Source organism: Arachis stenosperma, chromosome 5 (genome assembly GCF_014773155.1).
Source record: "Arachis stenosperma cultivar V10309 chromosome 5, arast.V10309.gnm1.PFL2, whole genome shotgun sequence".
Classification (NCBI taxonomy): domain Eukaryota; kingdom Viridiplantae; phylum Streptophyta; class Magnoliopsida; order Fabales; family Fabaceae; genus Arachis; species Arachis stenosperma.
This window is the reverse complement of record NC_080381.1, coordinates 86,778,358-86,850,446: the sequence shown is the minus strand read 5'-3', so window position 1 is coordinate 86,850,446 and position 72,089 is coordinate 86,778,358. Positions and strand designations below refer to the sequence as shown.

General features: G+C 38.0%; 2 protein-coding genes across 3 annotated transcripts; both read left to right on the top strand.

Annotated features, from left to right (window-relative positions):
- The first annotated feature begins 24,628 nt into the window (after positions 1 to 24,628).
- On the top strand, positions 24,629 to 25,717 carry LOC130980949 (uncharacterized). The gene has a single exon (XM_057904590.1). The coding sequence runs from the start codon at positions 24,629 to 24,631 to the stop codon at positions 25,715 to 25,717; it is 1,089 nt and encodes a 362-aa protein (XP_057760573.1).
- Positions 25,718 to 52,698: 26,981 nt separating this feature from the next.
- LOC130983255 (TNF receptor-associated factor homolog 1b-like) lies at positions 52,699 to 63,987 on the top strand. 2 transcript variants are annotated; one of them, XM_057907462.1, is made up of 13 exons: positions 52,699 to 52,930; positions 53,639 to 53,862; positions 54,310 to 54,421; positions 55,917 to 56,005; positions 56,179 to 56,247; positions 56,330 to 56,462; positions 57,426 to 57,584; positions 58,186 to 58,534; positions 58,979 to 59,091; positions 60,194 to 60,344; positions 60,608 to 61,080; positions 61,166 to 61,367; positions 62,403 to 63,987. In XM_057907462.1, the coding sequence occupies exons 1-13, from the start codon at positions 52,782 to 52,784 to the stop codon at positions 63,786 to 63,788; spliced, it is 3,609 nt and encodes a 1,202-aa protein (XP_057763445.1). In that variant the 5' UTR covers positions 52,699 to 52,781; the 3' UTR covers positions 63,789 to 63,987. The 2 variants fall into 2 exon arrangements, with proteins under 2 accessions (XP_057763445.1, XP_057763446.1); XM_057907463.1 differs by having other exon boundaries at positions 52,814 to 52,930; positions 53,682 to 53,862.
- The last annotated feature ends 8,102 nt before the right edge of the window (positions 63,988 to 72,089 follow it).

Sequence of the window (72,089 nt, the reverse complement as noted above, 5' to 3'; positions counted from 1 at the left end):
CCTTCAATTTCAGCCAGAAAATACCTGAAATCACAGAAAAAACACACAAACTCATAGTAAAGTCCAGAAAAGTGAATTTTTACTAAAAACTAATAAAATATAATAAAACTAACTAAAAGATACTAAAACATACTAAAACAATGCCAAAAAGCATACAAATTATCCGCTCATCACAAACACCAAACTTAAATTGTTGCTTATCCCCAAGCAACTGAAAATCAAAATAGGATAAAAAGAAGAGAATATACTATAGACTCCAAATATCAAAGAAACATAGTTCCAATCAGATGAGCGGACTAGTAGCTTTTTGCCTCCGAACAGTTTTGGCATCTCACTCTATCCTTTGAAGTTCAGAATGATTGGCATCTATGAGAACTCAGAACTCAGATAGTGTATTGATTCTCCTAGTTAAGTATGATGATTCTTGAACATAGCTAGTGTATGAGTCTTGGCTGTGGCCCAAAGCACTCTGTCTTCTAGTATTACCACCGGATACATACATGCCACAGACACATAATTGGGTGAACCTTTTTAGATTGTGACTCAGCTTTGCTAAAGTCCCCATTAGAGGTGTCCAGGGTTCTTAAGCACACTCTTATTGCTTTGGATCACATCTTTATTTCTCTCTTTTTTTCTTTTCTTTTTCTTTTCTTTCTTCTCCCCTTTTTTTTCGAAATTTTTTTTTCACTGCTTTTTCTTGCTTCAAGAATCAATTTTGATGATTTTTCAGATCCTCAACAACAGTTCTCTTTCTCCTCATTCTTTCAAGAGCCAACTATTTTTAACATTCTTAAAACAGCAATTTCAAGAGACATATGCACTGTTCAAGCATTCATTCAGAAAACAAAAAGTATTGTCACCACATCAAACTAATTCAACTAGTTTCAGAGATAAATTTTGAAATCCTGTACTTCTTGTTCTTTTGTGATTAAAGCATTTTTCTTTTAAGAGGGGTGATGGATTCATGAGACATTCATAGCTTTAAGGCATAAACTTTAATTTTATTAATTATGAATTAAGAACAAGACTCAAAACTAAATATAAGATTAAACTAGAAAGAATAAAAATAGAGAACAAAATAAAAAAAACGCAAAAACATAGGCTACTAATGATAGAGGTTTTCACAGAGTTAGGACTCAACAACCTTGATTTTGAGAAGTGGATGCTCCCTCAGCTTGAGAGGAGAGCTTTTGGCGTTTCAATTCTTGGATTTCACGCCCCTGCTTCTCTTGTTCCTTCAGCAATTTGCAGGTCATGCAGTTCTGATTCTGCTGTTCTTCCTTCAGTTGCTCCATAGTCTCTTGCAACTTGTTAATGGATGCTTCTAGGCTGGCCCAGTAGCCAATTTCAGGGAATTCAGGGAGGAACTCATGCGCCCTCCTCTTGATAGAGTTGTCTTGCACTTGTCCTTCCATTGACTTCTTGGTGATTGGGTGTTCAATGGGTATGAACTCATCTACTCCCATCTTTACCCCAGCCTCTTTACAGAGCAAGGAGATCAAGCTTGGGTAGGCCAATTTGGCTTCAGTGGAATTCTTATTTGCAATTGTGTAGATCTCACAAGCAATCACATGATGCACCTCCACTGCTTTTCCAAGCATAATGCAGTGAATCATCATCTGCTCTCTTGATGGTAACCTCAGAACGGTGCTAGTGGGCAATATGGAACGCCCAATGAAGTCTAGCCACCCTCTTGCAATTGGTTTGAGGTCTCCTCTCTTGAGTTGGTTTGGGACACCTTTAGAATTGGTTATCCACTTAGTTCCAGGGAGGCATATGTCCTCTAGAACTTGAGCCAATCCTTTATCTACTCTCACCATCCTCCTATTAAAGGAGTCAGGATCATCTTGCAGTTGAGGCAACTTGAAGATTTCTCTTATTTTGTCCAGATGGAAGTATATAACTTTCCCTCTGACCATGGTTCTATAGGTATGGTAAGTGGTTCCAGTCATTCTCTGCTTATCTGTCAGCCACAGATTTGAGTAGAATTCCTGAACCATGTTCCTTCCAACCTTTGTCTCAGGATTGGTTAGAACTTCCCAACCTCTGTTTCGAATTTGCTCTTGGATCCCCGGATATTCATCTTCTTTTCAGATCAAATTTCACTTCCGGGATCACTGACCTCAGACCCATTATTTTGTGATAATGGTCTTCATGTTCTTTGGTTAAGAACTTCTCTCTTGATTCCAAAGATTCTTTGGATAGTCTCTTTCTTTCCTCTAAATTGGTTTGTTTCCTTAGGAGCCATGATCTTGATGAATCTTGGCTTAGTGATCACGGAAAAGCACACCAAACTTAGAGGTTTGCTTGTCCTCAAGCAAAAGAAAAGAGAGAAGAGAGGGGGAGGAAGAGGAAATTCGAATGGTGTGATGGAATGAGGGAGCCAAACGTGTATTTATAAGGTGGGAGGGGAGTTTTCGAAAAAGAAGAGAGAAATTTGAAAGGATTTGAGAAGATGTGGAAAGAAATTGAGAAAAGGGTGAAATTTTTTGAACATGTTTGTAATTGATTGAAATAAATTTGAAGAGTGGTTTTGATTTTGAAGATTTGAAAGTGAATGATGAATGATTGAAGTGTGATTTTGTAGAAAAGTATGTGAGAAAAGGAAAGTTTGAAAAAAATTGAGTTGAAAACAAATTGTGGTCCCCCCACCAAGCTGGCGTTAAACGCCCAGAATGGCACCCATTCTGGCGTTTAACGCCCAATTGTAGCCCTTTTTGGGCGTTTAACGCCCAGCCAGGTGCCCTGGCTGGCGTTAAACGCCAGAATTCCTTTGACACTGGGCGTTTTTCCAAAACGCCCAGGATGCTGCACACCTGGCGTTAAACGCCCAGAATGATGCCCATTCTGGCGTTTAACGCCCAAAATGGCACCATTCCTGGCGTTAAACGCCCAGAATGGTACCCATTCTGGCGTTTAACGCCCAAAATGCCCCTTACTGGCGTTTTTTCACCAGTAAGCTCATTTTCTCTGCTTTTTGAGCTGAATCCTTCTGTAACTCTGTGAATTCCTTCATTTTTGATACTTGCCTCTGTAAGATATCATATACCCTCCTAATGACTGGGTTGCCTCCCAGCAAGCGCTTCTTTACTGTCTTTAGCTGGACTTCTGCTAAGAATCACTCAAGTCTCAGTTTGAGCATTCCTGCTCAAAATTTCCTTCAAGATAGTGCGTGATTCTCTGTCCATTAACAATGAACTTCTTGTTAGAATCAATATCCTGAAGCTCAACATATCCATATGGTGATACTCCTGTAATCACATACGGACCCCTCCACCGGGATTTGAGTTTTCCTGGAAACAATTTGAGCCTGGAGTTGAAGAGCAGAACTTTTGTCCTGGCTCAAAGACTCTGGTTGACAACTCTTGTCATGCCACTTCTTTGCCTTTCCTTATAAATTTTTGCATTTTCAAGGCATTGAGTCTGAACTCCTCTAACTCATTTAGCTGGAGCAGTCTTTTCTCACCAGCTACTGAGCATCCATGTTTAGGAATCTGGTTGCCCAATAGGCTTTATATTCCAGTTCCACAGGCAAATGACAGGCCTTCCCATACACCAGTTGGTATGGAGGTTCCTATAGGAGTCTTGAATGCTGTTCTGTATGCCCACAGAGCATCATCCAAGCTCTTTGCCCAATCTTTTCTTCGGGCCATCACAGTCCGTTCTAGGATTCTTTTTAGTTCTCTGTTAGAGACTTCTGCTTGCCCATTTGTCTGTGGATGATACGGAGTTGCCACTTTATGGCTAATTCCATGTCTAACCATAGCAGAGTGTAGCAGTCTATTGCAGAAGTGAGTGCCCCCATCACTGATTAGTACTCTGGAACACCAAACTGCTGAAGATGTGTTTCTGGAGGAATTTCAGCATGGTCTTGGTATCATTAGTGGGTGTAGCAATTGCTTCTACCCACTTAGATACATGTCCACTGCCACCAGAATGTAAGTGTTTGAGTATGATGGTGGAATGGCCCCATGAAGTCAATTCCCTATACATCAACAATTCTATCTCTAATATCCCTTGTTGAGGCATGGCAATCCGTGAGGCAGGTTACCAGCTCTTTGGCAACTGTCACAGTTACGCACAAACTCTCGGAATCTTTATAGAGAGTAGGCAGTAGAAGCCACACTGGAGGACTTTAGTGGCTGTTCGCTCACTTCCAAAATGTCCTCCATAATGTGATCCATGGCAATGCCATAAGATCTTTCGTGCTTCTTCTCTGGGTACACATCTGCGGATCACTCGTCAGCACATCTCTTAAAGAGATATGGCATCCCAGAGGTAGTCTTTCATTGAAATTAATTGCTGTACTCCTTGGGTATGAACCTCACAGCTTTATAATTTGCAATATCTGCAAACCATGGAGCTTCCTGAATGGCAAAGAGTTGCTCATCTGGGAAAGTCTCAGAGATCTCAGTAGAAGGGAGGGACGCCCCAGCTACTGGCTCTATTCGGGACAGATGATCAGCCACTTGGTTTTCTGTCCCTTTTCTGTCTCTTATTTCTATATCAAACTCTTGCAGAAGCAACACCCATCTGATAAGCCTGGGTTTTGAATCCTGCTTTATGAGTAAGTATTTAAGAGTAGCATGGTCAGTGTACACAATTACCTTTGATCCCACTAGGTAGGATCTAAACTTGTCAATGGCATAAACCACTGCAAGTAACTCTTTCTCTGTGGTTGTGTAGTTCTTTTGTGCGTCATTTAGAACACGGCTGGCATAATAAATGACGTGCAAAAGCTTGTTATGCCTCTGTCCCAACACTGCACCAATGGCATGATCACTGGCATCACACATTAATTCAAATGGCAATGTCCAATCTGGTGCAGAGATAACTGGTGCTGTGACCAGCTTAGCCTTCAGGGTCTCAAATGCCTGCAGACACTCATTATCAAAGATAAATGGAGTGTCAGCAGCTAGCAGATTACTTAGAGGTTTGGCAATTTTTGAAAAATCCTTTATAAACCTTCTGTAGAATCCTGCATGCCCAAGAAAGCTTCTGATTGCCTTAACATTGGCAGGTGGTGGTAATTTTTCAATTACCTCTACCTTTGCCTTATCCACCTCTATTCCCCTGCTTGAAATTTTGTGCCCAAGGACAATTCCTTCAGTCACCATAAAGTGACATTTTCCCAGTTTAAAACCAGGTTAGTCTCTTGGCATCTTTTCAGGACAAGTGATAGGTGGTTAAGACAGGAGCTGAATGAGTCTCCATATACTGAAAAGTCATCCATGAAGACTTCCAGAAATTTCTCTACCATGTCTGAGAAGATAGAGAGCATGCACCTCTGAAAGGTTGCAGGTGCATTGCACAGACCAAAAGGCATTCTCCTATAGGCAAACACGCCAGAAGGGCAGGTGAATGCTGTTTTCTCTTGGTCCTGGGGATCTACTGCAATTTGGTTGTAGCCTGAATAACCATCCAAAAAGCAGTAATAGTCATGACCAGCTAGTCTTTCTAGCATTTGGTCTATGAATGGTAAAGGAAAATGATCCTTTCTGGTGGCTGTATTGAGCCTTCTGTAGTCAATACACATACGCCACCCTGTGACTGTCCTTGTAGGAACCAGTTCATTTTTTTCATTATGAACCACTGTCATGCCTCCCTTTTTGGGAACAACTTGGACAGGGCTCACCCAGGGGCTATCAGAAATAGGATAAATAATCCCAGCCTCCAGTAATTTAGTGACCTCTTTCTGCACCACCTCCTTCATGGCTGGATTTAGCCTCCTCTGTGGTTGAACCACTGGTTTGGCATTATCCTCCAACAGGATCTTGTGCATGCATCTAGCTGGGCTAATACCCTTAAGATCACTTATGGACCACCCAAGAGCTGTCTTGTGTGTCCTAAGCACTTGAATCAGTGCCTCCTCTTCCTGTGGATTTAAAGCAGAGCTTATAATCACTGGAAAAGTGTCACCCTCTCCTAGAAATGCATATTTCAGAGATGGTGGTAGAGGTTTGAGTTCAGGTTTGGGAGGTTTATCCTCCTCCTGAGGAATTTTCGAAAATTCCTTTACTTCCTCTAGTTCTTCTTGATCAGGCTGAGCATCTTTGAAGATGTCCTCAAGCTCTGATTCTAGGCTTTCAGTCATATTGATCTCTTCTACCAGAGAGTCAATAATGTCAGCGCCCATGCAGTCATCTGGTGTGTCTGGATGCTGCATTGCTTTCACAGCATTCAACTTGAACTCATCCTCATTGACTCTCAGGGTTACTTCCCCTTTTTGTACATCAATGAGAGTTCGTCCAGTTGCTAGGAATGGTCTTCCTAGAATGAGAGTTGCACTTTTGTGCTCCTCCATTTCCAGCACCACAAAGTCAGTGGGAAAGGCAAATGGTCCAACCTTGACAATCATGTCCTCTATTATGCCTGATGGGTGTTTAATGGAGCCATCAGCAAGTTGGAGGCATATCCTGGTTGGTTTGACTTCTCCAGCCAACCCAAGCTTTCTGATAGTGGATGCAGGTATTAGATTGATGCTTGCTCCAAGATCACATAGGGCTGTCTTGGTGCAAGCACCTTCTAATGTGCATGGTATTATAAAGCTTCCAGGATCTTGAAGCTTTTCTGGTAAGCTTTTTAGTATGACTGCACTGCATTCTCAGTGAGAAACACTTTTTCAGTTTCTCTCCAATCCTTCTTATGACTTAAGATCTCTTTCATGAACTTAGCATAAGAAGGTATTTGCTCAAGTGCCTCTGCAAAAGGAATCTTTATTTCAAGAGTCCTTAGATAGTCTGCAAAGCGGGCAAATTGCTTATCCTGTTCCGCTTTGCGGAGTTTCTGAGGATAAGGCATCTTGGCTTGATATTCCTCAACCTTAGATGCTGCAGGTTTATTCCTCACAGAAGTGGTTGAAGAAGCCTTGTTAGAGGGATAATTATCAGCACTCTCAGGTGTCTGATCTTCCTTGGGCGTTTGAACGCCAGGAATGGGTGAAGATTGGGCGTTAAACGCCAACTTCTCCCCCTTTTCTGGCGTTTGAACGCCAGAACTGGGCAAGGAATGGGCGTTTAACGCCAACTTTCCTTCCCTTTCTGGCGTTTGAACGCCAATAATATTCCTCTCTGGGCTCTTGTTGTCCTCAGAGGGATTTTGAACAGTGGTTTGGTTATCCTCTGTCAATTGTTCTTTGTTTGCCTTCTTGCTCCTTTGAGCAGTGGTGTTCAGTGTTTTCCCACTCCTTAGTTGAACTGCTTGACATCCTTCTGTTATCTGTTTAGATATTTGCTGTTTTGCTTGATTCAACTGTAGTTCTATGTTCTTGTTAGCAACTTTAGTATCATGGAGCATTTCTTTAAATTCTGCTAACTGTTCTGTCATCAGGAGCAATTGTTGATTAAGCTCATTCATCTGTTCTTGAGGATTAGGATCAGTGACTAATGCCATGACCTCCTCTTTTGGAACGAACTCACTGCTAGAATATAAGTATTGGTTTCTAGCAACAGTGTCTATAAGCTCTTGAGCTTCTTCAATTGTCTTCCTCATGTGTATAGATCCACCAGCTGAGTGGTCTAAAGACATCTGAGCTTTTTCTGTGAGCCCATAGTAGAAGATGTCTAACTGTACCACTCTGAAAACATTTCAGAGGGGCATTTTCTAAGCATACCTCTATACCTCTCCCAGGCATTATAAAGGGATTCATTATCCTCTTGTTTAAAGCCTTGGATGTCCAGCCTTAGCTGTGTCATCCTCTTTGGAGGGTAGAAATGATTCAGGAATTTGTCTGATAACTGTTTCCATGTCTTTATGCTTGCTGTAGGTTGGTTATTCAACCACCTTTTAGCTTGATCTTTTACAGCAAATGGAAACAGTAATAGTCTGTAGACATCCTGATCTACCTCTTTATCATGTACTGTGTCAGCAATTTGTAAGAACTGTGCCAGAAACTCAGTAGGTTCTTCCTGTGGAAGACCGGAATACTGGCAATTTTGCTGCACTATGATAATGAGTTGAGGGTTTAGCTCAAAGCTGCTTGCTTTGATGGGAGGTATACAGATGCTACTCCCATATGCAGCTGTAATGGGGTTAGCATATGACCCCAGAGTCCTCTTGGACTGATTAATTCCACTTAAGTCCATAATGGACAAAAGGGAAATGAGAATGATTGCAGGGAGATAAATTTTGTTTTTTTTTTTTTTGAATTTAAACGAAAAATTAAAATAAAACAAAAGGAAAAAAAATTCGAAAATCAAAAAGAAAACAAGATCAAAACAAATTGAGAACTGAATCAATTAGCTAATTAAAAAGATTTTGAAAACAGCAATTAAAAAGATATGATTGAAAAGTTTTTATGAAAAAGATTTGATTTTTTAAAAAGAGGAAAGAGAAAAACAACAAAAAGACACCAAACTTAAAATTTTTAGAAAATCAAACACTAAATTTTCGAAAATTTTAAAGGAAAAACACAAAGAGGACACCAAACTTAGAATTTTTATGAATCAAAAAGGGACTAAGAACATGCAATTTCGAAAAAAACTAGAAGGAAAACAAAAGCATGCAATGGACACCAAACTTAAAATATGAAACTAGACTCAACTAGAAGACTCTAAACCAACAAAAATAAAACAGTCCTAATCTAAGCAACAAGATAAGCCGTCAGTTGTCCAAACTCGAACAATCCCCGGCAGCGGCGCCAAAAACTTGGTGCACGAAATTGCAATAACACTTTTGCAATCCCACACAACTAACCAGCAAGTGCACTGGGTCGTCCAAGTAATACCTTGCGTGAGCAAGGGTCGATCCCACGGAGATTGTCGGCTTGAAGCAAGCTATGGTTACCTTGTAAATCTTAGTCAGGATATCAGAAATTATCAGGATTAATTGTAAAAAGCAAAAGAACATGAAAAAGGTACTTGTTCTGCAGTAGTGGAGAATAGGCTGAGGCTTTGGAGATGCTCCATCTTCCGAATCTCTGCTTTCCTACTGTCATCTTCATCAAACACGCAAGGCTCCTTCCATGGCAAGCTGTATGTAGGGTTTCACCGTTGTCAGTGACTACCTCCCATCCTCTCAGTGAAAATACGTCCCTGATGCTCTGTCACAGCATAGGCTAATCATCTGTCGGTTCTCGGTCCGGCCGGAATAGAATCCAGTGATTCTTTTGCGTCTGTCACTAACGCCCCACCTTTCGGAGTTTGAAGCACGTCACAGTCATTCAATCATTGAGTCCTACTCAGAATACCACAGACAAGGTTTAGACCTTCCGGACTCTCTTGAATGCCGCCATCAGTTCTAGCTTATACCACGAAGATTCCGATTAAAGAATCCAAGAGACATCTACTTAATCTAAGATAGAATAGAGGTGGTTGTCAAGCACATGTTCATAGTTGAGAATGATGATGAGTGTCACAGGTCATCACATTCATCCGGGTTAAGAGCAAGTGATATCTTAGAATGGAAACAAGCATGATTGAATAAGAAACAGTAGTAATTGCATTAATCCATCAAGATACAGCAGAGCTCCTCACCCCCAACCATGGGGTTTAGAGACTCATGCTGTGGAAGGTACAAGAAACGTGTAAAAAGTGTTATGAGGTCATAAGGTACCGATTACAATGTCAAAAGATCCTATAAATAGTAAACTAGTATCCTAAGGTTTATAGAAATGAGTAAATGACAGAAAAATCCACTTCCGGGCCCACTTGGTGTGTGCTTGGGCTGAGCAATGAAGTAATTTCGTGTAGAGACGTTTTCTGGAGTTAAACGCCAGCTTCCATGCCAGTTTGGGCGTTTAACTCCAAGTTTCATGCCAGTTCCGGCGTTTAACGCTGGAATTTCTGATGCTGATTTGCTACGCCGGTTTGGGCCATCAAATCTTGGGCAAAGTATGGACTATCATATATTGCTGGAAAGCCCAGGATGTCTACTTTCCAATGCCGTTGAGAGCGCGCCATTTGGGCTTCTGTAGCTCCAGAAAATCCACTTCGAGTGCAGGGAGGTCAGAATCCAACAGCATCTGCAGTCCTTTTCAGTCTCTGGATCAGATTTTTGCTCAGAACCTTCAATTTCAGCCAGAAAATACCTGAAATCACAGAAAAACACACAAACTCATAGTAAAGTCCAGAAAAGTGAATTTTTACTAAAAACTAATAAAAATATAATAAAAACTAACTAAAAGATACTAAAAACATACTAAAAACAATGCCAAAAAGCATACAAATTATCCGCTCATCAGTGGAGCACCAAGAACATTCCATCCTCCTCCATGAAATTAGAGAAGATCAAAGAATCATGAGAGAGGAGCAACGAAGACAAGGAAGAGACATTGAAGAGTTCAAGCACTCCATAAGACCTTCAAGAGGAAGAACAAGCCGCCATCACTAAGGTGGACCCGTTCTTTAATCTCCTTGTTCTTTATTTTTCTGTTTTTCGAAAATTATGCTTTATGTTTATCCATGTTTGTGTCTTATGATCATTAGTGTCTATGGCTTAAAGTTATGAATGTCCTATGAATCCATCACCTTTCTTGAATAAAAAATGTTCTTAATTGAAAAAAGAAAAGAATTGCATGAATTTCAGATTTTATAACAGATTAATTATTTTGATGTGGTGGCAATGCTTTTATTTCTGAATGTATGCTTAAACAGTGCATATGTCTTTTGAATTTGTGGTTCATAAATGTTAAAGTTGTTGGCTCTTGAAAGAATGATGAAAAAGGAGACATGTTACTGAGGATCTGAAAAATCACAAAAATGATTCTTGAAGCAAGAAAAAGCAGTGAATACAAAAAAAAAACAAAAAAAAAAGAAGGAGAAAAACGAAAAAAATAGAAAAGAAAAAGTAAGCAGAAAAAGCCAATAGCCCTTTAAACCAAAAGGCAAGGGTAATAAAAAGGATCCAAGGCTTTGAGCATCAGTGGATAGGAGGGCCTACAGGAATAACATCCTGGCCTAAGCGGCTAAACCAAGCTGTCCCTAACCATGTGCTTGTGGCGTGAAGGTGTCAAGTGAAAACTTGAGACTGAGCGGTTAAAGTCGTGATCCAAGGTAAAAAGAGTGTGCTTAAGAACCCTGGACACCTCTAATTGGGGACTCTAGCAAAGCTGAGTCACAATCTGAAAAGGTTCACCCAATTATGTGTCTGTGGCATGTATGTATCCGGTGGTAATACTGGAAGACAGAGTACTTTGGGCCACGGCCAAGACTCATAAAGTAGCTGTGTTCAAGAATCATCATACTTAACTAGGAGAATCAATAACACTATCTGGTTTCTGAGTTCCTAAAGAAGCCAATCATTCTGAATTTCAAAGGATAAAGTGAGATGCCAAAACTATTCAGAGGCAAAAAGCTAAAAGCCCCGCTCATCTAATTAATACTGATCTTCATAGATGTTTTTGGAATTCATTGTATATTCTCTTCTTTTTTATCTTATTTGATTTTCAGTTGCTTGGGGACAAGCAACAATTTAAGTTTGGTGTTGTGATGAGCGGATAATTTGTACGCTTTTTGGCATTGTTTTTAGTATGTTTTTAGTATATTTAGTTGAGTTTTTAGTATATTTTTATTAGTTTTTAGTTAAAATTCACTTTTCTGGACTTTACTATGAGTTTGTGTGTTTTTTTGTGATTTCAGGTATTTTCTGGCTGAAATTGAGGGACCTGAGTAAAAATCTGATTCAGAGACTGAAAAGGACTGCAGATGCTGTTGGATTCTGACCTCCCTGCACTCGAAGTGGATTTTCTGGAGCTACAGAAGCCCAATTGGCGCGCTCTCAACGGCGTTGGAAAGTAGACATCCTGGGCTTTCCAGCAGTATATAATAGTTCATACTTTGCCCAAGATTTGATGGCCCAAACCGGCGTTCAAAGTCACCTTCAGAATTTCCAGCGTTAAACGCCGGAACTGGCACCAAAGTGGGAGTTAAACGCCCAAACTGGCACAAAAGCTGGCGTTTATCTCCAAGAGAAGTCTCTACACGAAAATGCTTCAATGCTCAGCCCAAGCACACACCAAGTGGGCCCGGAAGTGGATTTTTATGTCATTTACTCATCTTTGTAATTCCTAAGCTACTAGTTCCCTATAAATAGGACCTTTTGCTATTGTATTTGATGTCTTGGAATCTTGGTAGCTATCTTTAGTCTTATGCTATCTTAGATTACTGGGGGCTGGCCTCACGGCCATGCCTAGACCTTGTTCTTATGTATTTTCAACGGTGGAGTTTCTACACACCATAGATTAAGGTGTGGAGCTCTGCTGTACCTCGACTATTAATGCAATTACTATTGTTCTTCTATTCAATTTCGCTTGTTCTTGTTCCAAGATATCACTTGTTCTACAACTTGATGAATGTGATGATCCGTGACACTCATCATCATTCTCACCTATGAACGTGTGACTGACAACCACCTCCGTTCTACCTTCGATTGGGTGAATATCTCTTGGATTCCTGATACACGATGCATGGTTGATCGCCTGACAACCGAGCGCTCGCCTGACAACCGAGCCAGCCATTCCGTGAGATCAGAGTCTTCGTGGTATAGGCTAGAACTGATGGCGGCATTCAAGAGAATCCGGAAGGTCTAACCTTATCTGTGGTATTCTGAGTAGGATTCAATGATTGAATGACTGTGACATTCTTCAAACTCGCGATTGTGGGGCGTTAGTGACAGACGCAAAAGAATCACTGGATTCTATTCCGACATGATCGAGAACCGACAGCTGGATAGCCGTGCCGTGACAGGGTGCGTTGAACATTTCCACTGAGAGGATGGGAGGTAGCCACTGACAACGGTGAAACCCTTGCATAATGCTTGCCATGGAAAGGAGTAAGAAGGATTGGATCAAGACAGTAGGAAAGCAGAGAGACGGAAGGGATAAAGCATCTCCATTCGCTTATCTGAAATTCTCACCAATGGAATACATAAGTATCTCTATCTTTATCTTTATGTTTTATTCATATATCACCCATAACCATTTGAGTCTGCCTGACTGAGATTTACAAGGTGACCATAGCTTGCTTCATACCAACAATCTCCGTGGGATCGACCCTTACTCGCGTAAGGTTTATTACTTGGACGACCCAGTGCACTTGCTGGTTAGTTGTGCGAAGTTGTGTTTATGCCATGGTATTGAGCACCAAGTCTTTGGGGCCATTACTAGGGATTATTTGAGTTGTGAAAAGTAGTGATCACAATTTCGCGCTACCAGCAGCGTCTCGATGAATGAATGCAATTGTTTCTATTTCACTCAAACGTGTGTATGGTCCGATCTAAGATGTTTATTCGCGCTTAATTATGAAGGAGGTGATGATCCGTGACACTCATCACCTCCCTCAATCTATGAACGTGTGCCTGACAAACACCTCCGTTCTACACCAGACTGAATGAGCTTCTCTTAGATTCCTTAATCGGAATCTCTGCGGTATAAGCTAGAATTGATGGCGGCCACTCTTGAGAATCCGGAAGGTCTAAACCTTGTCTGTGGTATTCCGAGTAGGATTCAAGGATTGAATGGCTGTGACGTGCTTCAAACTCGCGATTGCTGGGCGTGATGACAAACGCAAAAGGATCAATGGATCCTATTCCAACATGATCGAGAACCAACAATTGATTAGCCGTGCTGTGACAGAGCATAGGAACGTTTTCACTGAGAGGATGGGAGGTAGCCACTGACAATGGTGACACCCTACATACAGCTTGCCGTAGACGTGCTTTACAAACAATTGAGTTGAATGTTATATTGCAGAAATTCAGAGGACAAAGCATCTCCAAACTCCAACATATTTCTCATTATTGCACAACAAGTAACGATTTTATTTTCTTTTATTTTTTTCAATCTAATAATTCCAACTGATAATTTTAATTAATATCCTGACTAAGATTAATAAAATAAACATAGCTCGTTTCAACAAAAATAATCTTCGTGGGATCGACCCTTACTCACGTAAGGTATTACTTGGACGACCCAGTGCACTTGCTGGTTAGTTGTGCGGATTGCAAAAAGTGTGATTGCAATTTCATGCACCAGCGTCAGCTCGGGCATTTTGCTCATGAGGTATGTGATGGATCCTATATTCCCCGAGTTGTCCGAGCTGTTCTTTTGTTTTATCCAAATATTTTTTCATGGTCGGATCTTTGGCTTGGTAGCTTCCTGTTATTTGTGAGGTGATGACTTGTGAGTCACTGTAAATGTTGAGTTTTCGAGCTCCAACCTCCCTAGCCAGCTTTAGACCAGCTAATAGTGCTTCGTATTCTGCCTGGTTGTTTGAGGCCAGGAATTCGAATTTAAGGGAGAGCTCAAGTTGAGTTCCTTGGTTGCTTTCAATTATCACACCCGCACCGCTTCCTGTTTTATTCGAGGATCCGTCTACGTATATGTTCCATTCTATGGGGATTTTCGGGATGTCTGTAAATTCTACGATGAAGTCGGCCAGGTGTTGTGATTTGATTGCTGTACGCGCCTCGTATTGGAGGTCGAATTCGGACAACTCGATTGCCCATTGTAGGATTCTTCCTGCTAGATCTATTTTCTGCAATATCCCTTTTATGGGTTGGTTGGTTCGAACTTTAATGGTATGTGCTTGGAAATATGGGCGAAGCCGCTGGGATGTGAGGATCAGAGCGTAGGCAAACTTTTCTATTTTCTGGTAGTTCAGCTCGGATCCCTGTAGTGCTTTGCTAACAAAGTAGACGGGTTTTTGCCCATGTTCGTCTTCTCTGACTAGTGCTGAGGCTATTGCCCGGCTCCCTACTGCGAGATATAATATGAGCGGTTCTCCTTCTCGTGGCCGAGATAGGATAGGTGGCCGTCCTAAGAACTCCTTGAAGTGTAGGAAGGCTTGCTCACATTCTGTCATCCATTCGAACTGTTTTCCCTTTCTTAAAGTAGCATATAAGGGAAGAGATCTTATCGCAGCTCCTGCTAAGAATCGGGATAGAGCGGCCAACCTCCCATTGAGTTGTTGTACTTCTTTGATACAGGTTGGGCTCTTCATGTTGAGTATGGCTCGACACTTGTCTGGATTTGCTTCAATCCCCCTTTGTGTGAGCATGAAGCCCAAGAATTTGCCGACTTCTACTGCGAAGGTGCATTTTGCGGGATTGAGCCGCATGTTGTGTTTCCTGATAGTGTAAAACACTTGAGCCAGGTCGGATAACAATGTATCTTCGCTTTGTGTCTTTATCAACAAATCGTCTACGTAAACTTCCATGATTTTTTCGATGTGATCTGAGAAAACATTATTCATTAGCCTTTGATAAGTAGCTCCTGCATTCTTGAGACCAAAAGGCATCACTATGTAACAGTAGTTTGCTTTCGGTGTTAGGAACGAGGTTTTTTCCTGATCTGGTGGATACATGGGGATTTGATTGTACCTTGAATATGCGTCCATGAATGAGAGATACTTATATCCTGATGAAGCATCCACTAGAGCGTCGATGCTTGGGAGTGGGTAGGGGTCTTTTGGGCAGGCTTTGTTGAGATCGGTGTAGTCGGTGCACATTCGCCACTTCCCATTTGACTTTTTCACTAAGACGACGTTTGCTAGCCATAGTGGATATTTGACTTCCCTTATGAACCCGACCTCAAGTAGCGCTTGTACTTGTTCTTCTACAGCCTGAGCTCGTTCTGGTCCAAGTTTTCTTCGTCTTTGTTGTACCGGCCGGGATCCCGGATAGACTGCCAATTTGTGGCTCATTAGTTCGGGATCAATACCTGGCATGTCGGCAGCTTTCCATGCGAAGAGATCAACATTATCTCGTAGGAATCGTATTAGTGATTCCTTTACGTCTCCTTTCAGGATCGTGCCAATATTAGTTGTTTTATCCGAGGTGTCTCCGATCTGGATTCTTTCTATTTCTCCTTCGGGTTATAGTCAGAATTCTTCACGCCTCTGAACTCCACCGAGCTCGATTGTGTGGAACTCTCCTCCTTCACCTCGGAGGTTTAGGCTTTCGTTGTAACAGCGACGTGCCATTTTTTGATCTGCCTTTATCATAGCTATCCTTTCCGCAGTTGGGAATTTCATACATAGATGTGGGGTTGGAACTATTGCGCCGAGTTGATTTAACGTTGTCCGACCTATTAAGGCATTGTAGGCTGAGCTTACGTCGACCACGATGTAATCTATCTTGAGTCAATGCTATTCTTTTATGATACCTATATTCTTTTTGTATTGACATGAACTTACACTGTCTTTCATTACACACACTCCTCCCCTTTGTTGTAAATTTTGCACCACTGGTATGCCATGTGCTTCTATTATTTTCTCACTTGCATGTTGTAGCTACCATGTAATTGAGATCCCCATTATTTGGCATTAACCCACCCATACTTTATTTATTTTCTTCTCTTTATTCCTGGGTTACTTTTCTTCTTTTTTCTCTTCTTTCAGGATGGCCACCGAGGAAGGTAAACGGAAAACCTTTACATGGGCAACAAACAAGTTCCATCTGCACAATCTTTGGAGAAAAGCATCAGTATAGCAACACGTCCACTTGCACATCTCAGCATGCACCGAGGACGGTGAAATCTTTAAGTGTGGGGAGATCGATACCGATCTCCGTGGGTTTGTTATTTTCTTCCCAATACCAATGTCTTATTTTCTTTATTAGTTCATTGTTGCATTTACATGTTTGATTGCATATTTTCTTGATTTTGTGCATATTTTACCATTGCTTGGTTAAAGTAATGAGTTTCTTTTCAAGACCCTTTTTATAATATTTCACTAATTTAAATTGAAAATTTTGTGTTAAACTTGTTTGAAGATTGTATTTGGAACATGGTTTAGAGCTAAAGAACACACAACCCGTGAGATTTGAGCTTAATTACATGGTTACATTATTTAACCATAAAAATTTATTCTTGTGTGTTTACTTCTCTATGATTGTAATCTATATTTTGTTCCATCCTAGATGTCCAATGTTTAGTGTATTTATATGCTTGCATATGCTTGAGGCCATCATTTGTTATTAGCTCACTTATCCCAAATAGCCTACCATTCCACTTATCTTTGTTAGTCACTTTGAGCCTTTTAATCCCCATTTGTTCTGTATTTTACCACATCACTAGTCTTAAGCAGAAAAATAATTAATTATCCCCTTGAATCTTTGGTTAACTTAAGATAGAGATTGTGTGTCAACTAAGTGTGGGGAAACTGTGGGAAACCTGGGTTAATAGGGAATGTGTTATGTTTCTACTTTATTTAAATATTGGAAATTTGGGTGCCTACTCATGTGAGACCAGAAAAATTCAAAAAAATCCATATGCATTGATATGTTATGTTTACTTTTATATTTTCAAAAAAAAAAAGAAAAAGAAAAAAAAAATATATATATATATACATATAATAAATAAATAAATAAATAAATAGGGGACAAATTATTACCCCAATATTAAGTTTAATGAAAGGTCAATGCATATGTGATAAAACCAAAAGAAATATTTGGTACATGAATATGTGATACAAAAGTGGGAATTATGGGTAGCTAGGCATGATTTTAGAGTTACATAGAATATGTGTGTGTTAGGTAAAAGCTTAGGATAGTCAAAGATTCATATTATAGCTCACTTAGCCATACATATATCCTCACCCTTACCTTAGCCCCATTACAACCCTAAAAAGACCTCATGATGTTTGTACTGGTACATTAAATACTTATTGATTGGTTAGGTGAAGAACAAAGTTTAGAAAGCATGACTAGAGAAGACTAGAGTGGATTACCCTATACACTTGAGTGATTAGAGTGCATATACACCATCAGTGAGGGTTCAATGCTTAATTCTATGTTCCCTGCTTTCATGAGCTATCTTCTTACAAGTTTACTTGTCTTTTATTGTATGATTTGAATTAGTGGAATCTGATCTATTTTTATCTTGAAAAACTTGTTTACTTTTGACCAAGTAGATAGAACCATCTTAGCATATAGTTGATTCATATATAGGTTGCATTTTCATGAGTCTTACTTTCCCCCATTCATTTCTTTTGTCTCCTTGAGCTTAGCATGAGGACATGCTAATGTTTAAGTGTGGGGAGATTGATAAACCACTATTTATGGTTTATCTTATGCTAATTTGAGTGGTTTTTATCAAGCATTTGCATACTTATTCATACTATTTGTATGGTTTTACATTTTCCCTTCCTAACTTTATGCTATGATTGAGAACATGCTTCTTTGGCCTTAAATTTGCTATGTTTAAATATCCTCTTATTATCATTTAATGTCGTGATATGTGTGTTAAGTGTTTTCAGAGATTACAGGGCAGGAATGGCTTAGAGGTTGGAAAGGAAGCATGCAAAAGTGGAAGGAATACAAGAAACTGAAGGAACTGCTAAAGCTGTCCAGCCTGACCTCTTAGTACTAAATCGACCATAACTTGAGCTACAGAGGTCCAAATGACGCGGTTTTAGTTGCGTTGCAAAGCTAACATCCAAGGCTTCACAAAGATATATAATTTTTCATAGCTGCTCTGAATATAGACAACGCGCACGCGTGGATCACGCGCACACGTGACTTGGAGAAAACTCAATCTATGCGTATGCATGGACGTCGCGTACGCGTGACTTTGACACGTGCTGGACGTACTGAGCTATTTTTGACCCAGTTTTCACCCCAAAAAACACAGATTAGAGGCTATAAAGTGGGGGAATGCATCCATTCATAGAGACAACATTCATAATTCACACAATTTTAGGTTTTAGATGTAGTTTTCTAGAGAGAGAGGCTCTCTCCTATCTCTTAGGATTTAGGATTTATTATTTCTCTTAGGTTAGGTTTACTTCTTCTTCATTCCAGGTTCAATGTTTTTTTAATTTAGTTTTTCTTCTACTTTTATCTATTCTATGACTTTAGTTCGTTTATTTTCCCAATTTGATTTATGAACTCCATGTTAGATTTGATTCTCTTTATTTAATGCAATTTGAGGTATTTTAGATTTATTATTGCTTTTTTCTATTTATGATATAAATAATTTGGATTTTTCCTCCCTTTGCTTTGGTTGAGTAATTGGTGACACTTAAGTTATCAAACTCAGCTGTTGATTGAAAATTGGGATTTGCTAATTGATTTGGATCCCTCTAAAGCTAGTCTTTCCATAGGAGTTGACTAGGACTTCAGGAATCAAATTGATTAGTCCACTTGATTTTCCTTTATTTAGTAAGGGTTAACTAAGTATGAGCAATAAACAATTTTCGTCACACCTGATAAGGATAACTAGGATGGGATTTCCAGTTCTTATACCTTGCAATGGTTTTCATGATAATTAGTTTACTTTATTGCCAGTTTATTTTCCTGTTCCCTATTTCAAAAATCCAAAAATATACATGTTTCCATAACCAATAATAAATACACCTCCCTGCAATTCCTTGAGAGACGATCCGAGGTTTCAATACTTCGGTTATAAATTTTATTGGGTTTGCTTTAGTGACAACCAAAACTTTTGTACGAAAGGGTACTCTGTTGGTTTAGGAACTATACTTACAACGTGATTATTTCTATGAAATTTTTTACTGGCAAAAGTTCTCTCGTCACTCAACAACGAGACAGAAAAAAAGAAAAAACCGACGTCACAGCAACAAACAAGAAGATGCAACACTAATAGTATGAGTGTAGCATAAATGGATAAAAACCTAAGAATAACCTATGTAACCATTTTTTTCTTTCTGTTAGGGTCTTTGATTGGCCCATACCTGAAAATATACCCTTTTCTATTAGTCCCGAAACATATGGAATTTGCCAATTTCGTAAAGAAAGAAAAAAACTGAATATTTATCTTTTTTATAATAGCCGTGTAATCAATAATAAATGGGAGACAACTGGAGAGGATTCGGAGCATAAGCCTTCCACCAAAAATTATAATAGAGCTAAGGAGAAACTCTGACACATCAAACTAAGTTTCTTAGCAACCGTTCCAATTTGGGGAGGGTGGAGAAAGGCACCTAGCAAATCGAGGTGTCTCTTTGTTGCCGGTGTAGGTCTAATGGAGTCGGTTGGCCATGGACGTCGTCATCTAAGAATTATGACGGCTTTATGGAGACAGGGGTTCTTCTCCAGAATCGGTTTTGCATTTGGAGTTTGCCGGCCAATAACGGCGATGGACAAGAGTCTCCCTTTTCCATGGCAGCAATTTCTCGGACTTGGAAGATCATTCATGGCAGAGGCGAAAGGGAGTGGGTTTAAGAGCGTCTAAATTTGTCGTCGGCTAGAATAATAGTGGAAGCACCGCCAGCAAAGAGTGAAGATGTTTGAAGACATCACATCAGTAATAACAGAGTAATGGAGGAGTTCTATCAAGTTTTTCTGAGTACTTTTATGGTGTAAAGACCATCTTGTGTTGAATGAGGAGATTATTTTTTTTTCTTTTTGTTTGGTCTATGCCAATTTGTTTGTTCAGCCTATGACAAAAAAGAAGAAAATAATAACAATAATAAATAAATTTAATTTACCTGATAACTTTTGATAGTAGACTAACTTTTAATTTAAAGAGTGATGCACTCACTACTTTGTCCTTAGTGCACTAGCTTTCGTTATTAAATATTAAATTAGGATAATTATACAAAGAGAGAGAGAGAGCGCTCTGTCACGGTAAATTTTAAAAAGTTAGATTTAACGACATTTGTCACGGCCTTGGACACACTCCAATGCTACCGTCCCGTCACTCGGACTTACTCAACCTCTTGAGTTAAGACTAAGTCAGCCTAACCCCTCAATATTTAGCAAGATGATGCCAGGGCATTTTGGCCAGTTTCACTGACCTTTTCTTTACTGTTTTTAGGTAATTTCATGCATTTTCTTAGGAAATAAGTTAGTTTTGGGCAGATATTCACTCAGACCTTGATTCAAGCATACATTGTGCATTTTATATTATTTCATGTGGATTTTGCATGATTTTAATGACAAAATTGTATATAGCATTACTCATGACTTGGACTAGAACTTTGATGCACTCTATTGCTTGATTTCAGGACCAAAGGAAGCAAGGAATGGGAGGTAACTTGCAAAGTTAAGGAGAAAAGTGATTGCCAAAAACACTCTCAAAAGCCATCAATGCCCACGTTAAAGAGTCACGTTAACGTAAACTCTAACGTGGAGAAGAAAAGTTGAGCCAACGTTAGTGACACTCAACATTGTCACTAACGTTGGCAATTGCTCACAAATGGCCATGTTAGAAGCCACGTTAACCTAGTTAACGTGGCCTCTAACGTTAAAGGGGGAAAAGAAGCCAACGTTAGTGACACTCAACATTGTCACTAACGTTGGCCTAAGGTGCAAAGAGCCACGTTAACTCCCACGTTAACTTGGTTAACGTGGGAGCTAACGTAAGAGATGGAGAGTTGTCGACAACGTTAGTGACACTCAACATTGTCACTAACGTTGGAGCAACCACACAACCCCCAAGAGCCACGTTAACTTCCACGTTAACTTGGTTAACGTGGAAGCTAACGATGAGGAATGAAGAATGAGCCAACGTTAGTGACACTCAACATTGTCACTAACGTTGGGATGGCTAAGAATGGCCACGTTAGAAGCCACGTTAACCTAGTTAACGTGGACTCTAACGTGAGACCTAGGGACACACTTGAACGTTAGTGACAATGTTGAGTGTCACTAACGTTCTCGAAGGCTAACAAGGCAACGATAAAAGCCACGTTAACCCAGTTAACGTGGGCTTTAACATGAGGCAAAGGGGTGCATGGCAACGTTAGTGACAATGTTAAGTGTCACTAACGTTCTCGAACTTGTATTTTCACTAAATGATAAAAACCCCTAACGTCTTGAGCTAAAGTCTATGCCCACTTCACACTATCTCTCTGCAAGTAAGCCAAGCCCAATTGAAGAAAGGAACTGCTTTAAGCTCAAAGATCCAGAGGCCCAAGACTTGAAGAGCTAACTAGAAGCTGAGAAGAGTAGTATATATAGGAGTAGTTTTGAAAGAGAGAAATCTTTTGGGAAGGAGCTAGGACAGAGAACTACTCTTTGTATTTACTTTCTTTGTACTTCTAGCTTTATCATGTATTCTCCATCTTTGATTTTGATTTCTAGAGCTATGAACAACTAAAACCTTTTTATTGGGTTAAGGAGCTCTGTTGTAATTTGATAGATCAATACTAATTTTCTTATTCTTCTTCTATCTTTCCTTTTGATTTTACTTGAAAACTTTCGATCTTCATCCAATTGGATAGTTATCTTGGAAAAGAAGCTATTCAAACATGGATCTCTTTGGATCCTTGAAAGAGGAATGAAGAGATTAGCTAGAAATGCTTTCTCATGCAGGACCAAATTGAGTGTGGATGGGTATGTGGCTATAACCCTCTAAGCATTTGATTTGGAAAGTGCATGTGGTATAATCAGTGACCACACTTCATCTCTTCTCATGAGCAATTGACCAAGGAATTGGCTATTGATCAAGATTTGAGAGACCCCATTTCTGATCTTACCCATTCTCTTTATTTTCTGCAATTTACTTTTATGAGCAATTCCCCCATTCCCATTTACAATTCTGCTATTTACTTTCAATCATTTACTTTCTCGCCATTTTAATTTCTGCAATTATCAACTCTATTCATGGATTCGCTCAACTAGATCATTCCTTTAATTAAAGTTGCTTGATCAATCAATCCTTGTGGGATTCGACCTCACTCTATTGTGAGTTTTTACTTGACGACAAATTCGGTACACTTGCCGAATGGGAATTTGTTGAGAGACAAGTTTTACCCCGATCAAGTTTATGGCGCCGTTGCCGGGGATTGATTGTGCATCGACAATTATTACATTAGAGGATCACTAGATTGAGCAATTGTATTTTGTTTGATTTAATTTTCTGTTTGGTTAATTTGCTTTCCGTCTTAGTTTAATTTTTCCCCTCCCCTGTTTTTGAGTTTTTCTTTGCTATTTACAATTCAGTTCACTAACCCACTAACTGTTTGATATATTGCATCACTGACACTAACAAGCTATTCTAACAAGATACTTTCTGCATTGCTTTTCTTGCTTGTAATCTGTTGGTTGTATGACAGGGAGAAGAAGCGGAGCTTCAACTTCCTTTGATTCTGAACCTGAGAGAACCTTCTTAAGATTAAGAAGGGAGGCAAAAGAAAAACGTGTAGTGGGTGCTGAAGAAGAGGAGGAACACTGTGAAGAATACTTTGAAACAACCATGGAAGACCATCGTGAGGAAGAGGTGCACAACCATGGTGGAGGAGGTAGAGCAAATCCTGGTGGGGAAGATAGAAGAGTCTTGGGCTCTTACATCAACCCAAACCCAGGGAATTGCGGAAGTAGTATCCAAAAACCAACCATCCATGCCAACAACTTTGAACTAAAGCCACAGCTCATCACCCTTGTTCAGAACAATTGCTCGTTCGGAGGAGGTGTCCAAGAAGACCCCAACCAACACTTAAACACCTTCCTGAGAATATGTGACACAGTGAAGTCCAATGGCGTTCAACCAGACGTCTATAGACTGTTGTTGTTCCCATTCTCTCTCAGAGACAAGGCAACCAAGTGGTTGGAGTCTTTTCCAAAGGAGAGCTTGACAACTTGGGATGATGTTATGAACAAGTTCTTAGCAAGATTTTACCCCCCTCAACGAGTTAATCGGCTGAGAGCTGAGGTCCAAACTTTCAGGCAACAAGATGGTGAGACTCTATATGAAGCATGTGAGAGGTTTAAAGACCTAACAAGGAGATGTCCATCTGATATGTTCAATGAATGGGTGCAGCTGCACATCTTCTATGAAGGACTGTCATATGAATCTAAGAAGGTCGTAGACCATTCATCCGGAGGTTCTTTGAACAAGAAGAAGACCATTGAGGAAGCCATAGATGTCATTGAAACTGTAGTTGAGAATGACTACTTCTATGCTTCCGAAAGAAGGAACACTAGAGGGGTAATGGAGCTGAACAATGTAGATGCTCTGCTTGCTCAAAACAAGCTCATCACCAAGCAGCTAGCTGACCTCACCAAGAAAATGGAGAGAAGTCAAGTGGCAGCAATCACCACTTCAACTCAAGAGGAAGCAAGTGAAGAGGAAGAAGGCACTCAGGAGCAAGCCAACTACATTGGGAATTCACCTAGATACAACCATGATCCATACTCCAAGACCTACAACCTTGGATGGAGGAATCACCCAAACTTTGGGTGGGGGAATCAACAAGACCAAGGCCAAGATCAGAGACGTCACAACCCTAACAACACAGCTCCCCAACAATTCACACAGAGGACATACCAACAAAACCACAGCAATACATCTCACTCTTCTACCTCTACCCCCAACATACCATCATTTGATGACAGAATCTCAAAGATTGAAACCTTACTTGAAAGCATATGCAAAGACATTCAAGACAATAAGGTGTTCAAAGAGGAGGTGAGAGCCAGTATGAAAAAGCTGGAATCCCAAGTGGGATATTTGTCTGAGAAGATGCTCAGACCCACTGATAGCTTTCCAAGTGACACGGAGAAAAATCCGAGAGGTGAAGCGAAGAAAGTAAGATGGGAAGACTGCAATATGGTCACTACAAATGACAAGGGGACTGAAGACAAGCCAAGCAAGCTGTCAGAACAACCTAAAAATACCTTAGTAGAGAAGGAGAAGAAAGACCAATAAGAACTAGAAATCTCACAACAGGAGCTGCTGAGACTATATGCACCATTTCCTCAACTGCTAAAGGGTGCTGTGGGAAAGAGAATGTACTCAAGGTTCTTAGACTCGTTTGCATCTTTGAATGTGAACATACCATTCATCAAGGTCATTCAGCAAATGCCAGCATTCATCAAGTATATGAAGGAACTACTTCCCAGGAAGAGCTCACTCAAGGGGGGCCAGACTATAGTGATGAACAAGGATTGCAGCACCCTCATTCAAACACAATTTCCTGCGAAAAGAAAAGACCCAGGGAGTTTTCATGTCCCTTGTGCTATAGGGGAAACAAATTTTGATAGAGCACTTTACGATTTGGGAGCAAGCATCAACTTAATACCCCTATCCCTGGTAAAAAAGCTGCAGATCAATGAGATACTACCTACAGATGTAGTCATAAGGCTGGCTAACAAGACTCAAAAGCAAGCAGTAGGAATGGTGGAAAACGTGTTGCTCAAAGTTGGAAAATACTTTCTCCCAACAGACTTTGTCATCCTGGACATGGAAGAGAGTCACCTGCACCCAATCATATTGGGGAGACCATTTCTAGCTACTGCTAGAGCACTCATAGATGTGGAGAAAGGAGAGCTAATATTAAGGATCCATGATGAACAACTGAGCTTCAGTGTTTTCGAACTCTCACTGGAAAAAGATGAAGAGGATAAAGAATCGAGCAAAGGGCATCATGAGATACTAAAGGAAGAAGCAAGCACTGAAGCACAACCAGCTCATCCTGAGATTCACTGGGTTGATGGACAAGGCCAGCAGCAAGTGCCACAGGTCAAGGAAAAATTGGAGGAACCTAAGCCACCAGAAGTTTGTGAGGACATTAACAAAAGCTCATCAAAGAAGGTGGCCACCAGGAGTAAGAAAACAGCACTAGGGGCAAAGAAGAAGGTACCAAGGAGGTGGCGGAACAAGAAGATTCCTACGGAAGATTTCTCTCCAGGGGATAAAGTAATCTCAGCCTACTTCACAGATATCCCCCCTAATCTCCCCACTGTACCATCTCAACTACCTAAGGTCTTCACCATCAACAGAGTTCTCTCCTTGGAGCATGTAGAGATCATTGATACAACCAATGGATACAAGTCCACTGCCAGAGGAGAAGACTTCAAGCATTACCAACCACCATAATAAGGGGGTAACGTCAAGCTAGTGACGCTAAAGAAGCGCTTCATGGGAGGCAACCCATGTTTACATGCTTTCAGAAATAGTGAATAAATCAATATTCATGAATTCCAACCAAAAATTGACAAACACGTGTGAAATTTTTATATGCAGAATATAGTAAAGAACAAGTTTGGTGTTCAAAGCTTTATTCTTAAAGCTTTGAACACAACTTTTCATCACAGTGCTCCAAACTAAGTTTGGTGTCACCCTATGGTGCCACCAATTTGCATATGAAGATACACAGTTAGTCAGTTAGTAGAATTCAGGAATAAACAAATTCTTTTATTATTCAAGCTGTAGATGTTAAAGCATTTTTGTTTCCTTTATAAAAGTAGTTCTTACTCTTCTTATTTCATCTTTATAGGGAAAAGAAAGGAGCATTGAGGAGATTGATAGGATAAGTGAAAAGAAATGGTTCAGCACTTTATGAAGAGATACACACACACGTGACTCAAGGAAGAATGCATTGGAAAATGTTGCCATGCAACATGGAAGAAAGAGGAAACTTGATGACCGAACCAATAACCACAATCAAGTGATGATCCTTGTCCTCTCTTTGTATACAACCCCATCCATCCATCAAGGAAACATTCGTGCAATCCACACCCTTCATGCACTCATGATTTCTCCTATATAAGTGAACCTTAGTGCACGCTCACTCCTTACATTCAAACCCCCACTCTCTACACTTCTGTTGGCACACTAAACCCTTCATCACGCATTGTTTTAACCAACCCACTCTTTATCTATCCGAAGCCTCAACCCACCTCAAAACAACAACTCAAGTCATGGCATCATCAAGCTCAAAGAGGCAAAAGAGAAAGGAACCCATGGAGAGTGTTCCCTTTGACGAGAAGAGATTCAAAACTACCTTTCATGAATGAGAATTCGAGCGGATAAGGGCCAGAAAGATATTGCCAGAGTTAATCTTCCAAATCAATGCCAATGAATCACCACAGATTTTGAGGAAAATCGAACAGAGAGGGTGGCAATTGCTCACCAGTCCAGAGGGTAAGATCAATGGCAACCTCATCAAAGAGTTTTATGGAAATGTAGTTAGAGAGGAGAAGACCAAAGCCCCAACTTACAAAAGCTATGTGAGAGGAAGGGAGGTCGACTTCAGCCCAAGTGCCATAATAAGAGCTCTTCAATTGAAATTCCATCATTTTGACGAGGAGAGTTATCAGTCAAGGATAAGTAGAAGCCCTGATAAGGATGAGCTCTCAGAGATAGCGTCAGATATCTGTGTGATAGCAGCTGATTGGGAGAGGTACTCAAATGAGAGACCAAAATTCATAAAAAGGGGAGACCTTCATCCTGAGGCCAAGGGGTGGTTCGAGCTTGTAAGAAGGTCCATCCTACCGGCTGCTAATAATTCAGAAGTTAACATCAACCGAGCCACTATGGTGCAATGCTTAGTACTAGGTGGGGAAATCAATGTGCATGAGCTTATTGCCGAAGGAATTCAAGAGTCGGCTGAGAAAGTTGATTCGGGTGCCAGGCTTTGGTACCCCAGCACAATTCTCCGCTTGTGCAACAAGGCTAAGGTAGTATTTGAGGACAGCAGTCCAGACTGGGTGAACCCAGGGAAGCCGGTCACGCGTGAGCGCATGGTCCACACCTCACTTGCTCAACAACTAAGCAGGCCACATATAGGAAGGCACAGAGCCCAGGAAGAAATTCATCAAGAGGAGTATCATCAGGAAGATTACCAACAAGAAGAGCAACACAACCCAGCCAACTTCAATATGAGTCATATCTTACATGTCATTGAGGATTTGGAGATGAAACATATGGAGGGACAAGAGCAAATACTTGCCATGCAGTCCAAATGGATGAAGCAACAAGAAGAGTGGCAGAAACAACACATGGAGCAGCAACAGGAGCAATATTCACAACTCACTCAAGCCCTACACCAAGTAACAAAGAGGCAAGAGCATCAAGACAAACGCCTTCAAGAGCTCAACCAGCGGCAATGAGCTCAGATGAAATCATTTAATGAGTTTAGCGTGCTGAATAAAGGAAGACAGTTGCATAGAGAGGAATTCAGTGTAAACACTCAAGCCAGATTGAGCTATATGTCTGATAATATGCACCACCTACATTATGTCATTCCCACATATGAGGAGGTCCAAAAAGAGTTTGTTGAACGAGAAGAAGGGAAGGTGAAACAGCAGAAGGAAACTCTGAAGAAAAAAATGGAAGATGCTGGCTTCTGGAAGAAACTACTTGGAAAAAGCAAAGGGAGTGGGAGCACAAGCACTCAAGAAAAGCACCAAGAGGACAAGCATGGAGGGGAGCATGAGCAACCACATGAGTAAAAGGTGGTGGAGCTCCTTTCTTGTTTTTTTTAGTTTATATTATCAATAAGGAGGATCTTGTATGAAATAGGACATGCCTCCATATTAGCTAGACAACTTTCAATTATGCATTCTGAATTTTATGATTAAGAAGTCAATGCTTGCTAGCCTTTATGTTACTGCATTCGTATCTTTACTTATTGTATGTTTGTCCTTAGAATCAAATGAAGAGAGAATGTTTATGTTTTGAAAGACCAGAGTAGAGTTCATAATGTGGAAGTGCATTCATGAATCTTTGGGGGTAGTCATAAGTTAGCTAAGTTGGTTCAACCACAAGGTTAGGATGACAACTATCTATCCTGAATGCTTTACTTTTGATATACCTATGAGACTAAGATAACAACAAGATCCTAGTAAGAGAAAAGGGAAAGAACAATGGAAGTGGAAAACAAAAGAAAAAGAGTAAGCAATAAGGCTAGGCACCAATGGTTTACCTTAAGACATGTGTCTGTGGTGCTCCTGTGTGAGGGATCTACTTGGATGAATAAGCTCTTTAGGGTGCTTCATCACCTGGTAACTTGGGTTAACTAACCCGGGATTATCAGCTGAAAATCCACTATCAAGAGTAACCCTCACCACAGAGCATTTAGTAACCCAAAGAGGTGCTGGACACCAAGGTCTGAAGGAAAGAAAATAAATAAACTATATGCATGTGGTGTGTATGTATGGGGGAGAGACTTGAGTAAGTAAGTCCTTAGGGGTGCTTCAACACCTAGCACCTTGAACCAACTGGTTCGGGAGTGTTGGCTGAAAGCTTATCCTAAAGAGTTGCCCCCTTACAAAACACTTAGCCTAAATAACACAAACAGCCCTTGAAATAACAATAAAAGGATCAATAAATAAAGGTCTCATGGGATATAACAAAGTGAATATTTTAGGAGATGATAAAGGTCTGAAAGCCAGTAGTGGAATGAACCTAAGTTGCTATGCATGAAACCACCATAAAATCAGTAATATGACTTCCACAAGAATGACTCATTTCTCTGGAGATTCCATTCATCATTCTCTTGTTCCAGTACTTGCTTAGGGACAAGCAAGCTTTAAGTTTGGTGTTGTGATGCCAGGGTATTTTGGCCAGTTCCACTGACCTTTTCTTTACTGTTTTTAGGTAATTTCATGCATTTTCTTAGGAAATAAGTTAGTTTTGGGCAGATATTCACTCAGACCTTGATTCAAGCATACATTGTGCATTTTACATTATTTCATGTGGATTTTGCATGATTTTAATGACAAAATTGTATATAGCATTACTCATGACTTGGACTAGAACTTTGATGCACTCTATTGCTTGATTTCAGGACCAAAGGAAGCAAGGAATGGGAGGTAACTTGCAAAGTTAAGGAGAAAAGTGATTGCCAAAAACACTCTCAAAAGCCATCAATGCCCATGTTAAAGAGTCACGTTAACGTAAACTCTAACGTGGAGAAGAAAAGTTGAGCCAACGTTAGTGACACTCAACATTGTCACTAACGTTGGCAATTGCTCACAAATGGCCACGTTAGAAGCCACGTTAACCACGTTAACCTAGTTAACGTGGCCTCTAACGTTAAAGGGGGAAAAGAAGCCAACGTTAGTGACACTCAACATTGTCACTAACGTTGGCCTAAGGTGCAAAGAGCCACGTTAACTCCCACGTTAACTTGGTTAACGTGGGAGCTAACGTAAGAGATGGAGAGTTGTCGACAACGTTAGTGACACTCAACATTGTCACTAACGTTGGAGCAACCACACAACCCCCAAGAGCCACGTTAACTTCCACGTTAACCAAGTTAACGTGGAAGCTAACGATGAGGAATGAAGAATGAGCCAACGTTAGTGACACTCAACATTGTCACTAACGTTAGGATGGCTAAGAATGGTCACGTTAGAAGCCACGTTAACCTAGTTAACGTGGACTCTAACGTGAGACCTAGGGACACACTTGAACGTTAGTGACAATGTTGAGTGTCACTAACGTTCTCGAAGGCTAACAAGGCAACGATAAAAGCCACGTTAACCCAGTTAACGTGGGCTTTAACATGAGGCAAAGGGGTGCATGGCAACGTTAGTGACAATGTTAAGTGTCACTAACGTTCTCGAACTTGTATTTTCACTAAATGATAAAAACCCCTAACGTCTTGAGCTAAAGTCTATGCCCACTTCACACTATCTCTCTGCAAGTAAGCCAAGCCCAATTGAAGAAAGGAACTGCTTTAAGCTCAAAGATCCAGAGGCCCAAGACTTGAAGAGCTAACTAGAAGCTGAGAAGAGTAGTATATATATGAGTAGTTTTGAAAGAGAGAAATCTTTTAGGAAGGAGCTAGGACAGAGAACTACTCTTTGTATTTACTTTCTTTGTACTTCTAGCTTTATCATGTATTCTCCATCTTTGATTTTGATTTCTAGAGCTATGAACAACTAAAAACCTTTTATTGGGTTAAGGAGCTCTGTTGTAATTTGATAGATCAATACTAATTTTCTTATTCTTCTTCTATCTTTCCTTTTGATTTTACTTGAAAGCTTTCGATCTTCATCCAATTGGATAGTTATCTTGGAAAAGAAGCTATTCAAACATGGATCTCTTCGGATCCTTGAAAGAGGAATGAAGAGATTAGCTAGAAATGCTTTCTCATGCTGGACCAAATTGAGTGTGGATGGGTATGTGGTTATAACCCTCTAAGCATTTGATTTGGGAAGTGCATGTGGTATAATCAGTGACCACACTTCATCTCTTCTCATGAGCAATTGACCAAGGAATTGGCTATTGATCAAGATTTGAGAGATTGAATTGCAAGAAATTGTGATTCAATCACTTAAGATTGCCAAGGAGATCAATGAGTGCATTGATTGAGGAAGAGATGAAAATGAAATTGATCCGGAGAATGCAACATCTTCTAAGCCCAATAAACTCCCCATTTCTGATCTTACCCATTCTCTTTATTTTCTGCAATTTACTTTTATGAGCAATTCCCCCATTCCCATTTACAATTCTGCTATGTACTTTCAGTCATTTACTTTCTTGCCATTTTAATTTTTGCAATTATCAACTCTATTCATGGATTCGCTCAACTAGATCATTCCTCTAATTAAAGTTGCTTGATCAATCAATCCCTGTGGGATTCGACCTCACTCTGTTGTGAGTTTTTACTTGACGACAAATTCGGTACACTTGCCGAATGGGAATTTGTTGAGAGACAAGTTTTACCCCGATCACAAGAAAGCTAAGATCACAAGAGAATACAAGAGAAAGGAAGTTTTGGTGGAAAGAACACTTTATTATTCAAGTGTTTGTTACAAATGACTCACATATAGGTTATTCTCTCGCAAGATCTTAAATACAGTTCGTAAGTGTTCTACATGTTCCTCCAAAGTATTGCTATAGACAACAATGTCATCCAGGTAGATCACTACAAATTGATTAAGATAAGGATGAAAGATCTCGTTCATCAAGGAACAAAAAGTCGTAGGAGCATTGGTAAGCCAAAAGGCATCACCAACCACTCATACGATCCATACATCATGACACATGTAGTCTTAGACTCATCACCATCGACAATCCTCACTTGGTGATATCCTGACCTCAAATCCAGCTTTGAGAACCACTTTGCTCTACCAAGTTGATTAAACAAATTGGCTATCAAAGGAATAGGGTATTTGTTCTTGATGGTTACCTTGTTAAGTGTAACACCCTAATTAGCCTAAGCCTTACCTCGCGTCGTAAAGCAAAGGTTAATCAAAGGTTACGACAGTTCTAAGGTTATATATATATATATATATATATATATATATATATATATATATATATATATATTATAGAAAGAATTGATGATATCTAGAAGCCTGATGAAAAATATAGCTCATAATATGGATTTCAAAAGCGCAAGATGTACTAACGAAGCTACTAATTTAAAGCATAAGGGACAGGTATAGAATAACAAAGCACCATAGCATAATAGTATAATATCATAAGGTGCTAGCCACGACTCGCAGGGATTAAGCCGGCTAGCCAGATACAGACCATATATGAAACCAGACAGTAAAAACAGCTTATACAAGTTTTGTTCTCTCAAACACAAGCCTCTAGGCGAAACAAAATACAAAAGTGAGAGACATATTCAAAATACATCAGAATTCAAAAGAAGTATCTGGATCCTCCGTTTCTGTCACCAACCAGACAACTCACCGAAGTGGGTTGCGACATGCATCTGAAAAACACAATAGAAATATGGTATGAGAACTGGAGGTTCTCAGTATGGTAACAGTTCCCAGTGATGTAGGATATAAGACCCCGGGACGCCAAAGGCAATCCTAGATTCCATATCCATCACAAGAATTCAAACTTAAAGCATTCTAAACTAACACAGCATAATATGTAATTCCTTAATACAACTTAAGCCGTAGTACCATAACAGGGTAATCTATCTTAGGGAATTTATACTCTAATCAAACACCGCTGTCCCACAGCCTTCACCAATTGATCCGCCATGCGATCCATCGCCACTGCCTTCCGAACCTCCTCAGCTCCAGCAAAGCACAAGTATATACAACACAAGTAAAACACAAGTAGAGGCATATACAACAATTAATACAAGTAGCAATTAGACATGTTTAACAGACAGGGAGAAACAATAGCAAGTCGGCAAAGCATACAAACAGGTAGAAAATGCATATGATGAATGCCTGCGCTACTGGCTGTGATATCACATTGTCGGTTCAACTGCCAACCTAACACATCTCCATGGAGATGTTGCCCTTCGGATTCATGGTGTGGAAACTCCCGAGATATAGTGCTCGAATCACTATCTAGGGTTTTGTACCAGTATGCTCTGATGACCCGAAGGGATGCGAGCGGGATCTATTGCCACCGACCTCACATCTAAGCGTAAGCGAGACGAACTACCGCCCTTACGCCGCCGTCGCTAACTCGACAGACGGGATCCAACCTCGGCCTCTGCCGAGCGCATAGCGTCTCAAAATCTCAGTGAAAAGTGATATAGTAGTTTTTAAAAACATTTTTAGCACAAGATGAATCCATCACTTCATTCAGAGTCCTCGACTCTTTTCAACCACTGTTCATTCACCTTTCAGTTCCTTGATTTTACATCTCATTCGTCAACCCTTCATCACACATCATCAAGCCTTCCCCAATACAGTAGAAACCTAGTACTCCGTTTGCTAACTTTTTTCAATTAATATTGTCTAAAATCCTTAAATCTTTTCCCATGTTTGAGTACCCCAAAAATATGCCCAAAAGTCTTAAAAGGTGTTATAGAAGCTTACAACCATGTCGGGAAGGTGAAATAGTTGAAAACAAAGCAAATTTTGAGAAACAGGGCGTGTGCGTCTGATGAACGGATAATTTATACGCTTTTTGGCATTGTTTTTAGGTAGTTTTTAGTATGATCTAGTTACTTTTAGGGATGTTTTCATTGGTTTTTATGCTAAATTCACATTTCTGGACTTTACTACGAGTTTGTGTGTTTTTTTGTGATTTCAGGTATTTTCTGGCTGAAATTGAGGGACCTGAGCAAAACTCTGATAGGAGGCTGACAAAGGACTGCTGATGCTATTGGAATCTGACCTCCCTGCACTCAAAATGGATTTTTGGAGCTACAGAACTCCAAATGGCGCGCTCTCAACGGTGTTGGAAAGTAGACATCCAGAGCTTTCCAGCAATATATAATAGTCCATACTTTATTCGAGATTTGACGATGTAAACTGGCGCTCAATGCCAGTTCCATGCTACATTCTGGAGTCAAACGCCAGAAACACGTCACGAACCAGAGTTGAACGCCCAAAACACGTTACAACTTGGCGTTCAACTCCAGGAGAAGCCTCATCTCGTGGATAGATCAAGCTCAGCCCAAGCACACACCAAGTAGGCCCCAGAAGTAAATTTATGCATCAATTATTCACCTCTGTAAACCCTAGTAGCTAGTTTAGTATAAATAGAACTTTTTACTAGTTTATTAGATATCTTGGATTGTATTATTCAATCTTTGGATGTTTAGTTCTTAGATCTGGGGGCTGGCCATTCGGCCATGCCTGGACCTTTCACTTATGTATTTTCAACGGTGGAGTTTCTACACACCATAGATTAAGGGTGTGGAGCTCTGCTGTACCTCAAGTTTTAATGTAATTACTACTATTTTCTATCCAATTTGATTTATTCCTGTTCTAAGATATTCGTTGCACTTTAACTTGATGAATGTGATGATCCGTGATACTCATCATCATTCTCACCTATGAACGTGCGTGATTGACAACCACTTCCGTTCTACCTTAGACCGGGCGCATATCTCTTGGATTCCTTGATCAGAATCTTCGTGGTATAAGCTAGAATTGATGGCGGCATTCATGGGAATCCAGAAAGTTTAACCTTGTCTGTGGTACTCCGAGTAGGATTCCGAGATTGAATGACTGTGACGAGCTTCAAACTCCTGAAGGCTGGGCGTTAGTGACAGACGCAAAAGAATCACTGGATTCTATTCCAACCTGATTGAGAACCGACAGATGATTAGCCGTGCTGTGACAGAGCATTTGGACCATTTTCACTGAGAGGATGGGATGTAGCCATTGACAACGGTGATGCCCTACATACAGCTTGCCATAGAAAGGAGTGATAAAAAACTGGAAGGAAGAAGTAGGAAAGCAGAGATTCAGAAGGAACACAGCACCTCCATACACCTATCTGAAATTCCCACCATTGGATTATATGAGTAACTTTATCTTTATTTTCTGTTTATTTTATTATCTTTATTTAAACCAATAATCTCTTAATCCAGTTAAATCCGCCTGACTGGGATTTACAAGATGACCATAGCTTGCTTCATACCAGCAATCTCTGTGGGATCGACCCTTACTCATGTAAGGTATTACTTGGACGACCCAGTACACTTGCTGGTTAGTTGTGCGGAGTTGTGACAAAGTGTGATTCACGTTTGAGAGCACCAAGCCTTTGGAGCCATTGTTGATGATCACAATTTCGTCCACCAGCGTCCGCACCGGGGGTGCGTGCGCACGCCCAGGAAATTTTTAAAAGTGTGCGTATGCGTATGCACAGGTGTCAAAACATAAAAGGGTCTGTTCACATGCATCAAGACCACTTCTATGAAGTTGTGGCCTTGAAGAAGGTGATCCCCGAGGTCCCTTTTTCACTCAAAAAGAGTGAATATCCGGAGATCCGACATGAGATCCGAAGAAGAGGTTGGGAAGTTCTTACCAACCCCATTCAACAAGTCGGAATCTTAATGGTTCAAGAGTTCTATGCCAATGCATGGATCACCAAGAACCATGATCAAAGTGTGAACCCGGATCCAAAGAATTGGCTTACTATGGTTCGGGAGAAATACTTGGATTTTAGTCCGGAAAATGTAAGGTTAGCATTCAACTTGCCTATGATGCAAGGAGATGAACATCCTTACACTAGAAGGGTCAACTTTGATCAAAGGTTGGACCAAGTCCTCACTGACATTTGTGAAGAGGGCGCCCAATGGAAGAGAGATTCAAGAGGGAAGCCGGTTCAATTAAGAAAGCATGACCTCAAACCCGTGGCTAGAGGATGGTTGGAGTTTATCCAACGCTCAATCACTCCCACTAGCAACCGGTCCGAAGTTACTCTAGACCGGGCCATCATGATCCATAGCATCATGATAGGAGAAGAAGTGGAAGTTCATGAGGTTATAGCCCAAGAACTTTATAAGGTGGCGAACAAGTCCTCTACCTTGGCAAGGTTAGCCTTCCCTCATCTCATTTGTCACCTCTAATATTCAGTTGGAGTTGACATAGAGGGAGACATCCCCATTGATGAGGACAAGCCCATCACTAAGAAAAGGATGGAGCAAACAAGAGACCCCTCTCATCATGAGATCCCTGAGATGCCTCAAGGGATGCACTTTCCTCCACAAGACTATTGGGAGCAAATTAACACCTCCCTAGGAGAATTGAGTTCCAACATGGGACAACTAAGGGTGGAGCACCAAGAACATTCCATCCTCCTCCATGAAATTAGAGAAGATCAAAGAATCATGAGAGAGGAGCAACAAAGACAAGGAAGAGACATTGAGGAGCTCAAGCACTCCATAAGACCTTCAAGAGGAAGAACAAGCCGCCATCACTAAGGTGGACCCGTTCTTTAATCTCCTTGTTCTTTATTTTCTTGTTTTTCGAAAATTATGCTTTATGTTTATCTATGTTTGTGTCTTGTGATCATTAGTGTCTATGCCTTAAAGTTATGAATGTCCTATGAATCCATCACCTTTCTTGAATAAACAATATTCTTAATTGAAAAGGAGAAGAATTGCATGAATTTTGAATTTTATAACAGTTTAATTATTTTGATGTGGTGGCAACACTTTTGTTTTCTGAATGTATGCTTAAACAGTGCATATGTCTTTTGAATTTGTGGTTCATGAATGTTGGCTCTTGAAAGAATGATGAAAAAGGAGACATGTTACTGAGGATCTGAAAAATCATAAAAATGATTCTTGAAGCAAGAAAAAGTAGTGAATACAAAAAAAAAACGAGAAAAAAGAGGGGAAAAAGAGAAAAAGAAAAAGAAAGAAAAAAAAGAAAGAAATAAAGTTGTGATCCAAGGCAAAAAGAGTGTGCTTAAGAACCATGGACACCTCTAATTGGGGACTTTAGCAAAGCTGAGTTACAATCTGAAAAGGTTCACCCAATTATGTGTCTGTGGCATGTATGTATCCGATGGTAATACTGGAAGACAGAGTGCTTTGGGCCACGGCCAAGACTCATAAAGTAGCTGTGTTCAAGAATCATCATACTTAACTAGGAGAATCAATGACACTATCTGGATTCTGAGTTCCTAAAGAAGCCAATCATTCTGAATTTCAAAGAATAGAGTGAGATGCCAAAACTATTCAGAGGCAAAAAGCTAAAAGCCCCGCTCATCTAATTAATACTAATCTTCATAGATGTTTTTGGAGTTCATTGCATATTCTCTTCTTTTTATCTTATTTGATTTTCAGTTGCTTGGGGACACGCAACAATTTAAGTTTGGTGTTGTGATGAGCGGATAATTTGTACGTTTTTTGGCATTATTTTTAGTATGATTTTAGTAGTTTGAGTTGAGTTTTTAGTATATTTTTATTAGTTTTTAGTTAAAATTCACTTTTCTGGACTTTACTATGAGTTTGTGTGTTTTTCTGTGATTTCAGGTATTTTCTGGCTGAAATTGAGGGACCTGAGCAAAAATCTGATCCAGAGACTGAAAAGGATTGCAGATGCTGTTGGATTCTGACCTCCCTGCACTCGAAGTGGATTTTCTGGAGCTACAGAAGCCCAATTTGCGCGCCCTCAACGGCTTTGGAAAGTAGACATCCTGGGCTTTCCAGCAATATATAATAGTCTATACTTTGCCCAAGATTTGATGGCCCAAACCGGCGTTCAAAGTCACCTTCAGATTTCCCAGCGTTAAACGCCGGAACTGGCACCTAAATGGGAGTTAAACGCCCAAACTGGCATAAAAGCTGGCGTTTAACTCCAAGAAGAGTCTCTACACGAAAAATGCTTCAGTGCTCAGCCTAAGCACACACCAAGTGGGCCCGGAAGTGGATTTTTATGTCATTTACTCATCTTTGTACACCCTAGGCTACTAGTTCTCTATAAGTAGGACCTTTTACTATTGTATTTTCATCTTCTGATCTTTGGAATCTTTTGTTCTTTAGATCTTTTGATCACTTTGGGAGGCTGGCCTCATGGCCATGCCTAGACCTTGTTCTTATGTATTTTCAACGGTGGAGTTTCTACACACCATAGATTAAGGTGTGGGGCTCTGCTGTACCTCGAGTATTAATGCAATTACTATTGTTCTTCTATTCAATTCCGTGAGATCAGAGTCTTCGTGGTATAGGCAAGAACTGATGGCGGCATTCAAGAGAATCCGGAAGGTCTAACCTTGTCTGTGGTATTTTGAGTAGGATTCAATGATTGAATGACTGTGACGTGCTTCAAACTCCTGAAGGCGGGGCGTTAGTGACAGACGCAAAAGAATCACTGGATTCTATTCCGGCCTGATCGAGAACCGACAGATGGATAGCCGTGCCGTGACAGGGTGCGTTGAACATTTCCACTGAGAGGATGGGAGGTAGCCACTGACAACGGTGAAACCCTTGCATAAGCTTGCCATGGAAAGGAGTAAGAAGGATTGGATGAAGACAGTAGGAAAGCAGAGAGACGGAAGGGACAGCATCTTCATACGCTTATCTGAAGCTCTCACCAATGATATACATAAGTATCTCTATCTTTATCTTTATGTTTTATTCATCATCTATACCCATTTGAGTCTGCCTGACTAAGATCTACAAGGTGACCATAGCTTGCTTCATACCAACAATCTCCGTGGGATCGACCCTTACTCGCGTAAGGTTTATTACTTGGACGACCCAGTGCACTTGCTAGTTAGTTGTGCGAAGTTGTAGTGATCACGATTTCGCGCACCACCTGCCATATTCTCATTACAAATGGCAAACAAGTCAGTAAGACAAGCTTATGGATTGGTAGAGGACGTGTTAGTGAAGGTTGAAGGCCTTTACATCCCTACTGATTTCATAATCTTAGACACTAGAATGGAGGAGGATGAATGCATCATCCTTGGAAGACCTTTCCTTGCCACAGTAGGAACTGTGATTGATGTTGACAGAGGAGTGCTAGTCCTTTAAATGAATGGGGACTACCATGTGTTTAAGACCCAAGGGTGTCCTTCTGTAAACATGGAAAAGAGGCACAGTCAGCTTCTCTCAATACAGAGTCAAACAAAGCCCCCACAATCAAACTCTAAGTTTGGTGTTGGGAGGCCACAACCAAACTCTAAGTTTGGTGTTGAGAAGCCCCCACATTCAAACTCTAAGTTTGGTGTTGGGAGGCCCTCATCATGCTCTAAACATTTGTGAGGCTCCATGAGAGCCATTGTCAAGCTAGTGACATTAAAGAAGCGCTTGTTGGGAGGCAACCCAATTTTTATTTATCTAACTTTATTTTAATTTTATTGTTCTTTTATGTTTTATTAGGTTCATGATCATGTGGAGTCACGAAAAAAATATTAAAATTAAAAACAGAATCAAAAATAGCAGAAGAAAAATCACACTCTGGAGGAAGGACTTACTGGCGTTTAAACGCCAGTAAGGAGCATCTGGCTGGCATTCAACGCCAGAACAGAGCATGGAGCTGGCGCTGAACGCCAGAAACAAGCAACATCCTGGCGTTTGGACGCCAGGAATATGCCCTAAGGAAAGCTGGCGCTGAACGCTAGTAACAAGCATAGAACTGGCGTTCAACGCCAGAAACATGCTACACATGGGCGTTGAACGCCCAGAACGTGCATCACTTCGGCATTTAAACGCCAGAATGGTATGCTAAGGCATTTTACATGCCTAATTGGTGCAGGGATGTAAATCTTTGACACCTCAGGATCTGTGGACCCCACAGGATCCCTACCTAACATATTCCCACCTTACCTCCTAATTAATCCTATAACACACTTTCCCAAAAACCCTTCACCAATCACCTCAATCTCTCTTCCTAATTACCCCCTTCACCACTCACATCCATCCACTCTTCCCCATAAACCCCACCTACCTTCAAAATTCAAAAATCTTTCCCACCCAAACCTACCCTAAATGGCCAAACCTACCCTCTCTCCATTCTCTATATAAACCCCTCAATTCTACTTCATTTTCACACAACATAACCCCCTCTTCTATACCTTGGCCGAATACACCTCCCCCTCACTCTCCTCCATATTTTCTTTTCTTCTTCTTCTTTTCTTTCTTCTCTTGCTCGAGGGCGAGCAATATTTTAAGTTTGGTGTGGTAAAAGCATAAGCTTTTTGTTTTTCCATTACCATTAATGGCACTCAAGGCCGGAGAAACCTCTAGAAAAGGGAAAGGGAAGACAAAAGCTTCCACCTCCGAGTCATGGGAGATGGAAAGATTCATCTCCAAAGCCCATCAAGACCACTTCTATGATGTTGTGGCCAAGAAGAAGGTGATCCCTAAGGTCCCTTTCAAGCTCAAGAAAAATGAGTATCCGGAGATCCGACATGAGATCCAAAGAAGAGGTTGGGAAGTTCTAACCAACCCCATTCAACAAGTCGGAATCTTAATGGTTCAAGAGTTCTATGCCAATGCATGGATCATTAGAAACCATGATCAAAGTGTGAACCCGAATCCAAAGATTTATCTTACAATGGTTCAGGGGAAATACTTAGATTTTAGTCCGGAAAATGTGAGGTTGGCATTCAACTTGCCCATGATGCAAGGAGATGCACGCCCCTACACTAGAAGGGTCAACTTTAATCAAAGGTTGGACCAAGTCCTTATGGACATATGTGTGGAAGGAGCTCAATGGAAAAGAGACTCCAAAGGCAAGCCGGTTCAACTAAGAAGACTGGACCTCAAGCCTGTGGCTAGAGGATGGTTGGAGTTCATTCAACGCTCCATCATCCCCACTAGCAACCGATCTGAAGTTACTGTGGATCAGGCCATCATGATTCATAGCATCATGATTGGAGAGAAAGTAGAAGTTCATGAAGTCATCTCCCATGAATTCTACAAAATAGCCGATAAGTCCTCTACTTTGGCAAGGCTAGCTTTTCCTCATCTTATTTGCCATCTATGTTACTCAGCTGGAGTTATCATAGAAGGAGACATCCTCATTGAGGAGGACAAGCCCATCACTAAGAAAAGGATGGAGCAAGCAAGAGAGCCCACTCATGGAACCTGTTCATACCCAGGGTCGAGGTGTCTGACCCGGGATGTTCGACAGGCAAAGCGACCGACCTCTTCAGGTCAGGACAACCCGACCTCTTCCCAAAGAGCTCGGTCAAGTCCCCAGGAAAGCCCAAAGAAGGGCCCAAATAGAGGAACACGCCCCAAATCCTAAGGTGGCCAAAGCCTACAGAGAGAAGGGCGGTTCCCTTGAAGATAAGATGACCTCACTTAAAGATAAGATAAGATAACTAACTTATCTTATCCACAGAAGGCCACATCTCACCGTTATAAATACGCTTGAGCACCCAGGTATAACTCATACTCTGATTCTACTCAATACCTACTTAATACTCTTGCTAACTTAAGCATCGGAGTCCCTTGCAGGTACCCCCCACCCTCCGGGGACGAAGGATCAGCACCACCACCAAGTCCAACAAGTCGGACACACCAGCTCTGACCGCTGTACACCTGCCAGACACGTCGGCTCCGACCAACATAGAAGATCTCGTCCGAGATCGACCTACAGTTTCAGGTAACCCTCGGAACAGAACCCAAGAGACGCATGAGGAAGCTTATCACCAAGAAATTCTGGAGATGCCTCAAGGGATGCACTTTCCTCCCAACAACTATTGGGAACAACTCAACACTTTCGTAGAAGATTTGAGTTACAATGTGGATCAGTTAAGGGTGGAACATCAAGAGCACTCCATCATTCTCCATGAAATTAGAGAAGATCAAAGAGCAATGAGGGAGGAGCAACAAAGGCAAGGAAGAGACATAGAAGAACTCAAGGACATCATTGGTTCTTCAAGAAGAAAGCGCCACCATCACTAAGGTGGATTCATTCCTTGTTCTTATTTTTTCTGTTTTTCGGTTTTTATGCTTATTATGTCATCTATATTTGTGTCTCTACTTCATGATCATTAGTGTTTAGTAACTATGTCTTAAAGTTATAAATAAATTCCATGAATCCTTCACCTCTCTTAAAAGAAAAATGTTTCTAATTCAAAAGAACAAGAAGTACATGAATTTCGAAATTATCCTTAAATTTAGTTTAATTATATTGATGTGGTGACAATACTTTTTGTTTTCTAAATGAATGCTTGAACAGTGCATGTTTTTTATCTTGTTGTTTATGAATGTTAAAATTGTTGGCTCTTGAAAGAATGATGAACAAAGAAAAATGTTATTGACAATCTGAAAAATCATGAAATTGATTCTTGAAGCAAGAAAAAGCAGTGAAAAAGCAAAAGCTTGCGGAAAAAAAAAATTTGGAGAAAAAAATAGAAAGAAAAAGAAAAAGCAAGCAGAAAAAGCCAATAACCCTTAAAACCAAAAGGCAAGGGTAAAAAGGATCCAAGGCTTTGAGCATCAATGGATAGGAGGGCCCAAGGAAATAAAATCCAGGCCTAAGCGGCTAAATCAAGTTGTCCCTGACCATGTGCTTATGGCATGCAGGTCCAAGTGAAAAGCTTGAGACTGAGTGGTTAAAGTCCTGATCCAAAGCAAAAAGAGTGTGCTTAAGAGCTCTGGACACCTCTAACTGGGGACTCTAGTAAAGCTGAGTCACAATCTGAAAAGGTTCACCCAGTCATGTGTCTGTGGCATTTATGTATCCAGTGGTAATACTGGAAAACAAAGTGCTTAGGGCCACGGCAAAGACTCATAAAAGTAGCTGTGTTCAAGAATCAATATACTTAACTAGGAGAATCAATAACACTATCCAAAATTCTAAGTTCCCATAGATGCCAATCATTCTAAACTTCAAAGGGTGAAGTGAGATGCCAAAACTGTTCAGAAGCAAAAAGCTAGAAGTCCCGCTCATCTAGTTAGAACTAATATTCATTGATATTCTGGGATTTATAGTATATTCTCTTTTTATCCTAATTGATTTTCAGTTGCTTGGGGACAAGCAACAATTTAAGTTTGGTGTTGTGATGAGCGGATAATTTATACGCTTTTTGGTATTGTTTTTAGGAAGTTTTTAGTATGATCTAGTTACTTTTAGGGATGTTTTCATTGGTTTTTATGCTAAATTCATATTTCTGGACTTTACTATGAGTTTATGTGGTTTTCTGTGATTTCAGGTATTTTCTGGCTGAAATTGAGGGACCTAAGCAAAACACTGATAGGAGGCTGACAAAGGACTGCTGATGCTGTTGGAATCTGACCTCCCTGCACTCAAAATGGATTTCCTGGAGCTACAGAAATCTAAATGGCACGCTCTTAACGGCGTTGAAAATTAGACATCCAGAGCTTTCCAGCAATATATAATAGTCCATACTTTATTCGAGATTTGATGACGTAAACTGGCGCTCAATGCTAGTTCCATGTTGCATTTTGGAGTCAAACGCCAGAAACACGTCACGAACCAGAGTTGAACGCCCAAAACACGTTACAACTTGGCGTTCAACTCCAAGAGAAGCCTCAGCTCGTGGATAGATCAAGCTTAGCCCAAGCACACACCAAGTGGGCCCCGGAAGTGAATTTATGCATCAATTACTCACCTCTGTAAACCCTAGTAGCTAGTTTAGTATAAATAGAACTTTTTACTAGTTTATTAGATATCTTAGATTGTATTATTCAATCTTTGGACGTTTAGTTCTTAGATCTGGGGGCTGGCCATTCGGCCATGCCTGGACCTTTCACTTATGTATTTTCAACGGTGGAGTTTCTACACACCATAGATTAAGGGTGTGGAGCTCTGCTGTACCTCAAGTTTTAATGCAATTACTACTATTTTCTATCCAATTCGATTTATTCCTATTCTAAGATATTCGTTGCACTTCAACTTGATGAATGTGATGATCCACGACACTCATCATCATTCTCACCTATGAACGCGCGTGATTGACAACCACTTCCGTTCTACCTTAGACCGGGCGCATATCTCTTGGATTCCTTGATCTGAATATTCGTGGTATAAGCTAGAATTGATGGCGGCATTCATGGGAATCCGGAAAGTTTAACCTTGTCTATGGTACTCCGAGTAGGATTCCGGGATTGAATGACTGTGACGAGCTTCAAACTCCTGAAGGCTGGGCGTTAGTGACAGATGCAAAAGAATCACTGGATTCTATTCCAACCTGATTGAGAACCGACAGATGATTAGTCGTGCTGTGACAGAGCATTTGGACCATTTTCACTGACAGGATGGAATGTAGCCATTGACAACGGTGATGCCCTACATACAGCTTGCCATAGAAAGGAGTGATGAAAAAATGGAAGGAAGAAGTAGGAAAGCAGAGATTCAGAAGGAACACAGCACCTCCATACACTTATCTGAAATTCCCACCATTGGATTACATGAGTAACTTTATCTTTATTTTCTATTTATTTTATTATCTTTATTTAAACCAATAATCTCTTAATCCAGTTAAATCCGCCTGACTGGGATTTACAAGATGACCATAGCTTGCTTCATACCAACAATCTCTGTGGAATCGACCCTTACTCACGTAAGGTATTACTTGGATGACCCAGTACACTTGCTGGTTAGTTGTGCGGAGTTGTGACAAAGTGTGATTCACGTTTGAGAGCACCAAGCCTTTGGAGCCATTGTTAATGATCACAATTTCGTCCACCAGCGTCCGCACAGGGGGTGCGTGCGCACGCCCAGGAAATTTTTAAAAGTGTGCGTATGCGTATGCACAGGTGTCAAAACATAAAAGGGTCTGTTCACATGCACAACCTGTGCCAGTGCTCCCAACAACTGGCCTCCCCAACGTGTGCGTGCGCGCAAGCCTGTGCGTACGCACAGGTTGCAATTTTCCTATTGTTGTGCGCGCACACAGGCTGTGCCAGCACTGCAAGCAGACTACCTGCCTCTGCGTGTGCAGACACACAAGTCTATGCGTGCGCACAGGTCACCATTTACGCAGAGTGTGCATGCGCACAAGGCTGTGCGTGCGCACATACCAAAAAACTCAGAATTCTGTAACTTTCAAAATTTCCAATTTTCAACACCAATTTTTGAATGATCATAACTTCCTTTACAAAATTCCAAATTTCATAAACTTTATACCGATTTAAAGGGTTTTCAAAGATCTTTAATTATAAACAAATTTCAACAAATTTTGAAAATCGAGGCAAAAGTTATGATCAAACAAAATTCACCAAAATTTAACTTTTACCCAAAATCACATTTTCCACAATTGCTTTGTAAAACACAACCAAAATCAAACCAAACCATTCCCAAACACCACCTTTAATCAAAATCAACCCTCTATGTCATACCACCCCAAAATTACCACATTTTCCTTCACTTTTTCTCATCCACAACATTAATATCAATATATCTCATATATCAAACTTCATTAACAATTTTTCTAACTATATTACCAATCATTCAACACCAAAATCACATTTATCACCATAATCCACCATTCAACTTCATAAATTATTCATCCTCATCATATTACTATCAATCATCATTATCAACTCAAAATTCATCATTCCATCAAACATCATCATACAATAACACCCAACAACTCATCAACCATTCAAGTCCAATCCTATCCTATGGGTCACTAGCCTAAGTGTCCATGAATATTATATACTACATAGAGGAAACCGAAACTATACCTTGGCCGATTCCCAATATGAACTAAATGAGCTTTCAATTAAAATCCAACCACCAAGGTAGCTCCAACAAGCACCAAACTCAAAATAATCAAGCTATATACATATAAATCACCACAAAATCAACCTAGGGCTCAACATAAATCAAAAGTTCACAAGAGATCAAAGCCTCTTACCTTTCCCAACAGATTTAGATGGCAAAATTCAAAGCTAAGCAATGATTAGAGTGAACTTAAACATCAAGAATCACAAAAACTCACTTAATAAAAAATCCTAAGTACCCAAAATTTTGGAGAGAAGAACTGGGAGGATTTAGAGCTTACCACTAGAGTTTCTTGGATGAGTTTTGTAAGCTCTTCGCAAGGAACGTGTAGCCGCTGACGGCACGTAAATTGGAGCTCTATAGCTCAAGATATGAGCTTGGGAAGATTGAGGTGATTAGGGTTTTCTTCTTCCTCTCCTCCTTTTCTCAATTTCTGAAGTGTGTGTGTGTTTATGAGGTTAGAGTTCATTAAATGAACCTATATATATGTTGGACTTGGGCCTAACTTGGGCCCGGCTCAACCCGCTAGCATTTTTAGCCTGTTTGTCCCAACTTCGGGCCAAACCTTTAAAATTAACGCTCGGTTTTTCATTTCTATTATTTTTCTAAGGTTTTTGACTATTTCCACTTTTTCTCATGTATCACCAGGCAGACTTGAACTGGTTCAACCGGTTCACTGTCGGTTCGCTGTTTTTCATAGTTTTTCGCAGAAAACACATTTTCTGACTCGGAAAGACCCACTGAGTCCAAAAATGATGTTTAAAACCTCAAATTCTCACTCTAACTTTTTGGAATCAAATTTGGGCTTTATAACTACTTAATTAACCGGTTCGATTAATTGCGGTTCTTACATTAAGTGCTCGATAGTCAATGCATAGTTTCAACGAACCATCATGCTTCTTTTGGAACAAGACTAGTGTGCCATAAGGTGCCTTTGATGGATGGATGAACCCAGCATCTAGCAAATCCTTGAGTTGCTTCTTCAACTCTTCAAGTTCTGGTGGTGCCATCCTCTAAGGTGCTAAGGCAAGCAGCTTTGCTCCTGACTCCAATTCAATCTTGTGGTCCACCTTTCTCCTAGGTGGTTGTTGTTTTGGCAACTCAGGAGATATCACATCTTTATTTTCTTCAAGAACTTTCTTAATTTCAGGAAGAACGTCTTCTCTTTCAGATGTTGACTCCTCTTGTAATAGAGCCAAATATGTAATCTTTCCTTTCTTAAACCTTTTCTTGAGTTGCATAGCAGAGAGCATCGGTGATTCTCCAGCTTTAGAGACTGTAGGGATGATGCATGGAGACCCTTTCTCTATGACGCATACTATATCGTAGTATGGCATATGTATTATATTTGCCTTCCTTTGTAAATCAAGCCTGATGACTATTTTGAAATCGTCCATGGGTGCTATTGAGAAATTCACAAGACCCTTCCAAGAACCAAGAGTCATCTCAACCCCTTTTGAGATTCACCCTTGGTATTCACGGGTTTGAACCAGCCATTCTTTTTGGTGATCTTCAACCCAAGCCTCCTTGCTTCATTAGGCGTGATGAAGTTGTGTGTAGTACCAGTGTCGATCATAGCCATGATGGGTTTTTCATTGATAAAGACTTTGACATGCATCAAGCCTTTCTTTTTTGTGGTGCTTGTCTCTTTGCCCTTCACATCATTCATGAGTTGGATAGATCCAACACACTCATTTACTTGAGTTTGGACCTCTCATTCCTTAGCGATAGATGCTAGAGTCCCTAGCTCGGGACAGTCCTTCATTTGGTGTGGTCCCTTGCACACGAAGCTTCCTCTTTTGAGCATAAAAACCTTCTTCTTTTCCTCGTACTCTTTCTTTGAAGAGTATTTCCCTTCCTTCTTGGTTGAGAAACTCTTCTCCTTGTCTCTCTCACCTTTAGTAGAACTAGGTTTGGAGGAAGACATGGGGTTAGAGTCTCTCCTATGATACTCAGTGAGTGATTCGGCCACCACGATGGCCTCATCAATATCCTTAACATTCCTTCTTTGTAGTTCTTGCTTTGCCCAAGGTTGGAGTCCATCAATGAAGAAGAACAATGCATCCTCTGATACTAAGTTGGAGATTTGAACCGTGAGAGTAGTGAACCCTTTTACATAGTTGCTAATTGTACTCTTGTGCTTCAACGCCTTCAATTTCTTTCTTACTTTATAGACCACATTCTCAGGAAAGAATTGTCTTTTCAACTCTCTTTTGAAATCTTTCCATGTGGCTATGTTGCAAGTACCCTTTTTCATATCTACGTACTTTCTCCTCCACCACAAAATAGCATTATCAGAAAGGTAGAGAGCTGTAGTGTGTACCTTTATTGCTTCTTCGACCACCCCTTGGCCTTCAAAGTACCTCTCCATTTGTCATAGGAAGTTCTCTACCTCTCGAGCGTCCCTCACGCCCTTGAAATCCTTTCGCTTTAGGAGATCAATCTTTGTCGTCTCCCTTATAATGGTTAGTCGAGATTTTGCCTCCTTGAACTAAACTCGAACTTCCTCAAATATTTTCAAGAAATTCTCAAGTTTCTCTTCGGTTTGGAGCATGCTTCTTTAAAAGCATCTAGTTCTCCTAACACGTGAGCCTCGAGGGTCTCCTTGTCATGTTCTATCCTTTGGAAGCGCTCATCCATAGAGGATAGAATATTTTCTAACATAGAAACTCTCTCTTCTAAGAAGTTAGAGTTCTTACCTCTAGGCTCACTTGAAGAACGGGCCTTCTTGCCTCCCCATTGAGAAGGAATAGCGCCCTCTCTCCTTTGAGACTCAACATGCTCCATGGTTACACTAGAAGTCATATCCACAAACCACTTGTGCTCCCTCTCGAACCTTTCTCTGATACCAAATTGTCACGACCTTGGACACACTCCAATGCTACCGTGCCGGCACTCGGACTTACTCAACCTCTTGAGCTAAGACCAAGTCAGCCTAACCCTCAGTATTTAGCAAGAAAGCTAAGAACACAAGAGAAAGAAAGCTTTGGTGGAAAGAACACTTTATTACTCAAATGTTTATTACAAGTGACTCACACACGATTCACACACTGACTCTCACTCCCCATTTATAGCCATCCACCTCCTCAATTGATTGTTAGGATTAAATCTAATCAACGGTCTAGATTAATTATCTAGAACCTTCATTACAAATATCTATCATATCACAACTTTATAAATATTTCTAGATTATTCCATACTACTATTCATACTTCTATATACATCCACACTCTTCTAGAATATTCTATGATCTTCCAGAGTCTTCTAGAACCTTCAAGGGTATTTCGGGACCTTCTAAGACATTCTAGAACGTTTCAAAACCATCTAGAATATTCTCAAATATTCCATAAAACTATACAAACATCGTTAAATCTAACGTTCTCTTGTGTTCTTATCTTTCTTGCTAAATACTGAGGGTTAGACTGACATGGTCTTAGCTCAAGAGGTTGAGTAAATCCGAGTGCCGGCACGGTAGCGTTGATGATGATGATTATAATTGATGTTGTAGGGATGGTGATTTATCTCATCCACAGTGAGGACGATGGTGTGGTTCTGCTCGCAGCTTGAAAATAATTAATCTTGTGATAGATATGATTATGTAGAATTGCGAATTTTATTATGAACTTGATTATGTTTGATTATAATTATGATGAATTTGATAATGATAGTGAGTTTGGTTGATACTGATTATTGATTGGCAAGGGTGTGGGTTATGTCCCACTTGCATGGCAAGGTCGTGAGTTTTGTCCCGCTTGCGTAGTTGTGCTTGAGATGTGAGTTTTGATTGTAAAGTGACATGACACTCTCCTACTGAGACAAGTGGCATGGCACTTTTCCTCTGAGACTAGCTTGTGATAAGCTTGAAATGTTTCTTTTAGGGATGTGGTGGGTTGTTTTGCCTATATTCTCTCTGATTGCAAGGTGACAGGGCACTCTCCCTCTAAGATACGTGACAAGGTACTCTCCATCCGAGATAAAATCATACCTCTAGTAGAAAAGGTGACAGAACACTCTCCCTCTGAGATTGGCTTGTGATAAGCCCATATACTTTTTCTTTTGGAAATGCACAACAGAGAGACAATGTCCGAGTTAGTTACCGGATGTGTCAGGTCTGGTACTTTAACCGACACTTGAACTCACGACTAGTAGAATAGGCATGCATCATATTGCATTTGTTTGAAATTGCTTGGGTATGCATAATTATTTGGTTTGACTAATTGATATCCTGTTAACGGTCACTTGTACTACATGTCATAATTGTTCTCTATGTGTGATTGTTTGATTGTCTGTCTGATTATTTGTGAGTGCAACTTGTTGGTTCGAATTATAGTGGAGTGTGGTGGCTTGTAAGAGATTGACGATTATGATTGTTTAAATGTCGAATTAATTTTGGCCGGAGACCGTGATTAATTGATTTAGTTATATCTCTTGATGTGTTGTGGTGTATTTTGGGCCGGAGGCCATGGTTGGGTAAGTTATATCCTTTGGTGATGTTGGTAAAATTGATATGTTGAGATTGGAAGTCTTGTAAATGATGTATGTATGTGTGATTGGGATGATTAATTGTTAGTTTTGGAAAAAAGATTGATGCTTGGTGAATTAATGATTAAAGAACTAGATGGAGTTAGGAATAAGATAAATGTTTAGAGAATAAGATTAATAAGATAAGCAATGATCACTGTTGTAAAACAAATTCTCATATATATAAATATATATATATATATATATATATATATATATATATATATATATATATATATATAATAAGATAAGCAATGATCACCGTTGTAAAACAAATTCTCATATATATATATATATAAAGTCTCATTTCCTCTTTTTTTTTTCAGACTGGAAGGATTTTGAACTAGATAAGTTCAAATAAAATAAGGATTTTGGAAGTTGTATTTGATTTTTTTTATTTTTCCTAATTTTAATTATTATTATATATATTATCTATTTAATATATTTATTTCATTTAATTTTATTAAATATATTCATAATTTAATATATAAAATATTATATATATTCATAAAAAGCAATATTTTCTATTTTAATAATTCTAATATTATATTTTATTAATATATTAGAATATATATATTTTATATGTACAAAAATATACAATAAAGATTTTGACAATAAATAAAGATTGTACAAATTTTAAAGAACAAAATGTTTGTTATGCTTAATATCTTTAGTTTGGTCTGTATTCATATTAACTCCGCTCTTTATTCAAGTAGTTTTCTGTTGGCAAAATTACCCGAAGCCTATGCTTTTTTGAATCCAATTGTAGATATTATATATCCTTTTATAATAATTCTGAAATTCTACTGAGATATGTGGTTTGATTCTCACCCCCTACAGTCCTATCTTTTTTAGGAAACGAATGACTATGAAAATTTTATTGAGGCTTTGGTTGTACTTTATCTGTTTTAATATCTTAGATATTTTTCCTCGCCTTTGTTGTCGATATTTACATTTTTGGAAAGAGGAATAAGAGTTGTGAATGTAATTACATATATACGTAATATTTATATGTTTCTTGTATAAGTTATTCTTGTGAATGTAAAGTGTGTGATAATTTGAATGTATGTATGTCCATATAAAAGAAAAATGTTTCCGGTTTTTCAAAGAAAAGTCGATAAAGTTTTTAGGTAAAGGCTCCTACTTATTATTATATATATAGAAGTCGTTGTAATATCATCGTTATTAGCATGGCGCAGCCAAAAGCATGATATTCTGGTGAGGAGGGTGTTACATTAAGTGAGGTGAATGGTTTGCTTTACTTGTTAAATGAAGAAATTGAAGAATCCATCCTAAGGTAACTCTAAGTGTTAGCTTCTTTAGTTTCATCCCTTTGATTTAAGTTGTCAAGGATAATTCTTTGAAAGTCTAGTTGAAAAAGCTCTTTCGGCGACATAGGTTGCAAAAAATAGATTTCTTAGAGATCTAGTAAGAAAATTCTATATTTCTTCTTGTTTTTGCTGTGTTTTTTATTCCTATTTATTTATCTTATCAGAGAGGCGCCTAAACAAGAGTGCGTTATGGAGGTGAGGGATCTGAAGTTGGAGGCGATCCAATTCTCCATCCCTCAACTTCTCTCTGATTATAATAGGGGTTACTCAACCATACACGAATCACCTATAGAATCACATTTTGGAATCGACAATTTCTCTCGTCCTTGACAACAAGGAAGGATGAGCTTCGATTTATCAAAATTTGATAGTTTCTGACGCATTGAGTTGAATCTTCTCCGTCGATCAATATTTTAATTTCTTTAGAGTGTCGAAAGAAGACCAAATCGGTATTGCTGCCATCCATATGACTGGCATGGTCATTCCTTGATTTCAGATGTCTCAACATTCAACACCATTTGTTCGTTTCGCTCATGGCCTCAACTCAAGTGTTCCATAGAGATTAAATTTGGGAACCTTACTTTTTGAATCTTCACACGAATTGATCTTTAAGCTGCAATAACAACATCTAGTGATTGATTATTATGTTGACTTTGTCACTCTTGTTAATTGGTCTTACATCGATCTATCAGATACTTTAGAGAGCAACTATAACCAATATAATGAGTAATATAAAGGATTCTTTAATTTTCATTTTGGTTATTTTGATCATTTTGATCTTAAAATTTTAAATAAGGTTTTGATAATTACAAAATAAACTTTTTTTTTCATTTTGGTTTTTCTAATATATTTTCTATGGTGCCAGAAAATTTTAAAACTCATAATTATAGTCTTCACCATTAATTACTTCCTTAAAGAATAAATTCACAAATTGAGTGTTAACTTATCATAAAAATTATATATTTATTTAAAGAATTTGATTTTAATATACGATTTAAAATATTTTATTCAATCGTTTAAATATATTTTTTTTGAATAATTATTTATTTGATTTATGTAAAAAAATAATTATTTTTATTAATGTAATGCTACGAAATAGAATGTATGTGTAAATATTAAAATTGCTTTACAATTAAATTCTTATTTAAATAAAAAATAGTGTATTTTCCATAGACAAAAATAAAATTGAAACCTAAGAAAAATTACAAAAAGCCAAAATCATGCGAGAAACTGAAAGTGGCGGCTGTGTAGTAGTTTTGTTGTATTTTTTTTTTTTTTAAATGCAATGAAAAATCAAAAATGGAAAAACTCCTAAATAGGGACGAAAAAGGAAACCCGTGTTCTTCTAATGCAAAAGCCTATAAGGAAAGTATGGAAACAATTGTGATTGAAAGAAAAAATAAAATATTTATTTTTCTTTTTATTATCTTAAAAAATATAATTTTTAATTAATTTATTTAATTTTGGGGTTTGTTTTGGGTTATGCTTTTGCTCTCTTTCTTCTCTCTCTCTCTGTTGCTGCTGAACCTATTTCTCTTCTCTCTCTCTCTTCGCCTCTCTCTCTCTCTCTCTCTAAAATCTCAGGGCTCTGATTGCGCCCTTTTGACAAACCTCCGCTCTTCGATTCCCAGGTTTGTCTTCCACTCTTCACATCGATCCACTCATTCTCCTTCTGTTTCATTCTTCAATTTCCCTATTCTGATCATATTATCCCCTTTTTTTTCATTCTTTTTGTTTTTTATTTATTCGTGTGAATTATTGCGTGAGATATTCGCCTTCTTTGCAAATGTTTGTTTTGGCTGTGAATTTTCGGTTTTTGATTTTTATGCTATTTCGCCTCAGAGAGGTAGTTCCGCCATCGCGTATTGTTCAGTTGCTTGATTTTTATTTTAATTCGGATTGTTTCAACTATTAGTTTGATTGAGTATTTTTTGTTTTTGAAATTTTTTATTTTAGGGTTTTATTTGATGTTTGGGTTTTTGGCTGAGTTTGCCTTTGTGTTTGTGTTTGGTTTCAATAATTTTGAGCTGAAATTGGGAAGGTTAGTGTTGCATTAGTTTAATTGATATGAGTTCTGGAGAAAGGAGTGTTATTGTTTTTCAGTTCTTAACTTGGAGAATTCAAAATTGGATGCTTAATTTGTTCTTTGTTGTCTTAAATTTTCCTTGGGCAAAGCACCTTTGCCTTTTTTTTTTGTTGGTTATCATTTGATTTTAAATGATTTTTGTCATGCCGTTAGGAATGGATATACTTACTACCAACTGTGCATCATTGTGTCTGATAAAATAATGTGGGGTTTTAGGGGTTAATTTGGGTTTGTTTATTTGATTATTATACAGTGGTTGTTGTAAGCGGAGATTTAGTGGACTATTTCCTGATCAGGGAATGGCTGGGGTTGTCAGTGAGGAGTCTGGAGTGGGAAAATCTGCGGAGGGAATCTCAAGTGGGCAACGGTGTCAATCTGGGGATGCATTGGCAGAGTGGCGATCATCTGAGCAGGTTGAGAATGGAATCACGTCTACCTCGCCTCCTTATTGGGACACTGATGACGAAGATGATGGTGGTAAATTTCTTTCCTCGGTTTTTCCCCGCACACACACATGGCTGAGTGAGCTTTAGGGATGGTAATTGTGTTATAAAGAATAATTAAATTAGATATCATGTTATGTGACAAAATCTCATTCCTTTTTCTTTTGGTTAATTGGTTGACTTTAGTGATTTGGTTAATTATTCAGTTTGTATGAAAATGTTTGGTAACAATTTGGGTCTTGCACTAATAATGAGACATCATGTTATGTGTTGTCACTTAGATACACTGTTAGCAGTTCTGCTTGTCTCTTAGTAAGTTTTGTAGTGAGATTATTATACCATCAAATTTCTCTGACCTTTAAATCGGCTGTTAAACTTTCCAAGTGCATGGATGTGATTATACTTTGATTATCGTTGTTAAAGTTTCCAAGTGAATGGGTGTTATTATACTTTGATTATTGTTTTGGTTTTCATTTTACAGGACCAAAACCTTCTGAACTGTATGGAAAATATACATGGAAGATAGAGAAGTTTTCTCAGATTACCAAAAGGGAACTTCGCAGTAATGCATTTGAGGTTGGCGGCTACAAATGGTATGTTCCTTTAGATAGACTTGTAGGACTTGATCACTTTTTTTTTTTGCTTTTTTGTGCTTTAGACTTTACTGTTTGTATTGTTTTGATCAAAACCTTCAAACCTATTTGTATGTTAGATCTTGTTGGTAACAATTATAATCTTGAGCAAAGGATGAAATCCATATTGTAAAATTCAAAGGATGGGATTGGGCATGACAAATGAGTGCCACCCTGTTTTGGGCAAATACTTTTAGAGTTGCTCCACAAGTTACAAACAAGTTCTGTGGCTGGGTATCTCTTTTGGTAAAGCCTCGGTATAGGAATTTAAGAATGACTAAAGCCAAATTTTAATTCAAAGGATGGGTGAGATCCTTGAAGGAAAACCGAAAAATGTTGCTGCAAAATACCAGAAAATATGAAGATTTATTGGACGAAACTTGGTTAGATGTTGCTTCCATTTATTAAAACCTTTTACCTAGTACCTCAACACCATTGCGACATCACCAGAAAGTAATGGATAAGAGAGTGCAGTGCCAGACAGCTGCTTCTGCAGAGGTCCAATAGCAGTTCTGGTACCAGAAATAGCCCAAAAATGCATCAATATTCAATGATGGCAACAGTCAAACTCTAAGGCATATAAGATGGGTCCTCTACATGCACCTTCTCTTGTTGGACAGACAGTGGCAGGTCTTCAAATGTGCAGAAGCTTGGTGAGGTGTTTGATGCCACGTGGGAGACCACGTGAAGATGCGTCTGTAGCAAACAAAATGTGCAGGAGGTGATGGTTTTGTTGGTGAGGTCGATCGCCTGAATTAGGACTGGAATGGTGGCCGATGGCAAAGAAGTGTTGGAGACTGGTGGAATGACACGTGACACAGGTTCAAGGCTGCTGGAGTGATGCATGGTAACAGCTGGCTAGAAAGAATGTTGGAAAAGTTGGCGGAAAGGACACCAGGGTTAATAGTGCATTTTTAAAACAGTAGCTGTGTGAGGAAAGTTTTAAAATGAAGACTAGAAGCAAGATTGAAGAAACAGGTATAAAGCAAAGATGGAATAGATTCTTAAAAATATAAGTTTCAAATGATTGGAACCTGGCCATAGAAAGATGCCATGGGTCACAATTGTTGGTACCGCTTTGATACCATGTTAAGATTATGAATTTTAGGTAAGAGTGTAGGTAAAAAGAGAATAAAGAGTGAATTAATGGAAGTTTGCAGGTGGTGTGAAGTGTGATGTGTAAAATTACAAAGCATCAATCCCCATTTATAACAACACAAACTCTAATCCTAATTAACCAAGGGAATAATCATGAAAGTTTGCGATATTCTAGATATATCACAGGATACTCTTTATTTCTAACAGATGCGAATAGAATTCAAGTCTTTGATGTACTTTTGGTACATACTAACACTAATAAATTTGTTTTGTTTGCAAAGATGGTCCATATGACTTGCTAATTGCTTAATATGTAGTGTCGAATTTGTTGACTTACTCATCCTTTGGCGTGTGGCAGGTATATTTTAATCTATCCACAAGGTTGTGATGTTTGCAATCATCTTTCGCTGTTTCTGTGTGTGGCTAATCATGATAAACTTCTTCCAGGTTCAATTCACAAAACATATAATACATATAATTTTGTCAAAACAGAAAAAATAAATCTCAATTTGTTTTTATTTTTAATTTTTTTGAAGATTGTATCATTTTGTAGTTTCGCTTTCTGTGTAACTGGTTCCAGATTGTTTGGCTTATATTCCCTTTTCTTTGGGGTGATACAGGATGGAGCCATTTCGCGCAATTTACAATTGCCGTGGTCAACAAAGACCCAAAGAAATCAAAATATTCTGGTTTGCTGGCTAATAGTTGCTTTATTACTACTGGAGTTTACAATTTTTCTATCAGCATTATTGAGACACTTATACCTTCCAGATACGTTGCATCGATTTTGGAAGAAGGAGCATGACTGGGGATGGAAAAAATTTATGGAGCTTTCCAAGGTGTATGATGGATTTGTTGACGCTTCTGACAATTTGATAATAAAAGCTCAAGTTCAAGTCATTAGGTATTCTATACATAGTTTATGTTATTGGAATCTTTCAGGTTCAAGTTCCAGTTCACCTCCATCTTTTGTGCAGCTTTGTTACTGTGCTACTGATTAGTGTTTGTCCACAGTTTTCAACTGTTTTCTAAAAATATATAGAAAGAAGAAATTTTTATATAGGTTATAGTTGTAATGGTTAGAGTGATTGCTCATATCCCTTTTAGTAAATTGAGAACCAGCAAGAAACAACACTGGTTTTGTGATGCAAATCTCTTTAGCGAAGTAGGGCCTACAGTAGTTCTTGTCATTATGTAGTATTTGTGGCAAGGCTATATAAAGCCTTGGATTTATATCTGGCAACCTGTATTTCCATTATGATGATTGATGCACAGAAATTTTAGACTTCTACTCTCCATAGGCCTTTTCAATGTTATTTTTCTTTGTCACTTTTTGGGCCTAAAATTTGTGTTAAATGTTATCTTGTTGTGTTTAAGATCTTTTCTGTTAAAATATTGAGTTGCTATAGCTGTGTGGATTACCTTTGTTAGCTTTAATAAAAATATGATTGCAAAACAATTGAAAGATGGGAACGAAGAAATCAGATCTAACTTAGAGAAATAAATAAATCATGGATGTTGCATAATTATTATGAAAGATGACAATGAGCACACATGTAGTAGCAGTTTGAAACCAATTATAAACATTTGTGTTATTGGTTTGTTGATGCAGGAAAGCGGTATATATTGTTGGATGAAAGGCCTTTTTAATATATTTACTCCTAAAGTCCAAATGACAAATTATTCCCTCCTAAATCTCATACAAAAAATGATAGGATTTCAAATTATATATAAAAAAAGAAATTGCATGACATCTGGGCCTCTGGACAATGAGAAATGTAAACCTTGTTTATTTGGTTTTTATTTTGAGCTGGAGCTTTTGGTTCAGATGTGTGATCTTATTTAACTTTTTGTTTCTGATGCATAGGGAGAAATCAGACAGACCTTTTCGTTGCCTTGATTGTCAGTATAGGAGAGAACTTGTTAGGGTATATTTGACAAATGTAGAACAAATTTGCCGGCGCTTTGTGGAAGAGAGAAGAAGCAAGCTTGGGAAGTTGATAGAGGATAAAGCTAGGTGGTCGAGGTACTTTATGCTTTCCTAGAAAAGTGTCATTCTTGTATGTGTATAATCTGTTCTGTAACTTGTCACACTATGTATGCCATTGTCCTTATGTTTTGTTCTTTCTCCATATTGTCACCTTGACCTAATAAAAGTCAGGGTTATTAAATTATTTATTTTTCAGTTTCTGATCAATAATAATATTTCAAAACTTGAACTGAAGAACCATGATCTGAGTTGGTTTAATTCCCCTTCAATCTCTAAATTCAAAATATCATTGGCATGCTGGGAGGGAAAGCATTCAATCCTTGAAAGTGAAAAATGTTTAATGTATTGGGAATGGATAGGAAGGTAGAGATGAGAGATGAATACTGTGGAATCAAACCTATTCAGTGACCACTTTTTATGTAGGTAGCCACCTTCATGGAATCTGAAATATATACCATCTCATCATTGTATGATCTATGTAATTGTCTTTGTGCCTCCCCCTAGTAATTTTTTATTTTGGGAATCTAAACTATTTCCCTATTTAATATTGTGCATTCATTCATTGACACTTCGCTAGACCTTTAAGTTGCAGTGTTTCATTTGATTAGCTGATCATACGGTAATTTGTTACATTCAGCTTCTTTGCTTTCTGGCGGGAAATTGACCAAAATTCTAGGCGCCGCATGTCGAGAGAGAAGACAGATGTAATTTTGAAAGTAGTTGTAAAACACTTCTTTATAGAGAAAGAAGTCACGTCTACGTTGGTTATGGACTCTTTGTACAGTGGGCTGAGGGCTCTTGAAGGCCAGACCAAGTGCAAGAAGGCTAGGGTAAAATCGCTGGATGGTGAAGAAATGCCAGCACCAATTATCCGTGTTGAGAAGGATATGTTTGTATTGGTGGATGATGTTTTACTGCTACTAGAAAGGGCTGCTATAGAACCACTCCCTCCTAAAGAGGAGAAGGGTCCTCAGAATCGTACAAAGGTAAGATGTTGGAATCATGTTCACGAAAATAACTATGGAATTATCTGTTGATAGCATTAACGTAGTCAATCCATGATTGAAGGGCAGAGCAGCTGGCCCAAAAGTGCTAGTTATAGCATATCAAGGAGCTGCCTCTATATTGACAATAGTGGTTATAATGCAATGAATTTATACTACTCAAATGCTAAAAACTAAGTTGAATTTATGTTGGGATCCCCCTTATTTTTCTTCCAAATTTCTGTAGTTCACTTACGGGTATTGATATATCTCCTTTAATAATTAATGTAATGTTTAAGAAGTAAGTTTAGCATCATTAGAGCTGGCAACATATTTAACAGCTCTAGAGGTTATGAGCACGAAGAAGGATATGGATGTGATATAGTTGGGCTTTATGGTTTTAGAATCCATTTCATTTCTTAGAGAATTTCTTGCCTAATTTTGTAGGATGGAAACTCGGGAGAGGACTTCAATAAAGATTCTATAGAGCGTGATGAAAGGCGTCTCACAGAATTGGGTCGTAGAACTTTGGAGATATTTGTCCTTGCCCATATATTCAGGTATTGTGTGCTTTTAAATACCCATGGCCTTCTCTCTCTGTCTCTCTCTCTCTCAGCTATTTCTTGTGTTGGTAGTTTATAAAGGGTAGCTTGGTGCACAAATATTAGAGAAGGGTCACACCCAAAGGGTGTAATGTAGGCATTCCAACTTGATAAATGCATTAGTGGTTGGTTTCTGATAGGGAACAGCAAGGCAAAGAGTTGAAAGTGTATGCAAGAGAAAAAAGGAAAGGGTAAAATAGGTTGCGTTTGGTTTTGAGAATAGGACAAGACAAGACACTGAGAACTTGACACAAAAGACAGAGATACAGAAACTAGTGTTTTTTTTATTTTGTTTGATGATAAACTGAATATAAGATAAAACAAACAACAAAAAGTTCGATTTACCTTCATTTTTTCCTTCACACAAAATTTAGAATAAAAAATAGAATTATAAAAGATGTAATTATGAAAATTTGATAGTAATCATAAAAGAAAAAATAAAAAAATAAGTTGTGTCGCCGTCCAGTGTCTCTGTGTCCTTTCCGTCAGGAAAGACGCAAAATACACTAATTCAGTGTCCCAGGACACTATATCTATGTCTCATCTGCCAAACACGATTTTATGTCTCTGTATCCATGCCTTAATGTCCCCTCCTTGTAAACAAACACAGCCATAGGGAATGGCTCCTCAATCCATGTGGGCTAGAGCGTAACTAACTTTGGTGAGCTGAAGGCCATAGGGGACCCTTTTGTGTGGAGAGATTTCTGTTAGAGGAGATATAGGTGTCATGAGTGAGGTCAGGAAAGGGTTAGGCTTGGATTATTCTAGTTTTGGAGTGGGAGAACTACTGAGTGCTCTGAATTTGGCTCTTGAGCATTTTGACTTATTCTGAGAATTTCCATTTATCAATATCATACCCTTCTTTCTCTACTTTTCCTATCTCTGTATTATTATATTCTATCAGTGTCACAGCTTGACTCTGTGACCTTGAAGTCACATGGAGACAACTCAACTATTGCTCCAAAGCTCTCTTTCTTGTGTTGGTACTTGGTAGTTTATATGTATGTATTTATCATCCGTTGATTAAGATGTGCTGACTCCTACCTATCGAATGTTGCAGCAATAAAATTGAGGTTGCATACCAGGAGGCTGTTGCACTTAAGAGACAGGAAGAGCTCATCCGGGAAGAAGAGGCTGCATGGCAAGCTGAAAGTGATCAGAAAGTAAAACGTGGGGTCGGTGAGAAGGAAAAGAAGTCAAAGAGAAAACAGGTGCGGGTCTCAAGGAGACATTGTCAAGGGATCTTCATTTCAATGAGTCTTGACCTTCTATTTTCCTTCTCCATGCAGCTAACTTTGGGTTTGAAATAGTTCATAATATTAAAAGCATCCCCAGATTTCTTGCAAAACTGGCAGATAACTTACCCAAAATAATTAACCCAACCTTGAAGGATGTTAAGTGCGTTTGGTTTATATGAGGAAATAGTTGACTTTGCTTTTATGGCTGACAACTAGACCACTTTTTTTCATTACAGGCAAAACAAAAACGGAACAATCGGAAAGGAAAGGATAAAGGGAAGGAGGAGAGGACTGCTTTGGCTCTTAATGGCAAGAACCAAGATGACAATGATGTTGATGAGAAAAAGGATTCTATTATGGATGAGCCTCAAAGTCTGTCTGAAAAGGCTGATGCCATGGAAGATGTTTCTGATGCGTCTGACTCCGTGGATGCCGTTGTTGAGGTACTTCAACCTGATTCAGAAGACAGAGATGCTAGTCCTGTTAATTGGGATACTGATGCATCTGAAGCTCATCCTCCAACTGAGGCTAGTAGCAACGGCATAGGTGTTTCATCGATGCAAAATGGACTGTCTGAGAAAAGGAGCAGTTCAGTGATAGATGATAGTTCTTCAACATGCTCAACTGATTCATTGCCATCAGTGGTCATGAATGACCATTACAAGGGGAGCCCTTTCTCAAATTATAAAGCCCAGAAGTCACCTAGCAGGTAAATGTATACATTAAACTTTTAGTCTGGATTGATATCAAGTATGGTTGGTGTCTTAACCTAATTTGGCACCTTTTATCTGTAGAGCTAAGAACCATGGTAAAGCATCTTGTGATATTGGTAGCTGGACAAATGAAACAGATGGTCAACCATCTGGTTCTGCCACAGTTGCTGTGGGTATTCACAATGAGTCTGGAAGCAGTAAGGTTCGGGAATCTGAGTCCAAGGGCACTGTCATCTCCTTGCGGGACCGGTTAAAGTGGGCTGAGCAGCATGTTGTAAGAAAGGTGGTCCAATTTCCATCCCCGAATCCTTGTAAAATTATTAAGTGTTTCTTGCTCTCTGGTTGGTTACATATTAGAATAATTTTTACCTGATTCTTCTGCTGAGATAGATAAAAAATAGTTTGCGCTTTGATTATATTTTGGAGAAGTCCATGAGTATTCAAGATAACTGAAAACCTAGGGACTGTTTGGTTTTATTTTAATTTTCAGTGGTTTTTTTTTTGTGAAAAAAAACGAAAATGATAAAATATTCAATACTGTTTTCTGTTTTCATTCTTTCCTTCACAAAATTTGAATTAGAAAATATTGAAAATGAAAGAAGAAATGAAAACACAAACCAAAGTACCCAAACAAGCCCTTGGTGATGTTTCTATATACCTACTTTGTTTATTGTTTGCATCTTCTTTCCATCAGCTGCCACGTGAGTGAAAACTTTATATTTCCTGTCTTCCCTTGGGAATAATAGATGTGAAAATAAGAACGGAATGCTGTTATACATTCTTCTGAAGAAGGAAAAAGTCAAATTCTGACACCTTGTGTTACGGTACTAATCCATGCAGATATCTTTATCCTATATGAAGATATTTTTATCCTCATTATTTTTTCCCTTGGAGTTGTTTCTTGGTGCTCTTTGCTTCCTGTTCATTTGTTTGCTATTTTTATTTCTAGGATTCTTAAAGCTTAACAAGTTTAAGCTTGAGGGAACGTTGTAATATTAAGTTTATTATTAGTCTTAGGTAAATGCTGGTGATTTGTTTTACGATTTACAAATTTACCTATGAATCAAAATGATCTGGATTTTGAAGGTGGTGGGATATCATGTTTGTACATGGGACTAAAATTTTGGTTAATTTTTAATGTTTCCCTTTAAAGATCATCTTTTCCCTTTTCTTTTCCCCCTAATTTTTTTTTAGGAATAAGCCATAATACCATAGCATACCAAAAATTTTGTATTTGCTCATTTGATATTCAATACTTCGTATCTCCATTATAACATTTTTTTTCTTGATGTATGGTATTTGCTTTTCTAATTGGTAGGAGGAGGATGTTGCTTCACTGCAACAGAAACAGAATATCAAAGACCAAGTTGAGACAGAGAGACCTGTTGACAATGAAAGTCTACGGAAAGAGAATATACCAGCAGTGCCATCCTCACCATTAAGTCCCCTTAGAAACATATCCTCAACTGTTCAGATGAAGTCAGAAGAACACAAGACCAGCGCTACGGTAGATCCTGTTCATATCAGGAAAACATCTTCCCCTTTCTCATCTGCATCACAAGCAACAACTGTGTCCAAAACCGAGACCCTAAAATCTTCAACTGCAAGTGTGAGATTAACTGAAAGATCTGTAGCACAACTTTCCGTGATGTCAAGACCTTCTAGTTCTCCTTTGGTTCCTGGTCCCAGGCCTGCAGCTCCTGTTGTCTCGATGGCTCAAACAGCTCTTCCACTTTCACGTTCAGTGAGTGCATCTAGTCGGTTAGGTCCTGATCCATCACCTGCTACTCACAGTTATGTTCCTCAATCCTACAGAAATGCTATAATAGGGAACCCAGTGACTTCAACAGCTGCCAATCTGACCCATTCCAGTTCCTCTAGTTCCACAGTGAAACAATCTTCTGGGTTTTCTCAACCGTCCTCCATGGTATCATCACCAATATTTTTACCCCAGGGCTCTGATAGAATGGGCACTAGTGCTGGCCAGACAGGTTTGCCCTTTGGCATGGTTAAACGCGATGTATTACATAATGGTCCCCAGTGGATGGAAAATTCTCAAAGCGAAACAAGCAGAAGCATGCACTATGACCAACCTTCCGGGCTTAATGACATTCAAAACCATGACTTGTACAGGCCAGTGCACAGTAGATCTATGGGTGATATCTTGACTGAGTTCCCTGCTTGCACATCTGGCCGTCAGAACCAAGGGTTGTTAGTGGATGAGTTCCCGCATCTTGATATCATAAATGACCTGCTTGATGATGAAACTGGTGTTGGAAAGTCGGCAAAGGCGAGTTCAACATTCCAGTCTCTTAATAGTGGGCCACACTTGCTTAATCGACAGTTCAGTTATCCTGGGGACTTGGGTGCAGATGATGAGTTTGGATCCTCAACCAGTTCTTGCAGGTTCGAGCGTTCGCTGAGTTTCCATCATCATGATCACGGATTTCAAGGAGGTTATAGGTCGTCTAATGGGCATTTCGATTCAATGAGAGATTATGTTCCACAAATGAGTACTTCTTACGTCAATGGGCAGGTTGACGGGGTGATGCCTAACCAGTGGCAGGTGGGCGGATCTGATCTGCTATATCTAGGTATGAGGAACTCGGATAATGATGGTTACTCGTACTATCCAGATTACTCAAATGTGGCATCTGGTATCAATGGTTATTCCATATTCCGGCCGTCAAATGGTCCTACTTAGAGAGGGAAAAGAGGATGGAGAGTGTCCAGAAATGAGTGGTCACCATCCAAATGGAATAATGTATTTGGGGGGATTTGTTGGTTCTCTTTTTAGATTGGAGTGAGGTTGTGATCACTTCATAAGCAAAAACATCTTGTAAAGAGTGTTTCGGTTATTTGTTTCCAGCTTTTGTTTATGAAATTCATACGTGTCTTGGTTATCTGGGATTTTATCATTTATGGATGAATCATTATGAGGTTTTTTACCTTCGGAGTTCGGAGTACATTGGTCATAGTAAAAGTAAACAGCGGGAACCATGCATCTCCACGTCCACGTTTTAGATGCATGCTTTCATAGTAATTAACTCGGGTTTTGCTAACTGGTGCCACAATAGAATTCCGTAAAATCAGATTACTAGTTAAAAGACTAATAATGGTAATTGTGATATATATATATATATATATATATATATATATATATATATATATATATATATATATATAGGATTGGGTATATATTTTGGTCAAGTAGATTGGACAGCCCCAATCCTAGGCATTACACACTCACACAATCCACTCACACACACTATATGGGGGTACACACAAATGGTTCAATATTCTTCCAAGAGGATTTGAATCCGGTGCAGCTCTATGGGAGGCAAACAAGATTGCCATCTGACCCAGGTCTTGGCTGCTGAGATATATTTTCTAAACACAAAAAAAGTCATACTCAATAATTTGTATTGTTTGGCAGGGTAATGACTTATTGAAGAGTTGTATTTTATTAAAAGGTTGTGACTTATTGAAGAACTTTATTTTCTCAAAGGAATGTTTCTTTTTATGAATATACTAAATACATGAACTCAGTATCTATAAATATGACATCAGACTAGCAAAACAGAATATAACAATTTATCTTCAAATTTCAAATCTTGAAGGAAGAAACTATGCTAAAGAAGATTATGGTACAACAAGAATAAGGAATAAGAAATAAGTGATCAGGAGTTGCTAGGACTTAGGAGTATAGGTTTTTTTCTTTTTTTTTTTTTGTGTTTTTTGGGTTTTAAAACATTAGAATCATTTAGATGACTTTACCAAAAGGTTGAATGGGTGAAATTTTTTTGAGTGCTCTAGGAATTGCACGTGATTGGTTTTTTGTAGTTGTAGGCATCTATTTCTATCTTAACACACTCTTTGTATACATAAGAAAGAATAAAAAATATCATTTTGTCAAACATCATTAGTGTTAAATTTGACTGTATGAGTACAAAAAAGGTCAAATATTTTTTATTATATTTTACAGAAAATTTGTCAGTAATTCATTTTATACATCATAATTGGATTGATTGGGGTAGATTAATCAATAATCCATTTTACACATCATAATTGAATTGGTGAGAGTAAATTAAACTTAAAAAGGTGTCTCTAACACACACCTTAAAAAGTTTACGCAAACGCTTTAAAAAATTAGGTTGTTATATTCTCTATTTTTTTTTGGTTACAAATTGTTACATGGTTCTCATCTCGTAAAATTTTAATAAATCTCAAGTTTTCAATCTAGGATGCTCACAATAATCTTGATCAATTCCATATTTTTAGTCTGACTAAACAGTTTAATTAAGTTTTTTTTTTAAAAAATAGTTTAAACAATAAATCACTATAATAAAAGTAACTTATAAATGAGTTATTTTATATTTAGATTTTTAATTTTAAAAGTATTTATTTTAAAAAAAATATGATAATTTTTTTTTTTTATGAAAAAAGTTATTTTTTTAAATTTTTTTATAAGTTTTTAAATAATTTTTTATAAAATTATAATTTAATTTTAAAAATTATATTAAATATTAATATTATTATTTTTTATAAATAAAAAATTTAAAAAAATTACTTTTGAAGGTCCAAACGAACTATGAAAAGGACATTGATATGACATATGTTGCTGATAACACCGTCATCCCACGTTACAAATTGTACATTAGATAGTGCTTAATGCACTATGATCTTCTGTCTAAATTAGCCTCCGAGTCTTCTTGGATTATTCAAATTTCAAAGTCACTGTCTTTGCTTATTTATGACTATCGGCATTCAAAGCGCACTTAAATGACTCAGAACCTTGTCATCAATTCTATTTCCGACCATTTAAGCACCTAGAGTTGACATTTTATTTTCTTGCGTGATCTAAGGTTCAGCTAGCTAAGGTTTTTTAAAAGATGTTTGTAATTTTGAAATCTACAAGTATTTTATTTTGTATTTGTCTATTTGATATAAAAAATATTTATTCATATTTTGTTCTTTTAAAAAGTTAGAGGTATTTATTTTAAAAGATATTATAAAAATTTAAATAAGTTTTTATTTTTCAAAGTTAAAAAATTAATATAATTTTATAATTAATAGATATCTATATTAATTCTTATTTTTATTATATTTATGCATTTTAAATTATTTTAAATGTTAAAAATAGTTTTATTAAATATTATTTTTATAGTTTATACTTATTAAAAGTAATTTATTTTTATTTACCGAATATAACTGTTATAACATTCAAAAAATTATTTTTAACAAGTTAAATTTAATTAAACTAATTTTAAAATTTAAGTTTTTTGTCAGTCCAGACCAAAGTTCTTCAATTTATTGTTTCCAAAAAAAAAACTAATATATTCATTTTAAGAATATCAATCTATTTTATTCTTATATAATAACTATTGCAATAGATTATTAACCAATTAGCTGCATTTTGAGGGTTTTTAAGTAAATAAATCAAAACTCAAATCACCTGGATTCCCTAAATTGAAATTAATATACATATGTTTTCTTTTTATATTATTATATATTATATAAATTGTCATAGTGTTATTTAGATTTATACATCACTAACCGTGGGAGGGTTTCACAATTATTTATTTGTTTCTATGGAAGAGTGTGATCATTTATGTATAAACCTAAATAATATCCTAATACGATTTATATAATATTAAAAAGAGGCATGTTATACATACAAGTTTTTTTTGTCTTACAAGTCTTATAAGTTGGCACAAGCCCAACAAAACACACGCATTATACTTCTACATTCAAGAATAATTAAACGCAAGTTATTCAACCACTTCCTGTTTCCAAAGTGCGCTACTCACCATGCATTATGAACGACTCTTCTTCTTCTTCCTCCATGAAAACGAGTTTCTTGCCAAATTTGAAGATAATGGAACTTTAAAAATACATTCAAACGATTACAGAAATACACCAAACGGTTACAGGAATTCACCCAAATGATTATAGAAATACACCCAAAGGATTACAGAAATACACCCAAAGGATTTAAGAAATACACCCAAAATTCGTTGAAGTACACCTTATGCATAATTCAGAACTCTTTCTCTTTCTCCTCCTCATCTTCTGCTGTTTTTTCTTCTTCAAAAACGATTTCAGAGCTTGATGTCAAAAAAACAATGGAAATCGAGAATAACGAAGAAAGAAAATAGAGAGAAAAGCAAGAAGGAAAAAGAGAAGGCAAGAAACGAAAGAAAAGAAGAAGAACGTGCAGTGCAGTAACGGTTCGAAGCGCGTTAATATAAATGACTTATAAAGACGCTTGTATGTGGAGAATTATTCTATTAAAAATATACATAACTTGTGTAATTAATTTCGATTCAGAGAATTCTAATAATTCAGATTCTTTTAAAAACATTTATCTACGTAAAAAAGCCATATTTATATAGTAGAAACTTAAACGGAATAATATTCTCGATTTATTTTATTAGGTTATATCTGAGAACTCTAAGTCTATAACGATCAATTGAGTGCATTAAACATCACTTGAAAAAAACATTTTCCATATACAGGAGAACTGCAACGGTCAATTGAGTACATATCCATTGCCAGGAACGGATTGGGGGTTTGGTTGGTTTAGGGTACGGTTTAGGAAATAAAAATTTTATGTAATTTAGAGATTGTATATGTAATTATTTTTAATAATACGATCAATTTAAGTTTTAATTGTTTTACATACTATTATTTTTATTTAATTAATTTAATATTATACACTCAGTCTTTATAATTTTTAAATTAGTTTTTATTTATTCATTTTTATATCTATTTTAAATTTTTTTATTTTTAATAATATTAAAATATCAATATATTTAACATTCATATAATTATATAAAAAAATTATTAATAATTTAATAAGATATATGATAACTTGTTAGCTAAAACACATTATAAAGATATTAGTATTTTATAATTTTATAGAGTGCTATTAATATTACAATAAAATTTTACATTTAAGTCATTTAACTAATAAGTCTAACCAAGTTACTCTAACCTAATTCAGCTCCACGCGCCACTATCCCTAACTAATTTTTGACTTAACGCGCGACTATATATAATTGTCTTTTCTATGTGGATTTTTTTTCAAATTTTTTCAGCGTTTTCTGCGTTCTCTTCCTTCTCCGTGTTCTCTTCATTTACGATCAATGCTCTTTGATCTGATTTGAAGATTTGGATCAAAATTTTTTGAAATCAAGCAGTGAAATCAGATTTGAACAGGTATTTTATTTTCAAAGACAATAAATGATGCAAGTTCAGACTGTCAGTTGAACCATAATGAGTTGGATTATTATTTTGAAACAAATCAAGTGGATGAGGTTTGGTTCAATCCTAGTTAATTTTCTTCATTAGTAGTTAATGCTCCTATAGTTGAATAATTTCGTTTTTGTTTGTAAAAAATTGGTGTTCATGGTTGAAGGTTTGAATTTGAATATAATGTAGGAGTTTTGAATTGTTATTCGCTGAATATGTTTCGTTGCTAGTTTCGGTACATTTGAAAAGACATTTTGGTTTAATTTGGAACTGTTTTCGGTATTTTTCAATTTATCTGTGATGTTGATGAGCATTTTGCGCCAAAAGTTAGGATGACTTTTAACACACTTGAAGAAATTAAAAAATTCTACAAAGATTACTCTAAACTTGTAGGTTTTTCTACAAAAATTCAGAACACAAATAAGAAAAAAAATAAAATTAAAAACCAATTGATTACATATAGCAAAGAGGGTAAATGGAAATTGAGCATATCTCCCACTTAGAAGACAAATTTTTTAGCTGGATTAAATGTCCTGCAAGAATTTATATACATATATTGAAGGACGTTGGTATTTGGATTATTTTAAAGGTTGTTTTGTGTCATTCACATCCGTGTTATCCAAATCAAGTAGAGATGCTTACTCAACACAGGCAGTTAAGCATGTTTGTACGCCATACAATTGAGAATAACAACGAAGCTGAAATTATACTACGAAAAATATATCAATCATTTGTGGCAGCAACAAGGGGTCATCGTGAATTAAATTTTATTGAAAAAGATTTGAGAAATTACATTACAAGAAAAGTCTGTAATGTTCCGAACTAGACGATGCCAAAGAATTTGGGAAATACTTATTAAGAATGAAAGAGAAGAATCATAATTTCTTTTTTGAACTTGAACTTGGGGTTGATCACCCAATCAAAATTGCTTTTCGGGCTAACGCAAGAAGCAGGGCTGCCTGTGAGTATTTTGGAGATGTTATTTCATTTGATACCATTTACAATACAAATATGTAATTTGCTGTTCTGGTTTATGTGTTTTGTGAAACAACTTTTGGTGCATATGATCTTTTGTTTCTGTGTTGTTGATTCAGGTATAATTTGGTTTTGATTTTTTTATTAGTGTCAATCACCATGGTCATTCTACACTTTTGGGATGTGCTTTGATGAAAAACGAGGATATTCAATCATTCAAATGGTTGTTTGAATGTTGGCTTCGTTGCATGGGAGAAAAGGCTCCAATGGCATTCTTACCGATCAATGTGCATCGATGCAAAGGGCTATTGAGAGTCGTATGCCCACAACCATTCACAGGTGGTGTATTTGGCATATTATGAAGAAGATTCCTCAGAAATTGTATAGCTACAAGAGACACGAAGAAATTGAACAAGAGATGAGTCATGTTATTTGAAACTTTTTTACAAAAGATGCATTTGATCGAAATTGGAATGATTTTTTTATGAAGTATAGGGTTGGAGACAATAAGTAGCTTTTGGGTAAGGGCGTCTTTATTAGAATTAACTAGTGCTGTTATTTTTAGTGTTTGATATTTATGTGTTTTGCTTGTTTAATAGAAGTGCCAACCTGTTAATTTTTTGGTGCATTTTATTTCTGATTCACGTATTTTATTATTTTTCATAACTTTTCGAAGATCGTCATTTATAAATCCCAATTTATCTTGATCACCACTTCTGGACCAGGATGAGAAGCACACAAAGGAGCGAGAGCATGCATGTATTTTTTAACAAATTTATTATGTGCAACAGCTCATTAAACCAATTCATCAAACAATATGATAATTGCCTAGTAACTAGAGAGCAAAGAGAGAGAAAATCTGATTGTGCAGATTTTCGTAGTGTCATATTGTGTGCAATAAAATCATCAATAGAAGCTCAATTTTAGCATGTGTATACTCACGAGAAGTTCAAGCACAATTTAGAGGAAAGATAAATTGCATCACAAGATCAATACATTCCGCTTTAGGTTTTATAGCATATGAAGTTGTAGAATTGGTTTCAAACTCAACATTCAATAAGTTTGAGGTTACATATGACGCAGTATCACGGGAAGCAAAATGCCAGTGTTTAATATTCGAGTCAAGAGGGATATTGTATCGTCATTCTCAGAGCGGGCTTTGAGCGAGTAGATAAAGTGGGATCAAGATATATATTAGAGTGATGGAGTAAGCACATAAAGAGGAGGCACATAAATATTAAGAGCAGCCATGACGAGCCTTTATTGGAGCCAAGAAGCAAGAGATTTGATGATTTGATATTTCGGTCACACAATATTTGTGAATTTGCATCAGAAGTTGAGGAGTTGACAGCGATTCTACACGGCACTTATGATAACATGATGGCTGAGATGCAGGAATATAAAGCCAAAAATAAAGAAAAATATTTGTTATCACACAAAGCTGCTTTCTTAGATGATATTAATAACCTTCAAAACCCGCCTCGCATGAGAACAAGAGGATGTCCCAAAAATAGATTGGGATCAAATATCAAAAAATAAATTCCAAATGCATCAAAGAAAAAGAAAAAGAAAGTTCTAACAGAGGTAAAATTGATGTGCTTTAATTAGGTAAAATTGTCTTTGTGCATGTTAATGGTTATGCTAATATATGATTTATGTAATTTTTGCAGTTGAATCTTTTAGATGGTGGATCAATGATGCAGTCAAATTCCAGCATTTATCAAGGTCAAATTATGAATTATCAGTTCAGATATTCAAGAAAATAAGATAGTTTTCTCGGTGTTTTTTGGAATTATTTTCGGTATTTTGTTGATCAATTTTGGTGCATTTTGTGTAATATTTGTATTTTTTAATGGAAATGAGGTTACTTTTACTATTTTTCTGTCTTGTTTCATTTACCATGTTATGGTTAATTTTGAAATTAATTTTTGTTTGTTCTTGATATTTTAATCTAGTAGTAAGTATTATCTTCAGAATTATGTTGTGTTATGTTAATCAATAGTAAGTATTAGTTTTTGATTTACTTTCTGCAATCACTTTATGGGTAATAATTTGAGGTGTAAACCTGTATAAATCCTAATTTTTCTTCAGTTTATTGAAAATAATAAGTGTGAACATAGATTCATTCAGATTAATATGACAGCAATACAGTATAGACAAAATATTTGAAATCTATCAAAAATTTTGGAATGAATATTTACCAAAGAATTGTTTGTTTTAACAAAACTATACACACAATTCAAAACAACAATGAAGAGAAATTGTTAACAGTTTACATTACATTACACAATCTATTGACTTTCTATATCACTTGATGTAAACCTACATGTAGCAGATGTCTTGGAGAGTCTAATGGTTTTAGATTCTTCAATGACTTTACCTCTCAGTTGATTTATTTCATCAAAGAGAATGAGTGAAGCATATTCGAGTTTGAAACGATCAATTTGTTCCTACAGTTTAAAGAAATTTATTTATTAAACTCTGTTAATTTAGTAATAGAAATTTATCTATTTTTAACGATAGTTATCTGTTTTCAATTGTTCCATGTATATTTTATTTTTTTGATCTTTTTTGGATCAATTATCTCCAACCATTTCATCACATATATTGTACAATCCTAGCTAAAAATAAAAATGAAATAACACATTAAAATTCGATAGCAACAGAAAACACAGTAAAATTTATTAAATAGAAAGATTGATACCTTGTTTGCTATCCACTGATGTTAAAGTATGGTGCTATGACGCCCTCATCGTTGTCTATTAAAGATGTTGCT

Coding starts and splice junctions, on each gene's coding strand:
- LOC130983255 (XM_057907462.1), top strand. CDS start 52,782: ATGCTTTTGCTCTCTTTCTTCTCTCTCTCTCTGTTGCTGCTGAACCTA. Junction 54,422..55,916: donor GAGGTTGGCGGCTACAAATG/GTATGTTCCTTT, acceptor GGCGTGTGGCAG/GTATATTTTAATCTATCCAC. Junction 61,368..62,402: donor AGCAGCATGTTGTAAGAAAG/GTGGTCCAATTT, acceptor TCTAATTGGTAG/GAGGAGGATGTTGCTTCACT.
- LOC130980949 (XM_057904590.1), top strand. CDS start 24,629: ATGTACTCAAGGTTCTTAGACTCGTTTGCATCTTTGAATGTGAACATA.